This window comes from Podarcis raffonei, chromosome 5 (assembly GCF_027172205.1).
Source record: "Podarcis raffonei isolate rPodRaf1 chromosome 5, rPodRaf1.pri, whole genome shotgun sequence".
Taxonomy (NCBI): domain Eukaryota; kingdom Metazoa; phylum Chordata; class Lepidosauria; order Squamata; family Lacertidae; genus Podarcis; species Podarcis raffonei.
The window spans coordinates 93609637-93681725 of NC_070606.1; positions in this window are offsets into that span (position 1 = coordinate 93609637).

The window sequence follows — 72089 nt, forward strand, 5'->3', positions numbered from 1 at the left end:
CATTGGTCGGAGGGTACTTTTTGTTGGCTTTGATTCTGTTCGATAATTGCTTCTTTATTTCAAATCTTGTTTTATAAATCTCACTTCACACACAAATGGACGGTATTTCGGACTTCAGCATAGGCGTGATTAGTAAAGTGCAGGAAGTCTTTAAGCAACTGCATAGGTAAATAGATGTTAAAGGTAAAGGGACCCCTGACCATTAGGTCCAGTCGTGACCGACTCTGGGGTTGCGGCGCTCATCTCGCTTTAGTGGCCGAGGGAGCCGGCGTTTGTCCGCAGACAGCTTCCGGGTCATGTGGCCAGCATGACTAAGCCGCTTCTGGCGAACAAGAGCAGCGCACAGAAAGGCCGTTTACCTTCCCGCCGGAGCGGTACCTATTTATCTACTTGCACTTTGACGTGCTTTCAAACTGCTAGGTTGGCAGAAGCTGGGACCAAGCCTTCTGATCGGCAAGTCCTAGGCTCTGTGGTTTAACCTACAGCACCACCTGCGTCCCTAGATGTTGCATTGCCACATATCAGCTTCAGCTAGTCTTTCTGTCCAACATAGGAGGCTGCCTTAGATCAAATCAGACCATTGGTCTATCAAGCTCTGTATCGTCCGCACTGACTTCCAGCAGCTCTCCAGGGTTTCAGACATTCCCAACTTTACCTGGAGATGCCAGGTAAAGGGATCAAACCTGGAACCTTCTGCATGCAAAGCCACCACTGAGCTATGTTCCTTCCCCATCCCTGCATATGCCATCTCCCTCTGCTCCTGCTGTCACCCAAATTGCAGCAGCAACATGCAAATTGATGCTGATGTCTGCATGGGTAGAATTATATCTTTTTTCTTTATAGAAGCAAAAAAAAAAGGGGGGGTGTTGTGGGAGAATCTGGAGCGTTGCCAAGGCATGCTCAGTGTTGTCAAATATTTTGGCAAGCATTGCTTCTAATTTGGTCTAAAACATCTTTACTATGAAGGAAAGCAGCAGCAGGCTAGGCAAAAGGCTTGCCTTCGTGCACAGGAGTGAAGAAATCTGTTCCTCAAGGCATCCAGATAATACTTGAAGCCCTGAGCTGGGCGTGCTCTGTGCAGCGGGAGAGGAGGCCCCCACCCTAGGCTTGCCATGCTGTGCATGGCCTGCACTTTAAAATAAATGTGTTAAAATAATTTTATTAATATTATTTTATTATACTTTTTGTAGCCAAGACCAGTGTACATCAAACGAGCTTGCTTGTCAAGAAAGGAAAAAAGGAAGCATGTAAAGCAGAAAGACAAAAGGAAATGAAAAGCTGGGGAAAAAATAACTCTAAAGTATGGTGAATAGACTAAAAGAAAAAAATAAGCATTCTAAAAATGTAACAACATTCTATTTTACATTTAAAAAATGTACATTAAAAATGTAAAAGCAATAAATTTGTTTTCTTGATTATTATGTGCTCAGTTTCTCTAATCCAGTGTTTTTTTTATGGGGTTACGCAGGGGTACTCATACCCCTAAACATTTTGTGAATCTAAGTTCACAAAAAGCACAGCTCTAATCTAGTCCAGCATCCTGTTCTCACAGTGGCCGACAGACTCCTGTGGGAAACCTGCAAGCAGGACATAAGCGCATCAGCACTCTGTCCTCTGGCGATTCCCAGCAACCAGAACTGAGAGGCACAACTCCTCTGACAGTGGAAGTGGAATAGAGCCAATGTGGTTAGTAGCCACTGATGGAGTTAATAGTAATAATAATAATAATAATAATAATAATAATAATAATAATAATAATAAAAAATTTATACCCCACCTATCTGGCTGGGTTTCCCCAGCCACTCTGGGTGGCTTTCAACAAAATATTAAAATACAATAGTCTGTTAAACATTAAAAGCTTCCCTAAACAGGGCTGCCTTCAGATGTCTGCTAAAAGTCTGGTAGTTGTTTCTCTCTTTGACATCTGGTGGGAGGGTGTTCCACAGGGCGGGCACCACTATCAAGAAAGCCCTCTGCTTCGTTCCCTGTAACTTGGCTTCTCGCAGTGAGGGAACCGCCAGAAGGCCCTCAGCGCTGGATCTCAGTGTCCGGGCAGAACGATGGGGGTGGAGACGCTCCTTCAGGTATACAGGACTGAGGCCGTTTAGGTCTTTAAAGGTCAGCACCAACACTTTGAATTGCGCTTGGAAACGTACTGGGAGCCAGTGCAGGTCTTTCAAGACTGGTGTTATGTGGTCTCAGCGGCTGGTCCCAGTCACCTCTGTGACTCCCAGTTATCCTCTGTGAGCTTGACCAATTGTCTTTCAGAGCCATCCAAGTCGACCATCGCTTCCATAGTTTAACTAGACGCTGCATAAAGAAGTTCTTTCTTTTATGTGTCCCAAATCTTCAAACGCTCAGCTTTGCCAGTGTCCCTTCAGTAACCAGCAGCGATGCTTGGCATTGGGCAGTCAGCTAAGCAACGCCCCCTCTCCTGAGTCGCCACGCCATCCGCTGCTGTGCATGCTCTCTTGAAAAGAAATTTCAAGTAAGATTGCAAGGCTTCTCCATCTCCCCAACCTGCCAAAGGACCACCCTGCCTTCCGACAGCCCAGAGCTGCTGTCCATGAGTAATTCTTCAATTTGTGTTTGAAGAACTATGAAACAAGATGCAGGTCTGGAGATCTTGTCAATCATTGTCTGTATTTCTCCCCCCCCCCCTCTTTTTTTTTTGAGAACTTCACTGCTGCTTTTAAAGTGCCACAGGTTGTATTATGTACACATTCTGTACACTTGTATTCTGTACACATCTTGCACGTCTTCACAGGTTTATGTTTCAATAATCCCTTCTGTTTTATTGTTACTTGGGCTCCTGTGTCTTTGTACTTATGTATGGGGACTGCCTGTTGTTTTTGTCCATGGAGTTTTCTTGGCAGGGATACTGGAGTGGCTTGCTGGTTCCTGCTTCAGGTGGATCACATTTGGTCAAAACTCTCCACTATGACCTGTCCATCTTGGGTGGCTCTGCACGGCATAGTTCATAGCTTCTCTGAGTTATTCAAGCCCCTTTGCCATGGCAAGGCAGTGATCCATGAAGGGGTCCCAAGCCGGAATTAAGATTGCCGTAAGAAATATCAACAACCTCAGATATGCAGATGACACAACCTTAATGGCAGAAAGTGAGGAGGAATTAAAGAACCTTTTAATGAGGGTGAAAGAGGAGAGCGCAAAATATGGTCTGAAGCTCAACATCAAAAAAATGAAGATCATGGCCACTGGGCCCATCACCTCCTGGCCAATAGAAGGGGAAGTAATGGAGGCAGTGAGAGATTTTACTTTCTTGGGCTCCATGATCACTGCAGATGGTGACAGCAGCCACGAAATTAAAAGACGCCTGCTTCTTGGGAGAAAGGCGATGGCAAACCTAGACAGCATCTTAAAAAGCACAGACATCACCTTGCCAACAAAGGTCCGTATAGTTAAAGCTATGGTTTTCCCAGTAGTGATGTATGGAAGTGAGAGCTGGAGCATAAAGAAGGCTGATCGCCGAAGAATTGATGCTTTTGAATTATGGTGCTGGAGGAGACTCTTGAGAGTCCCATGGACTGCAAGAAGATCAAACCTATCCATTCTGAAGGAAATCAGCCCTGGGTGCTCACTGCAAGGACAGATTGTGAAGTTGAGGCTCCACTACTTTGGCCACCTCATGAGAAGAGAAGACTCCCTGGAAAAGACCCTGATGTTGGGAAAGATGGAGGGCACAAGGAGAAGGGGACGACAGAGGACAAGATGGTTGGAAAGTGTTCTTGAAGCTACCAGCATGAATTTGACCAAACCGTGGGAGGCAGTGGAAGACAGGAGTACCTGATGTGCTCTGGTCCATGGGGTCACGAAGAGTCGGACACGACTAAACGACTAAACAACAACATGGGGACTGCCTCCTCCCTCTAATGCAGTGTTTCCCAAATTTGGGTTTCCAGCTGTTTTCGGACTACAGTTCCCATCATCCCTGACCACTGGTCCTGCTAGCTAGGGATGATGGGAGTTGTAGTCCAAAAATAGCTGGAGACCCAAGTTTGGGAAACCCTGCTCTAATGAAGCGTTGGTCCATCTAGCTGCATATTGTCCGCACTGACTGGCAGAAGCTCTCCAGGGTTTCCCAGCTCTACCTGGAGATGGCAGGGATTGAACGTGAGACCTTTTGAACACAGAGCAGATGCCCTACCACTGAGCCACAACCCTTCCCCAAAGAGATCACTGAGTCAGGGAGGTCCCTTCTCCTCTGCTCAGTCTCTTTGCCACTATACTAGCACAATCCTTATCAAGCAAGCAAGCCCTCAATTGCCCAAGTGGGAAAAGCAACATTAGGACGCAGTATGTTTCCCATACATTTTTTTAATAAGAGCTTTGTTTAATGTGCTTTTTAAGCAGCCGGAAACGAGGGCAACCGGCGTCAGAAACCGCACCGCTTCGCCGCATGGTGGGAAACTGGTAGCCGCCAATTCCACCATGTGCTGTAACAAGACGTTACGTGTCAGCGTATAAATCACAGTCCCAACCAGGAAAACTGAGTCTGGATCTGTCGTCTCCTAAGGCAGATATATATCCTTCCCTTTGTAAAGGAATTAAAGGAAACTAATCTGATGAAGTGCTAGGAGAGACTTGCCCAAGGTCGTGTGCAGCGAGACGGCAGCCGAACGCGGCAACAAAACCCAAGATTTCCTGCCTTCCTCGGTCCTGTGCCTTCCCCACGCATCCATCTCCCCGAACCCTCGGCGTCCTGGGGATAGTTGATCGTTCCGCACAGATGTGGGGATACGGCTTTTGAAATGCTGCATATGGGAGTTATTTAACACAGAAGCCTGCAAGCGATAAAAACAAGAAAACCCAAACTTTTCCAGGGACAACATTCCTTACGAGAGGGAGAGACCGCAGAGAAGCTGGAGGGGGAGCCGGGAAGGAACAGCTGGGTGGAATGCAGAACTAAAAAGGTAGCCGTCTTCCTTCATCGGGTGTCACACCAAATGCAGAGGGACAGAGATGCGCCCAGTTTTATGGTCTTCCTTTCCCATAGCAAATTGTGATTGATGAACTGAAGCAGGGGTCGGTGCCTAGGGAGCTGTTGGTCAGGTGGTCCTGCCTAGCGGTGGGGAGCGAGGCTAAGTAGCTGTTGGGAACCGCAGGGATCTGTGGGCAGCTGCCCCATGTGGTCTGCCACTGAACTGTCAAGTAATCCCTGGGTCTACACCAGGCACAGACAATGTAGCTCCCTCCAGATGCTGCTTGACTTCATCTCCCTGCAGTCCCAGCTGGCATCACCAATGGCTATGGATAATGGGAGTTGTAGTCCAACAACAACACCGAATAAACATAAGAAGAGCCTGAGGGATCAGGCCAGGGACTTATCTGGTCCAGCAACTTGTTCTTACAGTGGCCAACAGGATGCTCATGGCAAAACCCACAAGCAGGACTGGAGCACAAGAGCCCTCCCTTCTCATGCAGTTTCCAGAACTGGCATTCAGAAGCATTTCTGCCTGCAACCATCATGGCTGGTACTCATCAGTAGCCCTCACTTCCATGAATGTGTCTAATCTCTCTCTCTCTCTCTCTCTCTCTCTCTCTCTCTCTCTCGATTATTTTTATTAGCAATTTCAACAAATTATCAAACCATATAATCAAAAACATCATTTCCCCCCTTCCCCCATCCCACCAGGGACTTCCCTCAGCTCCTCTCTCTGATTTCTCAGCACATATTATTCTCTGCATGTTACAAAATTTTACATATCCTTACATTATCTATCAATCATGTTACCAACCAATAAATTTGTGTATGTTTATTCAAAACCTGCCAAGGAGTCCAGTTCACTTTGTTGTCTTTTTAAATAATTTGGAAAAAGTTCCCATTCTTCCTTAAAGTCACAGTTGTCCTTGTCCCGCAGTTTGTATGTCAATTTAGCCAACTCTGCATAGCTCATCAATTTTTCTTGCCACTGTTTTTTCATTGGAATTTCCTCATTCTTCCATCCTTGTGCTATCAAGACTCTTGCCGCTATGTTAGCATACATAAATAAATTCTTTGTTTTTCTTGGCAGGTCTTGTCCTACAATCCCTAACAAAAATGCTTCTGGTTGTTTTTCTTTACAAATGTCATTTTAAACATTTTTTTCAATTCATTGTATATCATTTCCCTTTTTTTTAAAAAAAAATTCTCTGCATTCCCACCACATATGATAAAAAGTCCCTTCTTTTTCTTTACATTTCCAACATATATTTGACCCGGTTTTTTTCTTTTTTTCCTTTAGCTGCTTTTATTAAAGGATTTCCATTTTTCACAAAGGGTACATACAACATCTCTGTTTTCAATTCATAGTGTCCTTTCTACAGGTCAGTTACCTTCGGTGTGAGAAACTGCTGTCATAGGCATTGTGAGAGGCTGGGGGGTGTAGAAAAGGGAGGTAGTGATTTTTTCATTCTTTTGCTTAGTGTACATGCAGAGTATGTGTGTCAGGGTTGCGAGGATGGGTTCTTTATTATCTGTTTGTTTGTTTTCGTTGGCCGTGTGAGAGTTGGAAGCGTATAAAGTCAGTAATAAATGTTGGAAATGTCAGGAAAAAGAAGGAACATTTTATCACATGTGGTGGGAGTGTAAGAAAGTGAAAGGTTTCTGGGAAATGATTTATAATGAGATGAAGAAAATGTTGAAATATACTTTTGTTAAGAAACCAGAAGCATTTTTATTAGGAATATTAGGGAATGAAATTAAAAAGAAGGATGTGAAGTTATTTAGGTATGCAGTGACAGCAGCTAGAATTTTGATGGCCCAGAAATGGAAACAGGAAGAAATGCCGACGAGGGAAGAATGGAGAATGAAACTGATGGAATATGTAGAAATGGACAAATTAACGGGGAAAATTCGGAACCAACGCGATCAGAGATTCACCGAGGACTGGAATAAATTTACAGAGTATATAAAAAATGTATGTGAGGAGCAATTAATGCTTGTTGGCTTTCAAGAAGCTCTGTGAAAACTATTGATAGAAATGTTGCTTAAAAGATATGATAAGATTAAGATTGTTAAAGCGCAATATAAATTTAAAAAATGTGAGTAATTGTGATAATATGGAAAATTGTCAGACAGGCTGAGGGAAGTCTAAAAGATGTATATGTTAGAAGTGGATGTTAAACATGGATGGAATGCATATTGGAAATTGAATAAAAATTAATTATTAAAAAAAAGAGAGTTGGAAGCATCATAACTAGATGCTGGAGAGACCTGTCAGGAGCATAGCTGTCAACTTTTCCCTTTTCCTGTGAGGAATCCTATTCGGAATAAGGGAATTTCCCTTAAAAAAAGGGAAACGTTGGCAGCTATGGTCAGGAGTGAACATGGACCACTGGTACCAAACCGTATGGGGAAAAGCCCTTCTAGAAAAGCTAACCAACAAATTGAAACTAATGCGGGGACAAAGAGAAGAGGATGCCTTCTCCCTGGTATGACTCACCTTTATTATATACACAGCCCAACAAGATGACAACATAACCCCCCCCCAACAGCATACAAATTGATATGGCCTAATCCTTTCTTAACTGGGGGACGCGGGTGGCACTGTGGGTTAGACCACAGAGTCTAGGACTTGCCGATCAGAAGGTTGGCTACTGCCATCCTAGCAGTTCGAAAGCACGTCAAAGTGCAAGTAGATAAATAGGTACCGCACCAGCAGGAAGGTAAACGGTGTTCCCATGTGCTGCTCTGGTTCACCAGAAGCGGCTTAGTCATGCTGGCTACATGACCCGGAAGCTGTACGCCAGCTCCCTCGGCCAATAAAGCAGATGAACACCGCAACCCCAGAGTCGGCCACGACTGGACCTAATGGTCAGGGGTCCCTTTACGTTTACTTAATCCTTTCTTAAAGCCATCTAAGCCAATTGTGTTGGCTATCCCTGCCCTAGACTGAATCTGCCTTCGCAGGCTGGCTATTGATCCTCCTGGACATCAAGAAATATATGTGTATTTTTAGGCACACTTCCATGTAACAGCCAAATGTTTGTATGCATCACAAGATCCAGAGGAGCACACATTTCGAAAGATAGCCATGCTTCATTTCACATGTCGTTTTTGAAAGTGTGAAGTAATCAGTCGTGTGTTAAAATGCAAACAGAGACAAACGTTTGAACCTTCTATGATTCTGTAGCAGCTAGCTCAGATTGCTTCCCCTCTCATTCTGGATTCCGGGAAGTGGACTTGACATTGACCTCGTTATCACTCCCTCAAATACAGGGGTTCCCAAACTTATTTTCCCACAGACCACTTGACAATTGCCCAGGGCCTCGGTGGACCACTTAACAATTTTTCTGCCTGTCGTAGCATCAGTAACAGGCTGCGCTAGCTGCTGTAAGATTCTTAATTGCATTCTTAATGGCTTCTTTTGTTTCTTATAATGTATTTTATTGTACTGGAATTTGAATTGCATAGAATTCAAACTGAAGGGGGGGGTTCTTTACACCCGGGCTGTGGGCCACCAGAATGAAGTTTGTGGACCACCGTTTGGGACCCCCTTCTCTAATAGCAAAGTTGTGGGGTGAGAGTGCCCCCCGGACCACTGAGAAACAAGGATGAGCTATCAGCATGCTTGGGCAGACCCCAAGGTTTTCAGAAATATGAGAAACTTTTTGAAAAGCAACTAAGGGGTGCAATCACCCAGCATGCAAGGTGCAGGGCTAGTAGCCACAGAAGGTTGAATGCTAGAGAAACACCTTGACAAATGGTGGTCATGGGGAGAGACTGTTGGGAAATTTCCATTCCACCTTAAGGAGCAGACATGGAACTATTGCGTGTCACATGTCTGTTTACATTCCAGCACAGCTTGCTGGGAACTTCCGTTCTGTGTATAGCTTTTGCTTTTCTCTGTCTCTCTGAGAAGACAAAGAGAGAGACGACATGTTTCTTTGTCCTGATTTATGATTAATAAATCTGTAGTTGTAGTATGCTTCCACAAGCCTCCCACCTATTCTGTGTGCGCAGTTCGCTCTGCTGACATAGTGTGCCCTGGTTTTGAAGCCTGGGTCGCTGATTTACGTCGGAGCAGAGGCCGATGGGTCTTCACAGCAGGACGGCTGGAAGGAGACGACCCAGCTGGGGCTAGCCAGCTGGTCTTGCGACCCTCTGCATGTCGACAGAGACATGCCCTACATCAGGGGTTGCCAACTCCCAAGAGACTGCGATCTACTCACAGAGTTAAAAACTGGCAGTGATCTACCCTCTTTTTGGGGGTTTAGGTCAAAGTTGTTGAGTTTTTTCAGGGAGGAGGTAAAATGTTGAGCTTTTTTTAGGGGAGCCACAGTTGTTCAGCTTCTTTGGGGGGAGCCAATGATCTACCAGTGATCTACTGCAGACGTCCAGTGATCTACCGGTAGATCACGACCTACCTGTTGGACATGCCTGCTCTACATAATAAGAGCCTGCAGGATCAGGCCAATGGCCCATCTTGTTCAGCATCCTGCTCTCACAATGGCTAGCCAGATGCCTGGGGGAAACTGGCAAGCAGGATTCGAACCCAAGAGCTCTCTCCCAGTAACTGGTACGCAGAGACATTTTTGCTGTGGAGCTGGAGCACAGCCATCATGGCTAGTGGTTGTTGACAGCCATCCCCTCCATGAATTTGCCTAATTGCCGTTTAATGCCACGCAAGTGGTGGGCATCACTGTCTCCTGAGCAAGTGAGTTCCACAGTTTAACTATGTGCTCTGTTAAGAAGTAACGCTGGTGGGAAGCACTGAATGGGAGCATTCTTGGAAGGAGAGATGATAGATGCACTGCGGCGTTTTTCCATGGGTTCAAGCTGCCCTTTGGAATGCAAGCGTTTCTACGGCTGCAGCCACACCATTGTTTTAAAGCACCATTGTACCACCTGAAACAATCATGGCTTCCCCCAGAGAATTCTGGGAAGTGTAGTTTGTTATGGGCACTGGGTGTTTCTAGGCACCCCACTCGGCTGCACAGAGCTATGCTCTCCAGAGTGGTTTAAGAATTAATCCCTCTTCCCATGGTATTCTGAGAATTGTAGCTCTATGAGAGAACAGGGGGTCTCCCAATAACTCTCAGCACCCTAAACAAACTACAGTTCCCAGGATTCCTTTGGGTGGGAAAGCCATAACTGTTTAAAGTGGTACCACAGTGTTTTAAATGTATGGTGTGGAGCTGGTCTATCTATACAGTCATACCTCGGGTTACAGACGCTTCAGGTTGCATTTTTTGGGGTTATGGATGTGCCGAAACCAGGAAGCACCAGAACGGGTTACTTCCAGGTTTTGGTGCTTACGCATGCACAGAAGCACTAAATCACACTTTGCACATGCGCAGAAGCGCTGAATCGCAACCCGTGTGTGCGCAGACGTGGTGCTGTGGGTTGCGAACGCTGTGGGTTGCAAACGTGCCTCCTGCATGGATCACGTTCACAACCTGAGCATCAACTGTACTCTGGAGAGGAGTTTGCCATTTGCTTGTGGCCCAGGCCCCCCAAACTGCTGTCCCAGCCTGGTATGGCCTCCCCAATTTGCACCAGAGGAGAAAGGCGTAAAGCCAGAGGCTCTTCTTTCCCACAGATGATTGCATTGGAGGAATCTGCCTGACATCTCCTCTCCCTCAGCTGGAATTGTAATTCTCCCTGTCAGACTCTCTTGCCCTCAGAGACCTTGGGGCATGTGCTTAATTGCCAGAGGAAAGTGTTGATTTAGTTGTCTGTATGTATTTATACAAGGCACATCGTGGGGCGTGTTTGGCACAATTATTGGCGCGCGGGTTTCCATTGGCTCGCATCAACTGTTAAAGAGGTCTCGGGGGGTCCCTCAGAAAGTGTGAGATTAAAGTGAGAACCGAGCATCCTTGGGCTGATTACAAGCGTTTGATTTTCAAAAAATAATAATTTAAAAAGAGGACCTGAGAGGAGAATAATGCCGAGGCTGATGAGAAGCATTATCCTTGACTTAGGTGGCGCATGTGGGAATTTGGAAGGCCGGGAGGGGAGAGGTGGGGTTGGGGGAAATATCTGGAATAAGCATTGAGAAGAAGCAAGGAAAGCTTTTCTGCGGACTTCGGAGAGCTTTGACTCTTCTGTTCGTAATTTACACAGTTATTACCATGTCTGCTTGTCTTCAGAGGGCCCAGAGGACCTACGGGGCCATATAAAAGATAAATAATAACAATAAGGGCTTGTGTGGCGAAATAAAATATTATCTGACAGTAATATTCAAGGAGTTGGGCTAGGAGGCCGTACCGGGGGCCACCTGGTCTGTCTTTCTTTCTTTCTTTCTTTCTTTCTTTCTTTCTTTCTTTCTTTCTTTCTTTCTGGAGAACAAGCAGGCGTGAACCAAGGGGGCCTACTCAAATCTAATTCCAGATGGGCAGAGGCATTTGCGTGTGCGCCTGAACTGAACAAATTGGATAAAGTGTGGGAGCATAACCTGAGCTTTCCTGGAATTGGGATAGAGGGCTGGGGAAAGGCTTGGGGAGGTGTGGAAGTTGAGATGGATGCCTCCGGTCTTTGCAGTGCTGGCCTGGAGACTGAAGGCATTGCTGTCACCTGCAGCTGCTGCCGGTGCCAAAACCAGTGACCCAGAGCTTGCAGCCCCATGGGAGATCTGTGTGTGTGTGTGTGTGTGTTGAGGTGGGGGGAGAAGTGGTTCATTTAGTACCCAGTGACTAGGAGGGCTGAAGTTGGTAGGGATGTGGAGACATGTTAGGATCTATTAGATAGTTTAAGGGACGCGGGTGGCGCTGTGGTCTAAACCACAGAGCCTAGGGCTTGCCGATCAGAAGGTTGGCGGTTCGAATCCTTGTGATGGGGTGAGCTCCTGTTGCTCGGTCCCTGCTCCTGCCAACCTAGCAGTTTGAAAGCACATCAAAGTGCAAGTAGATAAATAGGTACCGCTCCGACGGGAAGGTAAACGGTGTTCCCGTGTGCTGCTCTGGTTCGCCAGAGAATGCCGTCCCATCAGATGTCAAGGAGATTAGTAACTTTATAACTTAGTCATGCTGGCCACATGACCCAGAAGCTGTCTGTGGACAAACGCCGGCTCCCTCGGCCTATAGAGTGAGATGAGCGCCGCAACCCCAACGTCGTCCGTGACTGGACCTAAAGGTCAGGGGTACCTTTACCTTTACCTATCAGATATTTTCCATCCTTCCTCATGTTTGTGAGTTCAACAGAGTGCTATCCCTTTGCAGCTTAAAAGAGAAATTTAGATAGTGAAATCCAGGATGCCTTAAGGCAGACTGGTTTTTCTTCGTATTTCCCCCCCCTTTCCTGGTCCCTGCTGTAATAATAATAATAATAATAATAATAATAATAATAATAATAATACCCCACCCATCTGGCTGGGTTTCCCCAGCCACTCTGGGTGGCTCCCAACAGAATTAAAAACACAATAGAACATCAAACATTAAAAACTACAGGGAACCAGGGAGAAAGCCTTCTTGGTAGCGGCACCTGACCTGTGGAATGTCGTCCCATCAGATGTCAAGGAGATGAGTAACTTTATAACCTTTAAAAGACATCTGAAGGCAGCCTTGTATGGCAGTGCCATCACAACCTGGTTTCTTGTGAGTAGTGAAGTTGCCGAATTTCAGAATCGGGGAAGGGAATAGGCTCTCTCTCCCCCCCCCCGCACTTTAAAAATAGTGCACTTTTAATGACCTGAGCCCAAATGCCTTTGAAATTTGGCAGGCTTCTAGTTGGGATGTGGAAGATTTCGTTTGGTCTGCATTTCTAAGCCAGCTGGCCTAATTCACAACTCCTGGGCTAATGTGTGGATCAGAATGTAATTACCCTTTGGATTTCACACTTCCCTGAATTTTGCAAAACAATTATTGGCTCAAAATATGTACCCCGATGTGTAAATTAAAAGAAAGAAAGAAAGAAACATCTGGCATAATTTACATTTAGAGATATATTTATATATTCGTTTGAATCCCTAATTCTTATTTTATGTGATTTTTTTTGAAAAGAGATTACTGATTAATGAGAAAACGGGACTGAAGCAATTTATGAATCGACACACTCATATGAAATTGATATGAAACAGACTGGAAACAGACTGACCCTGCATTGCAGAGGGTTGGACTAGATGACCCTCTGGGTCCCTTCCAACTCTACAATTCCATTTTCTCGCTATTCTATATATCCATCATTTCTAGAGGCAGGCTTAGGTACACACTCCACATTCACTGTCCCCTTTGTGACCCTTTCAGCTATTTCTGTGGGCGGAAGGGGATGTGGGAGAGAGTTTACATAACTTTGAGGGTGGGGGGTTTACCAGTAGTTGTGGTGAGAGCTTCAAATCCTTATCAACAGAAAACCCCCAGCGCAAAAAGATCTTTGGGAGCTGTAGTTTGCAAGGGCTTATGGGCCCTTAATATGGAACTGAAGCCCTAGCGAACTATACCGAATAAGGTTAAGGTAAAGGTAAAGTCTTGACAGACTCTGGGGTTGTCTTGACAGACTTGTCAGTCTGTCTTGACAGACTCTGGGGTTGTGCGCCCATCTCACTTAAGAGGCCAGGGGCCAGCGCTGTCCGGAGACACTTCCGGGTCACGTGGCCAGCGTGACATCGCTGCTCTGGCGAGCCAGAGCCGCACACGGAAACGCCGTCTACCTTCCTGCTAGAAAGCGGTCGCTATTTATCTACTTGCACCTGGAGGTGCTTTCAAACTGCTAGGTTGGCAGGCGCTGGGACCGAGCAACGGGAGCGCACCCCGCCGCGGGGATTCGAACCGCCGACCTTTCGATTGGCAAGTCCTAGGCGCTGAGGCTTTTACCCACAGCGCCACCTGCGTCCCCCCGAATAAGGCCTCTACCTTATTCTTCCGAATAAGGTTAGTAAGGAAGAATAAGGTAGAGGCCAGGTTTTTCAGAGATTTTAGAGAGCTCTTAGGAACAGCTCAAAAAAGACCAATGGCTTCAAATTACAAGAAAGGACTAAACATAGGAAGAACTTTCTGAACTTTTTTTCCTGCTCCAGAGGGTAGGACTCGAACCCATGGCTTCAAAACAAACAAGATGAATTTTAACAGGGAGAAATGTAAAGTATTGCACTTGGGCAAAAAAAATGAGAGGCACAAATACAAGATGGGTGACACCTGGCTTGAGAGCACTACATGTGAAAAGGATCTAGGAGTCTTGGTTGACCACAAACTTGACATGAGCCAACAGTGTGACGCGGCAGCTAAAAAAGCCAATGCAATTCTGGGCTGCATCAATAGGAGTATAGCATCTAGATCAAGGGAAGTAATAGTGCCACTGTATTCTGCTCTGGTCAGACCTCACCTGGAGTACTGTGTCCAGTTCTGGGCACCACAGTTCAAGAAGGACATTGGCAAACTGGAACGTGTCCAGAGGAGGGCAACCAAAATGGTCAAAGGCCTGGAAACGATGCCTTATGAGGAACGGCTAAGGGAGCTGGGCATGTTTAGCCTGGAGAAGAGGAGGTTAAGGGGTGATATGATAGCCATGTTCAAATATATAAAAGGATGTCACATAGAGGAGGGAGAAAGGTTGTTTTCTGCTGCTCCAGAGAAGCGGACACGGAGCAATGGATCCAAACTACAAGAAAGAAGATTCCACCTAAACATTAGGAAGAACTTCCTGACAGTAAGAGCTGTTCGACAGTGGAATTTGCTGCCAAGGAGTGTGGTGGAGTCTCCTTCTTTGGAGGTCTTTAAGCAGAGGCTTGACAACCATATGTCAGGAGTGCTCTGATGGTGTTTCCTGCTTGGCAGGGGGTTGGACTCGATGGCCCTTGTGGTCTCTTCCAACTCTATGATTCTATGATTCTAAGTTACGAGAAAGGAGATTCTGACTCAACATCAGGAAGAATTTTCTGACAGTAAGAGCTGTTCAACAGTAGAACAGACCCTCTTGGGAGGTTAAGGACTCTCCCTCCTTGGAAGTTTTAAAGCAAAGGTTGAGTAGCCATCTGCCATGGATGCTTGAGATGAGATTCCTGCATTGCAGCGGGTTGGGCTGGATAACCCTCGGGGTCCCAACTCTATAATTCCATGATTCTATCAAGCCCATTCTGAATGGAGGCGGGTTGGAGTTTGCCTGTCTCTGCCTATGGAGAAGAATTTGTAGCTGGCCCTTAGGTGTCACTTACAGGCCAGTGCCCACCTTCAGCAAGATCAATGCCACAGAGGTGGTATGAGCTTAGCCAAGCACATTCCCCAGTCTCCTTTATGTTAGGCTGGCCTCACACACCAGTAATAAATCAAAGCTGGCCATAACATTGCTCATAAAAAGGATATATGTGTGTGTGTGTATAAACACACACACACACATAACAAATTGCACCCTAAGCAGTGCATGGAACTCCTGTTTCCTTGACTCAGACACATTGGGAATGACAGCGTGTCCAATTGTGGTTTTGCAGTGGAATGTTATATCGGGGCTCCAAATAGCCCCTTAGTTGTGCGGTGTCAGCCACGGGAATTTGTTGCAGAGCCAGCACGGCTGCTTCCGCAGCCAGCGATGGGTGGATATCTGCGGTAGGCTGACAAGGGGGTGGGGGATGAATTCAGAGTCTTGCAAGCTGTCGATTATACCTGGCAGCCCTGGCTAAGCCGTGGCCTGAGAAGGAAGGAGCAAAACGACAAGGAGCTGGTGGCCGAGGGGAGAAATCATAGAAGCTGCATGAGGCCGAGATGATGGTGGGATGGCAGAGCCATCACATGGTGGAGCATTGCCCCCAAAGAGGAAGAAAGCAGGAATACAGAGGGCAATGGTTTACATAAACTTTGCATGTGCTATATCTTCCTATATACATAAAAATCTAAGACTGTTGTCACGCTCTGCAGTTTGTGTGATAGCCAGCAGGGGGCTGCACCAACTCCAGCATGAGGAATAGCAGGCAGGAGAGCGAGTAAGCAGGATTAGCAGCAGGCAACACAGGGAACCAGTTTAATAAAGGGGGGGGGAGGTGTTTCAAATATCTCAAGGGCTGTCACATGAAGATGCAGCAAGCTTGTTTTTCCCTGCTCCAAAGGGTAGGACTGGAACCAATGGCTTCAAGTTACAAGAAAGGAGATTCCAACTGAACATCAGGAACAATTTTCTGACAGTAAGAGCTGTTCATCAGTGGAACGGACCCCTTTGGGAGGTAGTGGATTCCTCTTCCCTGTAGGTTTTTAAGCAGAGGTTGGATGGCCGTCTGTCATGGATGCTTCAGTTGAGATTTATTGCTGGGAGTTAGAGTAGACTAGAGTAGACTAGAGTAGAGTAGAGTAGACAACGTTCAGATTTTTGGGCATTGAATTACAAGAGGATCTGTCCTGGAGTGTCAACACAAGGGGGCTTGTGAAGAAGGCGCAGCAGAGACTGTACTTTTTTGAGAATTCTAAGGAAAAACCATCTTCCGCAGAAACTGCTGCTTGCCTTCTATCACTGTGCCATTGAGAGCGTGCTCACTTATGGCTTATGTGTGTGGTACGGAAGCTGTACTACCCAGGACAGGATGGGGTTGTGCAGAGTTGTTAAGGCAGCAGAGAGCATTGTTGGCTGCCCACTCTCCACCTTAGAGCAGATTTATGCCATAAGGTGCCATAGGAAGGCACTGGACATAGTAAAAGATCCATCGCATCCTGGTCACTGTCTCTTCGAGCTCCTGCCGTCGGGACGGAGATACAGGACGATGAAGACAAGAACGAGCCGTCTTAAGAACAGCTTCTTCTCCAGAGCGATCTCAGCCCTGAATGGGAAGCCTGGACTTTGAAAGTCATCTAATCTTCCTTGCTGTACTATACTGTATTGTTTTAATTAGTGTTTTTATGGAGCAGTCAAGTAATTTCGTTGACCCCGAGAGGGGGCAATGACAATAAAGATATTATTATTATTATTATTATTATTATTATTATTATTATTATTATAGATGACCTTTGGGAGTCTCTTCCAACCTGACAATTCTATGATTCTTCTTGTATGTTCTATTGCTGTTACCTGCCCTTGGATTTTATGGAGAAGGGCAGGTAAGAAGTCAATACTACTACTACTACTAGTATAATAATAAATAATAAAAATTAATTTTTTTTATTTATATCCTGCCCTCCCGAGCCAAAGCTGGGCTCAGAGCGACTAACAACAATAAAAGTAACACAGTTTACATAAAATCACAATTAATTGAAATGCATTCTAAAATCAATTCATTCTAAAATCAATTCAGAATCAAATTAATGGCAACCATTGGGCTAGAGTTCTGTGAGGATTACCAAAAGGATGGGGTCAGACTGTGCCTTGGCCAAAGGCCTGGTGGAACAGCTCTGTCTTACAGGCCCTGCAGAAAGATGTCAAGTCCCGCAAGGCCCTTGTCTCTTGTGGCAGAGTGTTCACCAGATCGGGGCCACAGCCAAAAGAGCCCTGGCTCTGGTTGGGGCCAGCCTAACCTCCCTGTGGCCCGGGACCTCCAAGATGTTTTTGTTTGAAGACCGTAAGGTCCTCCATGGGACATACCAGGAGAGGCGGTCCCATAGGTACAAGGGTCCTAGGCCGTATAGGGCTTTAAAGGTTAAAACCAGCACCTTAAACCTGATCCTGTACTCCACCGGGAGCCAGTGCAGCTGGTATAGCACCGGATGAATGTGATCCCGCAACAAGGACCCCGTAAGGAGTCTCGCCATGGCATTCTGCACCCGCTGGAGTTTCTGGGTTAGTCTCAAGGGCAGCCCCACGTAGAGCGAGTTACAATAATCCAGTCTGGAGGTGACCGTCGCGTGGATCACAGTGGCTAGGTCAGGGCGAGAGAGGTAAGGAGCCAACTTAATAACAAGGTTGGTTCCAGGTTGAAGGGTATGGGGGCAAGATGCCCTTGCCCTGAGGAGACCCATATCCTTGCCACTCTCATCAGCACCATCCGCTTGCCCTCTATCTGACCACAAGCTGCACCCCTCCCTGGAAGGAGAGGGCAGAGTGAGCGCATTCTGGCTTTGCTAGTTTTTATAGAATTGGGGGGAGGGGAGCTATGGTTAGTTAAAGCTATGGTTTTCCCAGTAGTGATGTATGGAAGTGAGAGCTGGACCAAAAAGAAGGCTGATCGCCAAAGAATTGATGCTTTTGAATTATGGTGCTGGAGGAGACTCTTGGGAGTCCCATGGACTGCAAGAAGATCAAACCTCTCCATTCTTAAGGGAATCAGCCTGAGTGCTCACTGGAAGGACAGATCCTGAAGCTGAGACTCCAATACTTTGGCCACCTCATGAGAAGAGAAGACTCCCTGGAAAAGACCCTGATGTTGGAAAAGATGGAGGGCACAAAGAGAAGGGGACGACAGAGGGCAAGATGGTTGGATAGTGTTCTCGAAGCTACCATGAGTTTGACCAAACTGTGGGAGGCAGTGGAAGACAGGAGTGCCTGGCGTGCTCTGGTCCATGGGGTCACAAAGAGTCGGACATCACTAAACGACTAAACAACAACAACAATAGAATTGGAGGGGATCCCAAGAGTCATCTAGTCCAATCCCCTGAAATGCAGGAATCTCAGCTGAAGCAGCCATGACAGAGGCATTCTATTGCTTCCACAGGAACTGCATGGGACTTTTCCTAGAGAGTTAGCTGGCTGGCATTATCTGTGCCCAGGCCTTGGTGCCGTCTTCAGGCACACATGGGAACAGGGATGCACAGCATCAGCCCCTGGGGGCGGCTGGGCTGGCAGTAGGAAGACTCCAATGTGGGCAGCCTTGCCTGGCATCAATACTCCGGAGTCTGGCACCCTGCCTTTGCCTGGGCATTGGAGCAGCATTCTCTGCCTGCCATTACTGGCCCTTGCCTCCAGCTACAGAAGCTGACCCCACCAGGGATTTTTGGTTGGAAAAAACAAGACATTCAAAGCCTAGGTTTGGATACGGCTGCCTGATTACCTAGCCTGGCCCTGATGGGTGGATTGTCAGCGACAGGACTCAGCGAGTCCAATTTTCTTTTGCAAGCAAAATGTGCCATGAGTTGCACTCAGGCTGCCCCCCAACCCCTCCGATTGGCAGAGCCCAATGCAGCTAAACCAGTCCAAGGCTGCATTTTATGTGCCATGTTGATTTATGGCTCTTTTGGGCCAGCTTGGAGAGAGAGTCGATAAAGTGTCAATAGCTGTTTTAGAGGAATTATTAACTGTATACAACTTCAGGGTCATCCAATAAAAATGATTGGCAGTCAGTTCAGGGTTACCAAGAGAAGCGTCGGGATGTTCCTCTGCCCTTCTCCAATGACCAGCCGATGTGAATAAATTATGCAAAATAAATTGATGGAGAATTATTATTCTTTTAAGTACAGAGCCCATGCATAGCTATGACTATGGTATTAGGGCTGAGAAAAAGCAGCATCCCGAAACTATGCTTTTTGTGGGTGGTGAAACTGGGAGGGGGCCTTTTTCTGAATGGGCAGGGGATGGAGGCCAAATTCTGCAAAAGTTTTTCTTAGAAAATTCTCCTCTGAGAAATTTCAGCTCATTCAGTGTTGAATGTTAGTGAAAGTTGGTGGATGAAGGAAGCTGCGGGCTGAAGGAGGAGGGCTGGAAGGCACAATGAAGAACAAACCGACATCTGAAATTTTCTTAAGTAATATTAAAACTGGATCCACCCAGAATTTACTGAAGGTGAAATTGGGAAGGCCATTTCACTGGTTAATCTTCAACTGCTCAGGAGGAGCTCAAAATAAAAGGAAGAGAAACATTGCCATAAAAATTCTCTGCAAAAGAAAAAGGAAATTCTGCTCTGAGAAATTCCAGCCCAGCCCAACGCAATATTCCGGAGCTGTTTTGTGGCAGTAGGATGAGACAGCAGGAGTCAGAAGTGGATTGCTGGGTGGGGAGAGGTGGTAGAGATGTTGGTGCAGTGCAAACACACAGCCAGGAGTGGCAGATTGGCTCTGTGGGTGCATTTGCACCCAGCCAACTTTCCTGCCACCTCAGAACCCCACTCTCCCTCTGGGTAAGCAGCAGTGACCCACCTGGTGGGAAGCCGGAATATCATGTCTGCCTCACTGGGCAAACCTCTCCTCGGAGCAACGATGCACACGGTAGCCAGTTACACATTGCTCGAAAGGAGTACAAGGGAGGAAGTAGATTTGCTAAACATTTGGCTGTGTCGAATTAAGTGTCAAAGTAGAAATCGTGTGTATGACTTATACAGAAATACCTCTCACCGTTGCGACCGAGGGATCTGCATGCCTTCTCTGTCTGCTGTCCAGGTGCTGCTGTCTGATGATGGCCATCCTCAAGGTCCCTGCAGCTCTCCATTCTTCATCTTCAAAGTGGACCTTCAAACAGAGGTTTTCCTTATTGCAAAGTAGGACACACAACCCATTAGCGATGCTCTGCATCCTTGGAGGTGGCCTCAGGGCCAAGCTATGGCTGACCTGCTTGGCGATGAGCTTTGCTGCACCTTTAGAGCTCGTGATTCTCCTGCCGTCATTTCCACCGGCAGCAAAACAGGTCTCTTTTCAGACTGGCTGTCTCCGGCAGCCTCTCTGTTTTGTCCATATTTTCTTTTTAGGGCAGAGCAGGAGCTGTGAAGGGGATCCCTGCTGCTGTTGCCGCTCTTGCGTGAGATTCCTGTGTGCTCCAGAAACCAACGCGAGCTGGAACGGTCTGAAAAAGCGTTTCCCCTCCTCTGCCTCGGCCACACAAGTCGAGGGGCTGAGAGCCCCGAATAAAACCTGCCGAGAGATGTGCTGTAATCACAGGCAAATGGAGATCTTGTCACCACAACAGCAAGCTGGGGAGCGAGGATGGAGTGGGGGGCAGATTGCCTTGTAGCTCTGGGCAAGCAACCTGACTTTGCCTTCCTCCTCAGGAAGTGAGTCTGAGCACTCAAGGAAGCTGCCTCAGGTGGCAAATGCTGAAAGCCAGGGGGTGAGCAGAGCTGTGTGTGCCCTGGCCTGCCCGGTGCCCCCTAAGCCAGGCTGTTGGCCCCAGGAGCAATGGGGGACACCTCCTCATTGCCAGTGGCAAAGTAAGATTCATCTGGTTGCTTTTGTTCATGAAAAGGCAGGAGGTGCCATCTTGGCCTTTGCCTCAGATAGCAGAATGTACTGGGCCAGTCCTAGGGAGGCCTGAAGTCATAGACATGGAGAAGAGTTCCAAAAGGTGTCTTGAGTGTGTGTTCAAGACACAGAAACCAGAAGGCACTTTCTCTGGGTGTTGTTTTATTTATTTATTGCATTTATATTCCACCTAGGGACACGGCTGGTGCTGTGGGTTAAACCACAGAGACTAGGACTTGTCGATCAGAAGGTTGGCGGTTTGAATCCACGTGACGGTGTGAGCTCCCATTGCTCGGTCCCTGCTCCTGCCAACCTAGCAGTTCGAAAGCACATCAAAGTGCAAGTAAACGGAAAGGTAAACGGCGGAAAGGTAAACGGCGTTTCCGTGCGCTGCTCTGGTTCGCCAGAAGCGGATCAGTCATGCTGGCCACATGACCTGGAAGCTGTATGCCGGCTCCCTCGGCCAATAAAGTAAGATGAGCGCCGCAACCCCAGAGTCGGCCACGACTGGTCCTAATGGTCAGGGGTCCCTTTTTATATTCCACCTAATTTCTGGTCTTTGACCATAATAAATCAATTCATTTATTCATATATCCCACTTTTCCTCCAAGGAGTTCCAAGTGGTATACATGGTTCTCCCCCATCCCATTTAATCGCCACAACAACCACTCTAAGGGGTTAGGCTGAAAGGCATTGACTGGCCCAAGATTGCCCAGTGAGCTTCATGGCCCAACACGCTAACCCTTACACCACACTGCCTCTCTGTGTGGTGAAGGGAGATTTCTGACAGGCTGTGAAACAACACCAAAGAAGAACAATCAAGCAGTATATCAATGTCGATATCTAACCAAATATATAAATATGTGAAGGGAAGCTCCATCTCTCGTACTCCGCCTTCACAAAAATGCAAGTTATCCGTGGACACTGCAGTCTTCAAAGGATGCAGATGTATTTGTGAACCTAGCTGTGGATTTTAGAGCGAGCAAAGACTCCCAGCGTCGAGGCAAGGTGGGGAATGTTGTTCGGTAGAAAAACACAAGATGTCTGTTGCTCTTTCAAAGGGCTGAGCTGGATTATCCCCTGAGATCTGCACCCCCATCTACACACATACCTGGTAGATAAAGAATTGGGTAGCTGTGTTGATCCGGCAGAACATAAGACATGGAGTTGGTGCAGTAATAGCCCAAATGTTATCTGTTCGACTGCAGCCGTGGGATTTGTGGGTTTACTTCTAAATGCATTTCGCAACACCTTACTACGTGAGAGAACGGAAAGGGATTCTGGTGGTTGAGAGGTGACCGTCTGATGTGTTCTGCCAAGGCAGGTATGAAAGAAGGAGCAGGCTGAGGCCCCACAGGTGTTTGGCCACCGTTGGGTGATGTTGGCGCACCAGTTCTGCCCAACAAACAGGCTTGAAAGCACCACAAAGTAGTTAGCAACCGTAATTCTGGGCTTGCCAGGGAAAGCAGTTGAATTTCATCTCTGTATTGGCAGAAGCTGCAGATGGGATTAAATACCATCAAGTGGGGGGGGGAGGGAGGAGAGACGACATCCAAACGAAGTAACCCCATATTTTTACTCCTCAAGGAAGGCAGCAAGAGCATAGAGCCTATAGCAGGCAGTACTCTAGATTAGCGCTATGCCACAGCCAGTTGCCCAGTGTATCAAAAGCTTCATTCTCCTGGTTAAAAGGAGCTTCTGTTTTCTTCCCTTTTCCTCCCGGCACTTCTGTATATCTTTAGAATGTTTGCCATTGCTGGATTTCGAGATCATTGTATTGCTGCAAGTGTGGGGTGCTTTGTGGGAATGTGAAACACAAGAGCAGTCAAGTACAACATTCCTAGAGTGAACATGTTTACACATGGGGAGGAATGTTTGTCCAGCCAGCAGGTCAACTTCCTGTTTCCTTCTGGGCTGGGACAGACTTCCTCTGCATGTGACTAGAGGTGGGCATGGCCTCACCTGTGCAGGTAACGACAAAAGCACAGGGCATCTCTCTCTTTCTTTGACTACATGCATCGAAGAAGCAACATCTGCTTAGCCAGGGATGCTCTCTTGGCCTCCAGCCAAGGGAGGACAGAGGGACTATCTCCAGTTTCCAGGTGTATGTTACTTTTCTAAGCTAAGTCTGCCTTCTGGGATCCGATTGTGAATAGAATGTGAGTAAACTCTTTTTTATACTTTGATAGAAGACTGTGTCGTGTCTTATCTTTTATGAGGGAATAAGGGGAAAATACCAGAACAGAACATTATAGAGGCTTTAGCGAGCCTGAGCAAACGCATCCGCTGTAAGTTTAAAAAGGGGAATGTTACTCTGCTAAATTGTGAACTTGTTAACACAAGTTGGAAAGGCTATAATCAAACAATATATCCTCTCCTGCATCCCTGAAAATTCCCACATGCTTGTTTCCAGCAAACATTTCTCCAGTCCTTTGCAGCCCCCTGAGCTACATGGTGCAGTTGGAGGCAGCTATCCTTCTGAACACCCGTTTCTGGGAACCTCAGGAGGGGAAAGTGCTCTTGCGCTCAGGTCCTGCTTACTGGTTTCCCAGACCAGAGGCATCCATTTGGCAACTGTGAGAACAGGATGCTGGACTAGAATGGGCCACTGAGCTGATCCAGCAGGACTCTCAAAGACGCTCGCAAGGCAAATCTTTTAAAATGTAGTATAAACGCCGACAACTGGGAAACACTGGCCTGAAAACTCTCCAGTTGGAGAACAGCCTTTACCAAAGGTGTCATGGGCTTTGAAGAAGCACAAACTCAGGACGAAAGGGAGAAATGAGCTCAGAGGAAGGCACATTTAGCAAATCCTCACCGTGATTAGCTCCTGCCCGGAAATCTACGTCCCCACTGTGGAAGGACATGTGGATCCAGAACTGGCCTCCACAGTCACTTACGGACTCTCTGTTAAGACCGTGTTCTTGGAAGACAATTTTACTCTGCTATGAGTGATTGCCAAAGAAGAAGCAGGGCTCTTTTTACATTTATATCAAAGAAGCAACCAGTTGCAGACCTGCGTTGTTTCAGAAATGGAGCGACACCAGGTCGTTCACAAGAAAACAGGGACATAGGAATTTGTCTTCTACTGAGAGAGACCGCTGGTCCAACCATCTCAGTCTTCGCTATACTGACAGGCAGCTGCTCTTCAGTATTTCAGACAGAGGTTTCTCCCAGCCCTACCTGGAGTTGCTGGGGTTCAAACCTGTGACCTGCTGCATGTGAAGCAGATAATCCACCCCTGAGCTACAGCCCTGTGCCATTCTCCAGACGACTACATTCATGTTCTCCACCACACCAGGCACCAGGCTCACTGGCAGACCAACTCTGTGTTACAAAGATGTCTGCAAATGTAGACTTCTAAAAGGGTAAAAGAGTATTGGGGGATAATTTATAATGAATTGAAAAAAAAATGTTTAAAAGAAACCTTTCCCCCCAAAACAGAATCCTTTCTGTTGGAGATAATTCAGATGGAAATTCCCAGCTGTCAGAAAAAGACGATTTATGTTTGCCACTACCGCGGCCCGTGTTTTGTTAGCCCAAAAATGGAAAACGAGTGAGGTCCCAACTAAAGAAGAATGGCAACTTAAAGCAATGGGATATACACAGCTTGCAGATTTAACAAATAGAATAAGAGAACAAGAAGAACATATGTTTCAAGAAGATTGGAAAATGTTTATTGAATGTTTATTGAAAATTGTGTACATTTTAAAACGCTGACAGCATTTAGATAAATTCAACAGTGTAGATAAATTTTGAGGGATGTAATAATGGAATACTGAATGGTTTAGCTTACGTAAAATATGCGGGGATTTGTGGTATGTAAATTGATCCACGGAAAGAGAAGAAGGGAAGTCATTGATTTAAAGTTGTTTAAATGCATATTTTAAAATGTAAAATAGAAAAACTTAATAAAAATTATACAAAAACAAAAACAAAGATGTCTGCAAATGTGACATGAAGGCTGGCAACATTAACCCTTGTGGACGACCGCAGTGCCTGGAGACAGACTGACAGGCTGTGCATCCATAGCAGTGGCCAGAGGAGGAATGCCTGCTGGGAGGAGTGCAGAGAGAAGTAATGCCCTGGTGCACCTGCAGCAGTAAAACCCGACGCCTTCATCTGCCCCAGCTGCAACAAAACATCTCTCTCCTGTATGGGTCTCTACAGCCACAGCAGGCGCTGCAACTCTCCAACAGTTTGACTTCATCCCCAAAGGTGCACCCCACTGTCTCCCGAGACAGATGGATGTCAGGAACATCACTTCTTCACTCAGCCCGCGGAAGTTGGCTACCCCATGGCTCCGACCCCCATGTTGGGAAACTAGGTCCGCCTTGCATCACAAACCCTGTAAGCTGCTGGTCTCTGGAAGCAATTTGACGCTGGGGACATGGTTATTAATTTAAACCTATTACAGAAATCCGAACCAAGCTGCGTATAAATCTTCTGACCATCTCTTTAGGTTTCACTCTCTGTTGTTTACACTTCCTTATTCTTCTTTAAAAAAATTTTTTTTTTAAGTCACAGTTTACTGATTACCAAAGTCCGGGATACTTTAGGGGGCTGGGACTCTATTCTCTCTTATGGGATATGGATTGCCGAGACTTCTACTGTTCCACGAGTATCGCCTTTCAGAGCTACCGAGAGCGAGAGACAGATGATGTTGGGTTTCAGGTACAGCCATCAAAGGTTGGAGGTTCAATCGAGTTTGACATCATCTTCCACCGAAATCAACCTGAAGGCAAAGTGGTTTGGTTTTGATTATCAGCCCTCGGGGCTGCGCCTAACCTATATGGGAGCTGCCGCTGCTACTTTACCTGGATTGCAGAAACCACAGCTGGTAATTATAATGATAAGTGCTTACAGATTTCCTAACAACAAAGATAATTTGTTTTCTCCATGCCTTGTTAGAAGGGGAATTTTGTTCTGGTAACTGGGTGGTTTATGAATCAGGCAATGGCCTTTCACCTCTCGTGTCCCTGACTTGACTGCCGCCCCCGCAAATGCGGTGATTAGACACTGATCTGACAAGAAGGGGTCTTGCGGAGGCTTTGAGGTAGGGGGCTGTTGTGTTCTCAGTTGCCACTATCCAATTTTGCGGGCAAACAGACGTGTAACCAAAGACTGCTGTTGGAACTGCCTCAGGAGCTCCAGAAACTACCTCTTGCCAAGGATGGGTTGAGAGAGAGAGAGAGACCCTCCATTGCTTCTCCAGGTATTTATTATTATTATTGTTATTATTATTATTATTAACATTTATTTACGAGTTTTATTTTCCAAGGCCTCAAGGTGGTGTACATGGTTCTCCTCCTCTCCATTTCATTTTCACAACAACCCTGTGAGGTAGGTGAGACCAGTGGCGGACCTACATTTTGTGGACACTGAAGCTTGAACTGTCATGGGGACCCCTTTGCAACCACCACAAAGGTCTGGGTTACCACTTTTACCTTCTTCAACGGGGTTGTTCCATGACAAATCACCACACCTTGGCAACCTCTGTGCTACCGACTCTCAAACTTTGGGATTGTTGAAATGTATACAGCAAAACAAACGAATCAATTTGGGTCTACTGGACTCTAAAAATTTAAGCAATTGGGGACTAAAACCACTTCTGTGGCCCCTGTGGGATATGGGACCCTGAAGCTGAAACTTTAATAGTTTCATAGTAGATCTGCCCTGGGTTAGGCCAAAGGATGGTCACCCAGTGAGTGTCATAGCTGAGTGGGGATTCAAACCCTGCTCTCCCCGGTCATAGTCCAGCCATAGCTGTCAACTTACAGATTTGAAAATAAGGGACCAGCAGCCTCGAAATTAAGGGATCAGCAGCCAAAATACTGTGCAGCCACAGTACGGCCTAGCAGGAGCAGCGGTGGCGGCAGTGGGCAGAGGGGAGGCCCCAGGCAGAGACGCTCAGTTCGGCGCCTGCAAGGAGGATGGCGGCAGAAGGGCCCGAGGCTCCCGCCAGTCCCGGCAGGGAGGGGCTCCCGGGCGCCGAGACTGGTGAGAGGAGGCCGGAGTGGGGCGGGCCGGGCAGCCAAGCAACACAGTTGGAGCCTCCCTCCTCCCTGGTCGGCAGGGAGGGAGGGAGAGGAGCTGCTTCCTTTGAATTTGAATTAAATTTCCTTTGGGAAATTTAAGGGACATCATCAATAAGGGACAGCAGCGGGCCATGGAGCTGGGATAAGGGAGTTTCCCGCCAAATAAGGGACAGCTGACAGCTAGGTAGTCCAACACTCTAACCATTACGCCATGCTGGCTCTCTGTGTGGTGATGGCAGACTTCTAACAGGCCATGGAACAACACTGAAGAAGAACAAGCGCTCTTTGAGCGCTATCAACATGCGGCAAACACCCGTTTCTCTTGCCCAACAGCCAGACAGGTGCCCAGGTAACCTGCCTACCATCTCCCTCTAATTTCTGTTTAAATTGGGGCCAGTATTTCCCAATGTGCATCTGGACCTATAAATCACCGCAGCCAGCTCTTCTGCAAATCATGTCCTCTTTTGCCCTCTGCTTCTGGCACTGCAAAAGGGACTACCCTGTTCCTCTAATGCTGTCTGCATAGGGCTGCCTCCGAAGACAGTCTGTTCGACCAGAGACGAGAGCAATAGGAAAGACATGCCTATATGCTGCAAAGCCAGCAATACCTCTATCATGCTACTCTCTTCAAAACTATTACACATGATCTCCAAAATAACTCCAAGGCAATTGCAGAAAGCATCCAGTCCTTCCACAGTCAGCAGCCTCAATTATGAAGATTCGGAGCTGGAATCTGACACGGCAAGCAACTTAGCAAGTATTTCCATCTGCACACACAAGCCATCATGTAGTTTTTGTTTGGGCTTTTGCACTCTTGCTTGGGTTGCCGGAAAGTAAAAAACCAGGACACCCCGAAAGTCGTTGAGCTTCGTTTTAGGGAGACCCCCAAATCATTGAGCAGCCCCAACTATTGGACTATTTGGATTATCTTTTCTCCATGGAGTCCAAGCTGGGAAGCATAGTTCTCCCTGCCTCCCTCTTTTAAACTCACAACAACCCTGTCAGGGAGGCTAGGCTGAACCCTGGCCCAAGAGCACCCAGCGAGCTTTGTGGCTGAGTGGGGATTTCAACCTGGTCTCCGTCTGATGCTCTAACCACTACACCACACTGCCTGCCCTTCCTTGGTCAAAGCTGGGCCGAGAAGCAGAGGACCAGAGGGGAAGCAGTTCTGGCTTGGAAATGGTTATTTTACTAACTCAAGCTGTCTCAGACTCTTTTCTTTTCAACTCCCTGGAGCTCTAGCAGAGAAGCCAGCAAGACTGTCTGCTAAGTGGCTGTTGGTATAGAAGTATAGCCCCCCCGCCCCCCGCCCGCACAGGCTGGTCCTCCAGAAACAGCAGCTGTCTTTCCGATTGAAGGTGACCCTGCATTCAGACTGCTAGTGGAAGGAAGAAAAGGCTTGTTGGCTATTGATCTCAGACAATTGGAGACTTTCCCTGTCAGCTGCAGCCCCACGTGTGCATTAAGGCAGGAGGGCTTGCCCCTAGATTAGAACAGCTGGTGCTATTTGAAGTTCTCCCCGGTGCCATTGGGAAGGGAGCTTCTCTGCAAGAGCCTTTGGCTGGATCCAGGAGGACTGGAATGAAGTATTTACCTGCCCAAATACCTGCGTGAGGAGCACAGGAATCTGGAGCTGCCAGGGGTGTTCCCTCCCTCCCCTCAACAGATTCAGCGCCGAGAGCCTTCTGGCAGTTCCCTCGCTGCGAGAAGCCAAGTTACAGGGAACCAGGCAGAGGGCCTTCTCGGTAGTGGCACCCGTCCTGTGGAACGCCCTCCCACCAGATGTCAAAAAGAAAAACAACTACCAGACTTTTAGAAGACATCTGAAGGCAGCCCTGTTTAGGGAAGCTTTTAATGTTTAACAGACTATTGTATTTTAATATTTTGTTGGAAGCCGCCCAGAGTGGCGGGGTATAAATAATAAATTAATATTATTATTATTAGTATTGTTATTATTATTGGCTCATAGAAGCCACCCAAAATGGGTGGGGATAGAGGCTGCCAAACTATCGATGCAGAGGATCCTCTCTGGGCATCAGCTAACATAAAGTTTTCATGTGTGATTCTTATCATCTATACTTGGAAATAATTTCTATTGGAATTAGTAGGTCATATTCCCAAATTAGTAGGGGTTAGGTCCACGGATGAAGTTGTCCTAGCAATTTTGCAAGTTTTTTTCACAGTGGTGCCTTTGCTTTCTCCGAGTCTGGACAAGATTGCATCTGTAAATACTGCTAAGCAACTAGAATGATTTAAATATCTTCTTGTGAACTGTCCTTTGATGGAGGGCAGTATATAAATCTAATAAGTAATAATAAATAACATGCTTCAGAGAGGAGCTTTGCTCAGCCCTACCAAAACCACAGGAGAGGAGAGTGCAATAATAATAATAATAATAATAATAATAATAATAATAATAATAATAATAATTTATTTATACCCCACCCATCTGGCTGGGTTTCCCCAGCCACTCTGGGTGGTTCCCAACAGCCTATTAAAAGCACAATAAAATATTAAAAGCTTCCCTAAACAGGACTGCCTTCAGATGTCTTCTAAAAGTCTGGTAGTTGTTTTTCTCTTTGACATCTGGTGGGAGAGCTTTCCAGAGGCCGGGTGCCACTACCGAGAAGGCCCTCTGCCTGGTTCCTTGTAACTTGGCTTCTCACAGCAAGGGAACCGCCAGAAGGTCCTCGGCACTGGACCTCAGTGTCCAGGCGGAATGATGGAGGTGGAGACGCTCCTTCAGGTATACTGGACCGAGGCCATTTAGGACTTTAAAGGTCAGCACCAACACTTTGAATTGTGCTCACAAATGTACTGGGAGCCAATGTAGGTGTTTCAGGACCAGTGTTATATGGTCTCAGCGGCCACTCCCAGTCACCAGTCTAGCTGCCATATTCTGGATTAATTGCAGTTTCCGGGTCACCTTCAAAGGTAGTCCCACGTAGAGCGCATTGCAGTAGTCCAGGCAGGAGATAACCAGAGCATGCACCACTCTGGTGAGACAGTCTACTGGCTGTCAGGCAGGGTCTTAGCCTGTGTACCAGGTGGAGCTGGTAGACAGCCGCCCTGGACACAGAACTGACTTGAAGAAGAGTTTGGATTTGATATCCCACTTTAGCACTACCCTAAGGAGTCTCAAAGCGGCTAACATTCTCCTTTCCCTTCCTCCCCCACAACAAACACTCTGTGAGGTGAGTGAGGCTGAGAGACTTCAGAGAAGTGTGACTAGCCCAAGGTCACCCAGCAGCTGCATGTGGAGGAGCGGAGACGCGAACCTGGTTCACCAGATTACGAGTCCATCGCTCTTAACCACTACACCACACTGGCTCTGACCTGCGCCTCCATAGACAGGTTGCACACCTGGTCCTTCAGGGGCACAGTTACCCCATTAAGGACCAGGGAGTTCTCCACACCCACCTGCCCCCTGCCCCCTAGAAACAGTACTTCTGTCTTGTCAGGATTCAACCTCAATCTGATAGCCACCATCCATCCTCCAACCGCCTCCAGACACTTATGCTAAGATCCTGTTTGCACAGGCATCTGTTTGACCACTGAGAGAACAGGATGCTGGACTAGGTGGGTCATTGGCCTGATCCAGGAAAGCCTTCTGATATTTTTACCTGGGGACACCAGGGATTGAAACTGGGGCTTCCTGTATCAAAGACAAGTGCTCTGTCACTGAGCTGTGGCCCATGCCTTGGGTTCCTTCAGGCTCCCTGCCTCCTTTCACCTTCCATTTCCCATTGTTTCTGCTTCAAGCAATGCTTTGCTACAGACGGACTAATGAGACCAAAGAGCACCCAAGTGCTTCTTCTCCTCCTGTCCGTCACACACACACACAAGCTCCCGGGCATCTTTCGGACACGGTTTGTTGCTAGCACATCATGCAAGCAGAACTAGGCGTATTGATTGCGATACACAGGACAGATAAAGGGAGGCTGATGAGAATAAGCCCGAGAGTAGCACAATTGCACACAAAATGCTTGGGTGAACTAACGGGGCCGGGTAATAGCAATAGAAGGCTGCCGTCCGCTAGCAGTGCACAAGGGGATTGTATCTTGTCAACATACACGACTTCACGCAGCCTTCTTCCAAAGCATTATTCCCAATTTCCCTTTCAGTTTGGTGTAGCCTGGTAATTAACGGTGGGCATTAATTAATGGGCAATCAGGGCAACAGATCAGCTTGGCACTTCCTTGGACATTTAGCTCCTGAGATGTTCAAACCCAGCAAGGAGGGAGGAAGCTGCAGAAACAGATTCCCCATCTGAGTAGCTGGCTGGCTGGGAGTGAGATAAGTTGGAGAGATATGGACAGAGTTTGGACTCTTTTTATGTTCTCATAACGCCAAGTTGGTCTGCACACAAATCATGACACATGTAAATACAGATACTGTGGGTCTCCGGAGCTGTTTTCTCCAAAAAGGATGCTGTAGCACAGCCTTATCTGCTTTCTCCTGCTCTGGAGGGTAGGACTCGAACTCATGGTTTCATGTGACAAGAAGGGTGATTCCGACCAAACATCAGGAAAAACTTTCTGACAGTAAGAGCTGTTCGACAGTGGAACAGTCTCTCTTGGGAGGTGGTGGACTCTCCTTCCTTGGAGGTTTTTAAGCAGAGGTTGGACTGCCATCTGTCATGGATGCTTTAGCGGAGTTTCCTGCATTGCAGGGGATGGACTAGATGACCCTTGGGGTCCCTTCCAACTCTATGATTCTACTCAGAAGTAAGTAGATGATGCTCGCTCCCAGGTAAGTGGGGTTAAGTAATGCTGCAACCCTCTGCACACTCATGTAGGTGTAAGTCCAACTGTTGTTAGGGACTGGGCAGAGGAGGAATGGTGGAGACCGCCTCCCCAGCTTGACCCTTCCAAGGAGAAGGAAGCACTGGGGGTGGGGACAGCTGATGGACACAGTGTCTTTAGAAAGCATTCCAGACCCTCCATCTCTCGGAACCCGGTGAGCCTTGAAAGTAGGAAAGCAAAGAGCTCAAAGATAGAGGGCACTTAGAAGCACCCGTAGATTGACGAATGAGGAAGTGGGAGACATGGGTGTGTGTGGATATTCACTCAGGACAACACCATTATCCAAGAGGCTGGGTTCTATAGCCTCTCTCTGTAAATACTGAATATAAAGCAGATGATAAGAAACATTTCCTTGTCTTTGTATGTTCCTGGCAACCAGCCAGGAGTCGCTGGCAGCAGCCTGACAACTGTGGGATTTGCTTCCTAGGAGATATGCACTGAGACCCTTTAGAAGTCTGGCTAGGACTTCTTTCTATTCCCAGTCACCTTCCCATATGCTTTCTTCAGCACCCTCATCCTTTAACATCCATTCCTTGGGCACATGAGCCCTTCATGCTGAAGGAGGTGGTGGAATCCAGAAGTGCCCAAGTGAGTTGCAGGGAAGGACCATCCCCCCCATCCTCAGACAGTGTGGTGCTCCAACCCACCAGAATGAGCATCACTGGCCTCCACAGATAATGCACTCTTATATGCCCCAGGCTGGGCTTTGGAGATACACCCTGCAGCACATGAGCTTTGCATCCCAAAAGAGATTCCAACTAAACATTAGGAAGAAATTTCTGATGGTCAAGGCTGTTCAACAGTGGAATGAACAACCTTGGAAGGTGGTGGACTCTCCTTCCTTGGAGGTTCTTAAACAGAGCTTGGGTGGTCGTCTGTCAGGGATTCTTCAGCTGCCCTGCAGCGGGTTGGACTAAATGACCTTTGGGGTCCCTTCCAACCCTACAGTCCTATGATTCTATGGTTAAACCCCTGGCACCTAATGGATCTTACACAGGAAGGCTCGGAAAGTCCTCCGGGTTTGAAGCTGGAGAGCTATAGTGAGCTGGATTGGACAGATCTGAGCTAGATGAGTCCATGGCTTGTCTCCATAAAAGGCAGTGTTCTGTACTGGTGGCTCTGTTCTTTAATATTTAAAGGTTGACACATGTCAAATGAGTGTTGGCTCTAAAAGGCACATACTCGTTCGCTCTTGAGCAGGCTGTTGTCAAGAGTGCTGCCAGGCGGCCTGCAGTTCAGTCTGTCTTCCTTGGATCTTCTTTCCGCATGCACAGTATCGCTTCAAGTCCCATCCTGGTTGCATTTTTTACCTTATTCTTAAAAAACACACCACAACACTACAAAACCTCCATCGTACTCAAAATGCATCGCTCAATTTTTATTTCTTTTGTCCAACCTTACGAAGTGCTAGGCACCTCCAACAGTGACATTTCAAAATTGCTCCGTGTCAGGGCCTGGGAAACAACGACACAAGGAAACAGCATGTTTTCTTTCTTAAAAAAAATAAAATTGCAAAATTCAGATTGCCCGGAATTAGCGGAACGCTTCCTTCAATCACGTTCAGGCCCCGGCGTAGCACGGAAAGTGTCGGCGCAGACAGAAAACATTTTGAAATGTTGTGATCGGATAAAGAACAGGCTCTTGCCATCTTAATTATAGCTTTTTATTATTTACAAACAGACTTGAGCCTTGGGCAGGAGGAGGAGGGAGGCTGTAGCTGGCAGGCGTTTGCTAACAGGCGAAGAGAAGCAGTTAGGGAGTTCATTAAAAAGGCTGGCTGCATTGTGAGCAGGAATAAAATAAGCACAGAGCCTGCATTCTCATTCTCTCTCTCTCTCTCTCTCTCTCTCTCTCTCTCTCTCTCTCTCTCTTTCCAGACATTGGAAAAGAAGACAATTTGGCTGACAATAATGCGATGAAATCTGCAACAATGGTGAAGGCACAGCATTGTCTGTTAGCTACGAAAGACATTATCTTAAAGCCAGAGGATGATTTGGTTCATAGCTTTTCACTCTCTCCTTCCTTCCTTCCTTCCTTCCTTCCTTCCTTCCTTCCTTCCTTCTCCAGCTGGTGGACAATTCTTCTGTCTGGCCTTTGCAACCGCTGTTTGCTTTGGAGAAACAACGGATCAAGCCTTTTAACAATCTTTTTGCAAATGTGCATCTTGAGCTGATATTCCAGAGACAAGCCCACCGGTGTGGGCAGCGCTCTCATTCCAAAGCAGCGCCTGCCTCCCCCACCCCAATAAAACCCACCCCTATTCTCCGCCATCCAAATATTGCAGCTATTCATCTCTCGCGGCACGCAATCTCTGGCTATAGGCTGGCTGAAAGCACTTCCAGCCGCTTCAGACTCTGTCGTTGGATATTGCACAGGAAGAAATATTCCGGCGTGGCTTTGAATAAAGAGCTGCTAATCAGTGCATTAGTTTCCGTTATCTCTCATCAACAATCGGGCAACCGATGCTTAGATTGCAGTGGTAACAGAACAGCATCTATGGGAGCAGAAGAGCATTTGCAGCACATTCCAAAGGAGCAGGAGGAAGGAGTTATGTTGTGGATGGTGGATCTTCTCCAGTTCAAGGTCCACATTCCCTTCTCTGCAGCCTTCCAGGGGCCACACATCAGTGGTGGGTGGAGGCAGAGGCAAGAGTGGGTGGAGCAATGGACATTATTATGAACGGCCTCTGTCCAGTATACCTGAAGGAGCATCTCCACCGCCATCGTTCAGCCCGGACACTGAGATCCAGCGCCGAGGGCCTTCTGGCGGTTCCCTCATTGCGAGAAGTAAGGTTACAGGGAACCAGGCAGAGGGCCTTCTCGGTAGTGGCGCCTGCCCTGTGGAACGCCCTCCCAGCAGATGTCAAAGCAATAAACAACTATTTTACTTTTAAAAGTCATCTGAAGGCAGCCCTCTTTAGGGAAGTTTTTAATGTTTGATGCTGTACTGTTTTTAATATTCAGTTGGAAGCCGCCCAGAGCCAGATGGGCGGGGTATAAATAATAAATTATTATTATTATTATTATTATTATTATTATTATTTCAGTTTATATACTGCCCTCCATGTCAGGACTGGGTATCCAGAGCAAGTCAGCAATAAATCACACGGCATCAGTGGAATTAACTCTTTATTCCAGGAAACAAGGCCTCTCTTGGTAGCTCAGTCAGTAGAGCACAAGACTCTTAATCTCAGGGTTGTAGGTTTGAGCCCCATGTTGGGCAAAAGACTCCTGCATTGCAGGGGGTTGGACTAGATGACCCTTGTGGTCCCTTCCAACTCTACCGTTCTATGTTTTTATAATTCAGGAGGCTAGGCTTAGGGAGCACAGCAACTCTTCCTGGTAGATCTTGCCCCTACGAGGCAATTGTTGGAACTGAAGTTGCCAAGGTCTCCTCCTCTCCTGGGACCTTCCCAAGCAATCTGGGACTTTGTCATCATGCATGTTACTTGGCTGCAGAACTGCATTGCAAAACTGAGCGAAATGGAACTTTCAAACTAGATTGTGGTTCAGGTTTCCAAACGTGCAAATTTGGTAAGCTGCCCTTTAAATGTGAATGGAATCAAATTTCTTCCCCATCCCCTAGCCCCCCATAAGCCAAAGTTCCTCCAACCCCAAGTAATGCGTACAAAAGTGCAAAAAAAGTTGGGGTTAAGTGTTGGATGAAAGTACAGAAAAATGGAAACCACATGGAAATAATGGAAATTGCTTTGCAAAAATGCATACAAAATTGTGTACATTATGAGAAATTCTCACTGATGTGGAAATGTGTTGAATGGAAAATGTGTTGATTGGAAAAGTGAGAAACCTGATGTTGACAGATCTGCCCAGCCCTTTGCGGAATGCAGTGTACCTACCAGAACATCTGCACATGCTCTTGAGCCATGAGCACAAATAACCTTTAAAAAGAAAGAAAGAAATGTATTTCCAGAAGCTGAACGTCTGCATACACAGACTAGCAGAAGATCAAAAGGCCTTTCTTCGTTTCAGCTTCAGTTTAGACATTTAGAAGGATGCATACTGTCCCCTTCCAAGTCCACCAGCTTTGCAATATGTTCCCCACCTCCTCGCCCCTGGAAAGCCCAACTGCAATAACACTTCTCTTTCTGATTATGAATTCTGTTTTGGCGGGAGCTTTGAAGAGATTCCACTGAAGGGTGTGAGCTTTCAAACAGAGACATTCAAGATCCACGGATGACTAGGAGAGCTTGCAATTTCCACCATGATTAGCCTCGCTGAGACCAGCAGAAACTATGTTGTTTTCTTAGGCAGGATTAAAAAAAAAAAAGACTGTAAATTTATTATTCCTCTTGTTCAGATGGCCTTTCCCCACCAAGGAGTCATTCTTGTTGATTCAGACACGGGTGACTCAGAGGCAGCAGGGCCCACCTTGGATGCTGCCTGCTCTCTTTCCTCTTCCACCTCCTCCTCCTCCTCTCCAGGAAAATGGTTCACAGTTATGAATGGTAATACAATAAACTCATGCATGGCTCTCATGGGAAAATGCTGGGGATGAAAATGGCCGCCCTATGGAGCGGTCAGTTTAAACAATACAGATTGGGAAATAATGGCCTAGCATGAGCTGCAGGGCAGGAATGGGATGGATTAATTACTGAATAGGGAACGGATTGCTCCAGGAGCTCAGCTAGGGAGCTGTGAGCACTGTGGACAGCCTCTTTGTACTCTGCTTAGAATAAAGGCAAGGAAAGAGGAAACTTTTCCTAGACTGAAAACCAAAGATGCCATGAATATATTTGTGATTTTCACATTCAGGAGCAGAAACCCCATAGTTGTGCCCACTGATTAAGGGAGCCACGAGGGCCATGAGGTAAGATGAGGCAACTGCCTCAGGCGGCAGCATCACCAAGGGCACCAGATCCTCATGCCCCCTCCTTTGTTCCTGGTGCAGATAGTCACTCACCAGAGGCAGATTTAAGGCAATGTTCCCCTCCACTGGGCACCAAGCTGAGGTGGGGATGCAGGACATTGCAACGATGACATGGTGCACGTGCAGAATGGAAGGCAAGAGGTCCGCTTGTCCTCAGGTGGGCGGCTTGTAGGCGGGCACAGCGTCTCCCCTGTGAACCAGCCTATTGCTGACCAGATCGTACTCTTGCCACCAAACGGGCCAATAATGGCAGCAGGAATCTAGGGGGCATTCGCCTGGGTGTGGTGCCAACTGACCAGTAGCGGCGCTTGGCACCATGCCCAGGGGAACGATAAATACACGACTGGCACAACCTTTCAGTCTCTTGCCATGCCAGTATGCTGTGTGTTGTCTAGTTATTTACACCTTAAGGAATAGGAACTTGCCTCGCCACACAAGTGGAGGGTGCTGATTTTTGTCCTCACACAGGGCACCCCTGAAATTTGGGGCACCCTTTTGTGGTTGATCTCAGGTGCCAGAATGTCTTAGGCTGGCTCTGGGAACGGGGGAACATGGGCACCAACTATAGGGGGCTCTGGGTGCCTGAGCACCAGTGCTTTTTCAGGGGGTATTCAGTACCGACACCACTTGTTCTGGTTGTTAAAATGTGTGGCACTTACTGTAACAACTTCATAAGGAGTACTGGCACTTTTTTCCCCTAGGAAAAAAGCACTGCCGAGCACCCACAAAATTTTTGTTGTGAGTGCTCAGCACCCACACTGCAGGACTGCTACGCAACTTCTGAGGTCTTGCAAGGCCTTGGACAGGATCTCTAAGGCCTTGTGAGGCCTTATATATGCTGTCTGAGTTCTTGTGAGACCTCGGATCTGACTTCTGGTAGCACCGGAAGTTAGGTTCCAAGGCTGGGGCACTGAGGCCAACATCACGAGCACTGGGCACCCATAACCTGGGGCCCAAGTCGGCTCCCCTTCCTGGGAACCACCCTGTGCACAGGAAGTTCGTATAGTAAAGCAAGCTAGAGTAAGTTAAATCGGCATAAAGCCATGCCAGATCCAAACCATGTTCAGGAATGGGGCTGAGACTGGCAGAGGAAAAGCAAGCATTTAAAACAATGTTCTCTGCAGGGTTGCCATGCCAAATAGGCTTAGGATCCAGCCTTTCTGGTCCCATGATGTTCCCAGAACACCTCTTTTGAGAAGCTTACAGCAGAGTCTGCTCAGAAGGCTGAGCTCCGGCTAAGCAAGTTACGCTTGTGTGTATCTTCAGCTGAGCCAGGGCTGGAGACTTAATGCCAGCAAAGCCAGAGAACTGCTGCTTCTTAACCTGACAGATCTTGCCCTTTGAGTGTCCTGAATAAAGCAACAGGTTCCCAAACTGTGTTCATGGAACGCAAAGAGGAAAGGTCTCCAAGTGCCCTTTTTGCTGTTGTTTCTGTAGACGCGCACCAGATATTGTGGGAAACAGAAGCAAGCTGGTCAGGTTTTTGATGGTCAGCGACCACAAGTCAGTCACTCCTCCGTATGGGGAACAAGGCATCCTGGGATGAGAGCAGACATGCCAACAGACCACGAGAGGAGTTTCATAGATGAATCTGCATGATTCCCCACCCATATGGGCAGGACATGGAGGCAACTGGAGCAGAAGTTTGGGTGCATGAGGGCAATACATGTCAGGATGAAGCAACATGAGGCCACTTGCTGAAACATGGTGATTCTAAAGGTAGGTTCCATTGGGGAGAAGATGGAGGAGTAGGCTGGGCATCGTAGAGGCTAGGAGAGTGAATGGGAAGCAGTTTTAGGGGCTCTAATTCCACCTGAAAGCAATTCGCTGAGAACTTTCAGCTCAGCACTAATTTATTTCTATATTTCCTCTTTCCCCTCTTCTCCCTGGTGTTCTGGTCAGGAATCTTGTCAAACAGCTGGTGTTATGCTAACTTAAATAGTTTACTAGAAAGGAAACGGAAACCATCTCACTCCAGATCAGGCATAAATTGTATGAACATACAGTGAACTTCCAGAGAGAAAAATCTCTGGAAGACATTAGGTTAGATCAGGCCGGAACCTATAGGAGAGTGTTTATGTCGGGATCATGTTGACGTAAGTGGTGTTAATTTAAGCTGCAGAGGCCACACTTTATTTTAGGAGAGTTGCAAAGAAGAGGATCAAGGCTGAAGCAGGTGGAAAGGTCTCCCAAATTTGCTGGCTGGAAATGGTGTGGAGCTGAGAGTGGCTTCCCTTGAAGTCTTGTGCCACCTTAAAGGTTAACAAAATTTTATCATGGCATAAGCTTTAGGGCACCAGAGGCTCCTTCATCAGATGCCACCATCCTATGCTTATTCAAACCCATTTTGTGCGCATTCACCACCAAATTATAATAGATCAGCATTTGCCACTCTGGTGCTCTCCATATATTTTGGACTACAGTTCCCATCAGCCCTCAGCAGCAGAGCTGGCTGGCGATGGTGGGAGTTGTAGTCTGAAACATCTGGAAAATGCCAGCTTGGCAAAGGCTGTAGTACATGTATGGCCACTTAGCTTTATAAGGTTGTACCAGCCACAACAGAAGTAAGCATATGACTTTCATTTATTCTGATCTGTTAATTCTCTTATTTGGCTACACGCCCACCCCACCATTGATGGATAACTCAGTAAATGGCAGGCACTCAACCTGTATAATGATTATGTGCACTCTGTGTGTTTGTGAGAGGTGGAATGCTCCTAACCACATTATAATGCAAAAGCCTAGATGTGGCGAACATGTGATTATCTGGCAGTGCTGACTGCCACTGACTTACCCAGTCTAACCCTTGTTCGGAAATTCCCCAACAAGACAGGTTGTGTCAACAGACTCCGTATGTGCATGATCTGATCATAAAGGTCTATGGCACCTAGTCTTCTCGGGTTCCTGCACTTTTCTGGACTTCTGCTCCCACCCACCTGTATCCAGAACCATCAGTTGTGTCAGGACCAGCAGGTTTCTTACTATTGTCACTTCATCCTTAGAGGAGTTAAAAGAGAAGGAACGAATGCTGCTGCTGACCTAAGTTGACCTATCCTCCAGAAAGTTTGCTGCCAAGAACATAAGAAGATCGGGTCTGGATTAGGTCAAAGGCCTATCTAGTCAAGCATCCTGGTCCCACGAAGACCTGCAATAGCACAGCCACTGTATTTGCCTAGTGAGGGCAAAGAGACAGACTTCTGTTGTTTGTGCTCTGGCGACCTCTAGGTTTAGTTACTGCAATGTATTATACATGGGGCTGCCCTTGAAGATGGCTCAGAACCTTCAGCTGGTGCAGAATTCAGCAGCCAGGTTGTACATCAGGGCAAGACGGTTTGAGCAAATAATACTGACACTGGTCCAACTGCACTCACTGCCAATTAATTTCTGGGCCCAATGCAAAGTGTTGGTCTTGAACTATAAAGCCTTACGTGGCTCAGGACCCAAATACCTCAAGGACCACCTCTCCCTATACGAACCAACCTGGACCCTGCAGTCATAACCTGAGGCCCTTTTTCATGTGCCTCCTCCACGAGAGGTCCAGAAAGCGGCAACATGAGAAAGGGCCTTTTCAGTGCTGGCTCCCTGTTTGTGGAATGCTCTCCCCAGGGAGGCTCTCCTGGCACCATCATGATATATCTTTAGGTGCCAGACAAAAGATTTCCTCCATAACCAGGCCTTTATTTAAACAAGGTCTTAGCTGCTTGGCTCCTCCATCTAGATCTGCAGGCCCAATGCAGCATAGGCCTTTTGCTGAAGGATCATGGCTGAAGTTGCCACGGGAAAGAGTCCCTTGCTTTGGTACAGCTGTTACAGCAGATCTTCCAAAGCACGACATTAAAAAGGGAATCAGGTGCTCCTGGATGGCGAACAGATGTGTAAATGCTGTAATCCCAGGCCATTTGCACCAGGACATCAAAAGCTCAGAGTGCAAATGTTTTCTGCAGACTTCCCTTTGAATGAGCTGTAAGTTAGCAGGAGAAAGTAAGAAGCCCCATTCTAAGTCACTGGCTCACAATTGGTATAAAATAAAGAAACGGAGGCAGTCCTCCTTAGGCACCCATTTAACGCTTTATTTCGCTCAAAGTTTCAGCAACACTGGAGAACGGCCCGTCGCTTTTGGACAGTCACTCGCTGTTTAAACATTCTTATCGAGTTTTATTTCTTCTTTTATCAAAGGGTTTTCCCCCCTTTTCTTCTTCTTTTTTTGCATTGTTCTGAAAAGATTTCTTTTTTTCCCATTCGTAGTTTATCTATAATTCAGTACATTTTTACACTTCGGTTATAATTGAGTTTTCCATGCCACAGTGACTCAAACAATAACTATTAATATTCAGCAGTCTATAGCGATAAAGATTTCCATTTAGTCCCTTCTTTAATTTTTTTTATATAAAAAAAATCTGTGTGGATATATGGCACATTATCTTGCACAGTTAATACTAAATTTATTCATATTTATGCTCCATTTTCCCACATAGTAATCTTAAAAGAATGAGCACCTATCTTTCCCCCCCTTCATACATGGACATCTGATTCTAGTGACTATTCTTAACAACGCAATTATCTGAGGACACAAATCGGTGGCGTTTTGAAGGGTGATTTGTAGCGAGATGCAAATTTCTTCGTTTGAGCTTCTAGTGGGTTTCAAAGCCACGATCTCATAGGGTAGCCTTGTGACTCATTTAATTTTCACGATGTTTTCTGAATGTGCATAAGCTGCAAAGCCATTTATCTCAATGCCCTGGGGAAACCTCCCTAGGACAAGGGTAAGGGGACCAAGAAAACCAGATTTTTACAGACATACATAATCCAACACAGAATGAACCGTGTTTAATCCCACTGAAATGAATGGACTTCAACTCTGTGCTGAACTGTAGCCTAAGTATGTAGCATGTTTCCTCCAAGGTAGGGATGCAGGAAGGCTCTCCATCCACACTGTATTCATCACAAGCAGCAAGGATTCCATTCCACTGCAGTTCATCTTCCACCAAAAATTACATATTTCGTCCCTCTGACCGCTGTGGTGAAATTATCTAATTTACATAATTAATTATGCAAATGACATTGTCATTATTATTCCACCCTACTCAGAGGAAATACAATGGAAATGGATGTGTGTGGATGTAGTATCATTTGTGGACTAAAGGAAACAACAACAGCGAATATTCGCCGGATTAATTTCCATTCCGGGCGTGGGATTAATAAGCAGACATCTCTGCTCCCGTTTCTGCTGGAATTCACCAACATCCCTACTCCAGAGTAAGTATGCCCCCCCCCATGTCACCAAGTCTCAGGGGTGTGTGGCATTCTGACAGCAGTGGAAATGGGGGTGGGGGTATGGTGGGGGTGGACACAGCATAGCAGTGGAGAACAGAAGGGGCAACATATTCCTGTTACATCTCAGGTGGCAAAATGGGATGGGCTGCCTCTGGTTCTAAACTTCATATGGAACTGCAATTGACTTTCCACCTTTTGTGGGGTGATAGCACTCAGGGGTACACTTTGCCTACAGTGGCCCTGAAGTGCCTCAGAAACCCACAATACACAAGAGTCTATTTGCACTCCCTGCTCCATTCCTGTTTGCATTGTCTTGGCCTCTTCCATGAAGAAAGCGCCCCCTTAGACATGCCTGCAAACTCTATGCAAACCTCTTGTCCCTCTTCATGATCCTATCACCACAATCTGCCCTCTGAGATCTTTTAGTAAAGGAGGCGAAATCAAATACCCTGGCTGGTGGCGGATAAGCAAAAAGAAGGTGGAAGCAAGGAGCTGGGGTGAATTTTACAAGTCATGGGAATGAATTTACTAGCTACCAGACATTGTGGCTATGCTAGACCTCCACTGGTGTAAGAAGGAGACCTCTGCAGATCAGTTGTTGGGAATGACAGGGGAGTAGAGAGCTGTTACACTGAGGTCTGGCTTGTTTCTGGTTGGCCACCATGAGAACAGGATGTAGGACTAGATGGGCCTTAGGTCTGATCCAGAAACCAAGCCCTTCTTATATATCTTCTGCAAACAGGGAATCTCATGCCTGGATGGCTCCCATCCTCTTTATCTAGGAATATCTGGAAGCCAACCTGGTGACTGTGGGTAATCCCAGTGAAATGAGCTGGAAGGGAGAGTTGGAACTCCTGTCTTGAGCTGATGGGGCATTGTGAAGGAGCTGCTCCTATTTATCTGCCTGCCCGAGCACAGAAGACATGGGCAGTGACAGGAGCATGGAAGCATCACCTGGTGCCTGTCTGAAGAAGAGGTTAATGCTTTCCATTCATCTCCTTAAGAGGCAGGCAATGCATCAGAGCCGGCAGCAGCCTCCATCACGGCGGCAGGCGCCCGTCTTGGTATTAATTGTGACGCGCGACCAGCAAACCCTGGCCTGTAATTATGAAAAATGCCCTCGGCACGAGGAAAGCAGCAGGTTCGTTAGCTGCTCTCCGCTGGTTCAGAAACAATGACTTTCCCAGGCAGATCTTTCTCAGGATCCGAGAACGTGGTGGTGGTGGGGGAGCCAGACTGATTTCACAGCCAGCCACCCACAAAGCCTGCTTGTTCCCGACGGTGCCTTAGCCTCCGCTTCACGGCTAGTTAAGGGCTAGCTGGGTTAAATGAGCTACCCATTAATCTTGGCCCTGCCGAAGCAGGAGCTGCGGGACACACACGCGGCAGATGATTTATCATCGCCTTGGGTTGGTGCCCCCGGTCTCCTCCTTCGTTTCCAGAGCAGCTGCCAGAGTTTACCCAGATCCGGCAAGCCACTTGCTGGAACTTGGGAATGGACGCATGAGTGAGGAGGTCAGCCATCCAGCAGTCATTTTAGGAGGCAGGACCCATTTCCTATCTGGTGTGGTGACTTTTGTTTTTCTTGGGTCCTCTTTAGGACAGAAGAATTGTCCCACGGGCTTTGGGAGCACGAAGCAGACCTGGAATGAAGTCGGAGAGCATCTCTGGTCAATACAAATATGTATAAGATCAGAAGATCCTGGCTGCTAGATCAGGCCAGTGGTGCTGTTCCCACAGTGTGGCCAACCAGATACCCCCAGGCCCACAAGCAGGAGCTGAGCTCAACAGCATGGAGGAGCAGCAAGATGCAAATCATTAGATCTGGAGGTGAAGGAGGTGGCTGCAAAGGAGATGGCCATGTTGGTGGTGGCCCCGGGACAGTGGAACGCCTTGCCTAAGGATGTTTGCCAGGCCCCACCATTGCTTACTCAAGAACACAAGAGAAACAGAAGAGCCTGCTGGATCAACCCAAAGGTCTGTCTAGCCCAGCATCCTGTTCTCACAGTGGCCAACCACGTGCCCGTGGGAAGCCTGTGAGCAGGAACTGAGCACAACAGGACTCTTCCACAGGACTCTCTCAACAGGAGAGCCAGTGTGGTGTAGTGGTTAAGAGTGGTAGACTCGTAATCTGGTGAACTGGGTTCGTGTCTACGCGCCTCCACATGCAGCTGCTGGGTGACCTTGGGCTAGTCACACTTCTTTAAGTCTCTCAGCCCCACTCACCTCACAGAGTGTTTGTTGTGGGGGAAGAAGGGAAAGGAGAATGTTAGCTGCTTTGAGACTCCTTTGGGTAGTGATAAAGCGGGATATCAAATCCAAACTCTCCTCCTCCTCCTCCTCCTCCTCCTCCTCCTCCTCAGTTGTGATTCTGAGCAAACTGATATTCCAACAAGAAGAAAAGGCCAAGGAGAAAACCCTACACAAATCCGGAGTGGAATCCCTAAGGCAGTTGGATGCCGTCTTGTATACCTGCTTATGGCAACTCTTGCAGCCAAGCTGGTGCCAAACGTCTTGCTCTGCTTTCCTTTGCACCACATCAGTGAGGCTAACAGGAGATCTTGCTATCTGGGCAGCTCAGGTCTTCCGTACACACCACAAAGGCTCACACTCTAGAGAGCTCACTACTTTATTTCCTATGGTGCACTCTACCATTGTCTTTTGAGACAGATGTCAACAATGCCTACCTCTGGCAGTAGATGGAGAACACAGCCATCAGGGCCAGTGGCCACTGAAGTATCTGGTCTACCTTTTGCTTGACTACACCCAAGGCAGAATATGCCCTGGCAGAGCAAACCAGGCCCTCTTTGCACTGGGATGGTAGTGGGTTGGGTTGGGTGGAGGCATCCATCTGGCACCCCTGCCAGCCTCCATCAGCCGCCATCTGAATCACTGCACTGCTGCAGAGCTCCCACTTCACCCACCAATAGTTGGCCAAAGTGTTACCAGCAGGATGCTTAAGACCAGTGGTCAGTGGAAAGCCCCAAAATAAGGCTTTCTGGGGTTGGACTGAGTTGACCAGGATGGTGTCAGGCCTGATTGTGCCAATCTGCCTAGCCACCAGCTTTCACACTAGCTGCCACAGCTGAGTAATGTTCTGTCAAGGAGTTTAGGATTCCTCCCTAAGCCATATTTTATTCTCTTCCTCTTGCGCTTAGGAGGAGCTTACTCAGAGGTGTGGTCAAAATAATAGTTGGCTTTGGATTAATGGGGAGGGGAGAAAGTTGGTTTATTGAGACTTGAAATAAAATCCTTTATGTGATACTCTAAATTGGGGATTGAAAAATAAAAGAGTAAAGATCTCTTTCTTTCTTTCTTTCTTTCTTTCTTTCTTTCTTTCTTTCTTTCTTTCTTTCTTTCTTTCTTTCCTTCCTTCCTTCCTTCCTTCCTTCCTTCCTTCGACATCTGGGAGCAGCTTACCATAAAATCTAACATTATGACACACCACAATTCAAAGCAGTGCAGAACTACCATAAAACAAAACCCATCACTACTGACCTGGCAATAAAAATATTTAGAAATGACAACTGCATATAGTCAATTATTCCCAGCCAAGCAGTTAGCACAAGCAACTGGCTTCACCCAAAGACATTTCTGAAATGGAGTAATTCCCTCTGTGTTCCTGGGGAATCACACCCAGATAAGTATCCAGTTCTAGTTCTGGCTGGGAGGAAGCCCCGTGAACGATTCTACGTAAACATGCAATAGGACTGCATTGCGGATCAGTTAAGAATGCAAATAGTCTGCCCACTTCAGCTGGTAGTCAGCCCTATGGGAAAGAATTACAGTGGTGCCAATTATGAATTATAATTAAGGGTTGGAGATTTTATTTCCAAGAAGCAAGACACCTTAGGGTAGCCCTCACCAACCTGATGCGCTATAGGTGTTTTGAACTACAACTCCCAGTTGTCCCAACCAGCACTGCAGGCTTTGGGTATGCAAGGGAGTTCCCTGAAGGACATCCCTCCAAACAGAGCAAGATGGGGGGCAGTTCATAGAATTGTAGAGTTGGAAGGGACCCCAAGGGCCATCTAGTCCAACACCCTGCAATGCAGGAATCTCAGCTAAAGCATCCATGGCAGATGGCCATCTAAATCTGCTTGGAAACCTCCAAGGAAGGAGAGTCCACCACCTCCCGAGGGAGACAGTTCCACTGTTGAACAGCTCTTGCTGGCCTGTTTTCTGCAGGCCTCAGGTGCTCAAAGCAGACTTCAGGTATCACCTTCCCACCTTCCTTCCTTCCTTCCTTCCTTCCTTCCTTCCTTCCTTCCTTCCTTCCTTCCTTCCTTCCTTCCTTCCAAAGATCACTAGTTACCTGTGAACTGATACATAGAATCATAGAGTTGTAGAGTTGGAAGGGATCCATAGGGTCATGTAGTCTAACCCATACCGTCTGCCAATTCCAATGCTGCTTGAGCCTGTCCACATTAGCTCACCAAGGCAGGTCCCAGGCTTAAACTCTGAGGTTGTTGGGCTTCCTGGTGTGTGGATCCAGGGATGCTCCCATAGAAGATTGGGGCAAACCAGTGTTTCTCAAAGACTGTGACACGCCACATTGGTGTGGCAGGAAGATTCAAGGACAATCCAAGAAACATTCAAACATTTCAGTGTAGTATAGTATATCTATCTATCATCTATCATCTATCATCTATCATCTATCATCTATCTATCATCTATCATCTATCTATCATCTATCTATCTATCTATCTATCTATCTATCTATCATCTATCTATCTATCTATCTATCTATCTATCTATCTATCATCTATCTATCATCTATCTATCTATCTATCTATCTATCATCTATCTATCTATCTATCTATCTATCTATCTATTATCTATCTAGCTATCTAGCTATCCATCCATCTATCTATCTATCATCTATCTATCTATCTATCTATCTATCTATCTATCATCTATCTATCTAATCTATCATCTATCTATATCTATCTATCTATCATCTATCTATCTATCTATCTATCTATCTATCTATCTATCTATCTATCTATCTATCATCTATCTATCTATCTATCTATCTATCTATCTATCATCTATCTATCTATCATCTATCATCTATCTATCTATCTATCTATCTATCTATCTATCTATCTATATCTATCTATCATCTATCTATCTATATCTATATCTATATCTATATCTATATCTATATCTATATCTATATCTATATCTATATCTATATCTATCCATCTATCATCTATCTATCTATCTATCTATCTATCATCTATCTATCTATCTATATCTATATCTATATCTATATCTATATCTATATATTGTAGAATATGGATAGATACCCTTTTAGAATGTTGTGTTCTATGTTATAAATCAAGCACCACTGGATGTCATTTCTTTTTGTTTTCCAATGCATTTCTCATCAATACAATTTTTTTGGTGTGGCATGAACAAATTTTTAGTCTGAAAGTGTGGCTCAGAGAAAAAAGTTTGAGGACCACTGGTGTAAACTTCTTAGAGATGCGCAACAAAACATAATGTGTGACTCCATTTGATGTGGCTAAACAAAGCGCTAGGTTTGCAGCGACTGCTGGTTCGTTCCTTATCAGCCGTAATAACTTGGCGCGAGCCCTCTGGTTTTTGTGTAATGAACCATTTCCCTCTTTCTAATGTTCCTCTTGGCCTCTGATCAGAAGGAAACACCACTGGCCTCTTGTTAGCCAGCCTGCTGCTATCTGCAACTGGGAGGTGAATGAGTAAACACAGCAACATTTAGTGGCTCTCCTTCTTTTTATATGAAAATAATAATAGCGAGATCTACTGATAATTTCTCTCCTCTGCAAAATTGCACCTGTAGCTCAATGCATGGAAGGTAATTAGAGAGGAATGGAGCCGGCGGCAAGAAGGGGGATGGGTGAGATGCTCCATGAGCCATCGCTATGGAACCGTAATAACAATTTAGATTCCATTTAGATACAAGTGGCTACAAGTCATGTTTCAATACCGAATCAATTGACACAGACAAATGATTTAATATGGGAAGTATTTGTGGGAATCAGAGTAGCGGGTCACGACTGCCAGAGAGAGAGAGAGAGAAGGAGGGAAAGAGAGAGATGCAAAAGAGGTGGGGCAAACAGAAGAGGAGAATTCAGGAGGAATTTAGGGTGTGCAGGGGCATGCCCTGCTCGCAGGAGGCAGGGCAAATGGGTCTGGTTGCAGCTCACTGCATTCTGGGATGGTTTAGATGTGCTGTTGATTGGGGAAGACGAGTCATTTTAGAACCACAACAGTGGGAAGATTTATCTCGCGCAGAATGGAATCTAACGTACAAAACACCAGCCGATGAGTGTTGGCTTATCTGTAACAGGAAGGAAAGCCTGATCAGACTTGGGTGTGATTGTGTTAGTTTGACGGATTATAATGCTAGTGTTCCTGTCCTGATTTCTAATGCTTCTTTTACAATTCAGGTAGCTGTTGTGTTATGGAACCATGGCTTCTTGACCGATATACCTCCACACCATGCTAAATTTCGCTCATATTGGTTGGGTGTGGCGTGAAATCATGCTGAATGTACTAAACATGCCGCTACTTCATCACCCTTCCTGCGCATGCACGATTTGGTTAATAATAATAATAATAATAATAATAATAATAATAATTTATTATAGCTGGGTTTCCCCAGCTATTCTGGGTGGCTCCCAGCAGAATATTGAAAACACGAGAAAACATCAAACATTAAAAACTTCCCTAAACAGGGTTGCCTTCAGATGTCTTCTAAAAGTCAGATAGTTGTTTATTTCTTTGACATCTGATGGGAGGGCGTTCCACAGGGCGGGCGCCACTACCAAGAAGGCCCTCTGCCTGTTTCCTCCCCAATTCACTGTGCAATATGCCAGAATGCCGCCCAAAATCTTGTTACGTGTGCAAGACTCTTGCGGTTTATTTTACCAGGGCTGCAAGCAGGTTTTTCTTTCCTGGAAGCAATTAACATGGATATGAGCGCTAAACCTCCGCTAGATTTCCAGAAGTGGCTTTTACGTCCTGTGAAAAATAAAATAAAATATGGAAATTATCAGGTAAGGAAACACCAGGAAAACAGAACTGCGGCCTGAATGCAGCCTGGCTTTCAGGAGATTATTGGTCCCGGCGGCTGCTGCTACTGCTGCCTTTGCAAGGTCCTGAGAGAGATGTTCAAGCAGAGAACCTAGGAAGTTGCGTGGCGATTCCCGCCTCCCACCATTTGGAATAAAGACACAGGACACCATTATTTTAGGTTAATGGGCAAAAATTGGCCACAACTTTATTGGTTACAGGTAAGAGCGGTATTGGCTTAGGGATTGGTCCTATCAGACTATCCGGCTTCAGCCTGTTAGTATGAAAACCGGGAAGGGTTAACACCAGCAGGGGGAGTCCTGCGATGCACATCAACTAGGAACTCCCCCGGGGTAACCGCTCGGGGGCATGCTTTAGGCCCTGGCCTCCATAGGTTTCGGACAAGGCAACGCCCCCCGGAATCCTTTATTGGACTACCCTTAAATATTTGGGGGAGGTGATGGTGCTCCTCCCCCCAACACATCTACATAATAATACCCCTACTAATGCCTAACCGCTAGAACCAAAGACGTTGTGATGATTTGCTATGAGGTAGGCGAAAAACCAAATGGCCGGTGCCAATTCGCCAAGTGGAAAAAATTCCTACCAGGCCCCTTAATGGCGACCAACCGAAGTTCATAGCAAGGTCAGAATGAGGACCTAAAGGGTGGGTGGGTGGGAAACCGAATCAGCTCCGTGGTAAAAAAGGGGAGATCCCAGGGCTGCATCGGCCTTAAATGAGCCAGGCCACGCCCCCAGAGCCAGCCAATCGGCTGGCTCTGGGCCTGACGCGGCCTGAGGATTCCCCTGATCGCACAGGGCTGAAAGCCAGCCACTGCACGAGTGTTGGGGGGCGTGAGCCTGCAACACCACCTCCTCCTGATGTCGGAAGTGGCTTTCTCAGTAGCTCTTGCTAGGGTGGCCATTTACTCTTCACCCCAAAATACATCACCAAATAAAGCGCAGAGGAGAGAGACATAAATTTGCACATGCCAATTTATTTGTATATATGCAAATTTAGCAGAAGTCACAATAATTTCCCCCTCCTTAGGATTCTTTTAGCTTCTTCTTTCTTCTTTGGTGATCACTTGTAGCCGAGTAAGATTGTCTTCCATGAACACGGTCTTAACAGTGAGTCCATAAGTGACTGTGGCGGCCAATTCTGGATCCACACATCCTTCCACAGTGGGGACATTGGTTTCTGGGTGGGAGTTGATCCTGGTGAGGGTTTGCCAAGTGTGCCTTCCTCTTAGCATGCTTCTCCCTTTCGTCCTGAGTTCGAGTGTCTTCAAAGCCCATGACACCTTTGGTAAAGGCTGTTCTCCAGTTGAAGCGCTCACAGGCCAGTGTTTCCCAGTTGTCAGTGTTTATACTACATTTTTTTTTAGATTTGCCTTGAGAGAGTCTTTAAACCCCTTTTGTTGGCCGCTAGCATTATTCTTTCCATTCTAAAGTTGGGAATAGAGTAGTTGCTTTGGGAGACTATAATCAGGCATCTGCACAACATGACCAGTCCAATGAAGTTGATGTTGAAGAATCATTGCTTCGACACTGGGGATATTTGCTTCTTCCAGTACACTGACATTAATTCGCGGGACCAGACAGCCCTACAACTAGAGGACTGTACTCTGAAAGTGGGACACCTGGCCACCCTCACATTCTTAAGGGAGGCCTTTGGAGCCTCTTCAAGGCTCAGGGGGGCAGTTGTTTTCTGAGTTATTCCAGGGAACAGTTTTATTTTCGTTTCATCTATTGCATTTATACTCCAACTTTCCTCTGAGGAGCTCAAAGAAAATGCTGGTAAATGGACGTGTTGTTGTTGTTTAGTCGTTTAGTCGTGTCCGACTCTTCGTGACCCCATGGACCAGAGCACGCCAGGCACCTCTGTCTTTCACTGCCTCCCGCAGTTTGGACAGACTCATGTTTGTAGCTTCGAGAACACTGTCCAACCATCTCGTCCTCTGTCGCCCCCTTCTCCTTGTGCCCTCCATCTTTCCCAGCATCAGTGTCTTCTCCAGGGAGTCTTCTCTTCTCATGAGGTGGCCAAAGTACTGGAGCCTCAGCTTCACGATCTGTCCTTCCGGTGAGCACTCAGGGCTGATTTCCTTAAGAATGGATACGTTTGATCTTCTTGCAGTCCATGGGACTCTCAAGAGTCTTCTCCAGCACCATAATTCAAAAGCATCAATTCTTCGGCGATCAGCCTTCTTTATGGTCCAGCTCTCACTTCCATACATCACTACTGGGAAAACCATGGCTTTAACTATACGGACCTTTGTTGGCAAGGTGACGTCTCTACTTCTCAAGATGCTGTCTAGGCCTGTCATTGCCCTTCTCCCAAGAAGCAGGCGTCTTTTAATTTCGTGGCTGCTGTCACCATCTGCAGTGATCATGGAGCCCAAGAAAGTAAAATCTCTCACTGCCTCCATTTCTTCCCCTTCTATTTGCCAGGAGGTGATGGGACCAGTGGCCATGATCTTCGTTTTTTTGATGTTGAGCTTCAGACCATATTTTGCGCTCTCCTCTTTCACCCTCATTAAAAGGTTCTTTAATTCCTCCTCACTTTCTGCCATCAAGGTTGTGTCATCTGCATATCTGAGGTTGTTGATATTTCTTCCGGCAATCTTAATTCCAGCTTGGGATTCATCCAGCCCAGCCTTTCGCATGATGTATTCTGCATATAAATTAAATAAGCAGGGAGATAAAATACAGCCTTGTCGTACTCCTTTCCCAATTTTGAACCAATCAGTTGTTCCATATCCAGTTCTAACTGTAGCTTCTTGTCCCACATAGAGATTTCTCAGGAGACAGATGAGGTGATCAGGCACTCCCATTTCTTTAAGAACTTGCCATAGTTTGCTGTGGTCGACACAGTCAAAGGCTTTTGCATAGTCAATGAAGCAGAAGTAGATGTCTTTCTGGAACTCTCTAGCTTTCTCCATAATCCAGCGCATGTTTGCAATTTGGTCTCTGGTTCCTCTGCCTCTTCTAAATCCAGCTTGCACTTCTGGGAGTTCTCGATCCACATACTGTTTGAGCCTTCCTTGTAGAATTTTAAGCATAACCTTGCTAGCGTGTGAAATGAGTGCAATTGTGCGGTAGTTGGAGCATTCTTTGGCACTGCCCTTCTTTGGGATTGGGATGTAGACTGATCTTCTCCAATCTTCTGGCCACTGCTGAGTTTTCCAAATTTGCTGGCATATTGAGTGTAGCACCTTAACAGCATCATCTTTTAAAATTTTAAATAGTTCAGCTGGAATACCATCACTTCCACTGGCCTTGTTATTTGCAATGCTTTCTAAGGCCCATTTGACTTCACTTTCCAGGATGTCTGGCTCAAGGTCAGCAACCACACTACCTGGGGTGTACGAGACATCCATATCTTTCTGGTATAATTCCTCTGTGTATTCTTGCCACCTCTTCTTGATGTCTTCTGCTTCTGTTAGGTCCTTACCACTTTTGTCCTTTATTATGGTAATCTTTGTACGAAATGTTCCTTTCATATCTCCAATTTTCTTGAACAGATCTCTGGTTCTTCCCATTCTGTTGTTTTCCTCTATTTGTTTGCATTGCTCGTTTAAGAAGGCCTTCTTGTCTCTCCTTGCTATTCTTTGGAAATCTGCATTCAATTTCCTGTATCTTTCACTATCTCCCTCGCATTTTGCTTGCCTTCTCTCCTCCGCTATTTGTAAGGCCTCGTTGGACAGCCACTTTGCTTTCTTGCATTTCCTTTTCATTGGGATGGTTTTCGTTGCTGCCTCCTGTACGATGTTACGAGCCTCCATCCATAGTTCTTCAGGCACTCTGTCCACCAAATCTAAATCCTTAAACCTGTTCGTCACTTCCACTGTGTATTCATAAGGGATTTGACTTAGATTGTATCTTACCGGCCCAGTGGTTTTTCCTACTTTCTTCAGTTTAAGCTTGAATTTTGCTATAAGAAGCTGATGATCTGAGCCACAGTCAGCTCCAGGTCTTGTTTTTGCTGACTGTAAAGAGCTTCTCCATCTTTGGCTGCAGAGAATATAATCAATCTGATTTCGATACTGCCCATTTGGTGATGTCCATGTGTAGAGTCGTCTCTTGTGTTGTTGGAAAAGCGTGTTTGTGATGACCAGCTTGTTCTCTTGACAGAACTCTATTAGCCTTTGCCCTGCTTCGTTTTGATCTCCAAGGCCAAACTTGCCAGTTGTTCCTTTTATCTCTTGCCTCCCTACTTTAGCATTCCAATCCCCTATAATGAGAAGAACATCCTTCTTTGGTGTCACTTCTATAAGGTGTTGTAAGTCTTCATAGAATTGGTCAATTTCAGTTTCTTCAGCATCAGTAGTTGGTGCATAAACTTGGATTACTGTGATGTTAAAAGGTCTGCCTTGGATTCGTATCGAGATCATTCTATCATTTTTGAGATTGCATCCCAGTACAGCTTTCGCCACTCTTTTGTTGACTATGAGGGCCACTCCATTTCTTTTACGAGTTTCTTGCCCACAGTAGTAGATGTGATGGTCATCCGAACTGAATTCGCCCATTCCCGTCCATTTTAGTTCACTGATGCCCAGGATGTCAATATTTATTCTTGCCATCTCATTTTTGACCACCTCCAACTTACCTAGGTTCATGGTTCTTACATTCCAGGTTCCTATGCAATATTTTTCTTTACAGCATTGGACTTTCCTTTCGCTTCCAGGCATATCCGCAACTGAGCGTCCTTTCGGCTTTGGCCCAGCCGCTTCATCAGCTCTGGATCTACTTGTACTTGCCCTCCGCTCTTCCCCAGTAGCATGTTGGACGCCTTCCGACCTGAGGGGCTCATCTTCCAGCGTCATAACTTTTATATGCCTGTTGTCTTTGTCCATGGAGTTTTCTTGGCAAGGATACTGGAGTGGCTTGCCGGTTCCTCCTCCAGGTGGATCACGTTTGGTCAAAACTCTCCACTATGACCTATTCATCTTGTGTGCCCTGCTCGGCGTAGTTCATAGCTTCTCTGAGTTCTTCAAGCCCCTTCGCCACGGCAAGGCAGTGATCCATGAAGGGGAAATGGACGTATAAATGTGCAAAATGGAAGACCGGCAAGGGGAGGGATAGAGAAAGCGAACTTGACACATTTGCCCATCCCTACTCCAAAGTAAGTCCCACTGATTTAGTGGAGGTAAAGATGACATCTGTGCAGAGCAATCCTACGTATTCAGGGCTGGGCGGCTAGCTTTTGTCCTGTTTGTTTTGGTTCATGGAACTGGGATGGATATCTATATTGAATGTGTGTGTGTGTGTGTGTGTGTGTGAGTGAGAGAGAGAGAGAGAGAGACTGTGAGATCCTTTCTGAGATAAAGCAATAAGTAGCCTGCCTCAGCCAAACATCTCCCACAGCTGTATAAATAGACGTAACCCGCTATCACCTCGCCAGCGAGTGGGATCGAGGACACCACCAAATGCTTTTGCTGTCATTAGTTAATTGAGCCACTGATGTTAAGAAAAGGTTATGTCTTTCTCTCGATAGTTTTCCTTGTTAAAGCTCTGACAAAGGTTTGTTACCATAATGGTAATAAAGCCCTGCCTGGGGAATCTCAGCAGATTTTCCCAAGGGTGTTTTCTCTTTACTTTGCTCTCTCCCTCTCCCTCTTCCCCCCTTCTCCTTTCTTCCTTGAAAACTGCCCTGGTGCAGCTCCCTTTTTGAACCCCGGCATAATGAAATGGATACCGTCTCCCCTCCAACTGCCCTGCTTAGGACCTGATCTCCGCGTCTTAAGAGAGCAGGAGGACCACCAGCAACGCAGACCCAGCGCGGCCTCTGAGACCTCCAAGACAAATAACTAAAGTCAACACTAGGGCAAGAGCAGTGCGGAAAAGAAGGGACCCAGTGGCAAGGCTGTCCATGCTGTCTGGCGAAAAGTGCATGCGTGCCTCGCTGCCCCACTTTGAACTCTGCTCCAGAAGCCACGTTATCTGTCCCAAAACTTGCGTGGATTCGTTGAATGCATGTGTGCTAATCCCAGGGCTCCACCAAATGACCAGTTTGTTGAGCATTCACCCTCATTCGCTCACACAAAAGTCACAGTGGAAGGATCTGCCAATTTCGCTTCTCTCCATTTCTCAATTTTTCCAATCTTGAATTTTGTCCTCAACATTTTGCAGTAGTTTTCATTAAGGAAAAAAAAATGTTATCAAAATTCACCAGCAGTTTAGTACGATTGTCTCCAAACAAAACACATTTGTACATGCTGTTTTGACTAATATACCCATTTTTGCAGGCGGTTTTTCATAATACAAGGCCTTTGGGGGTTAATTTTATTAATTTTATAAAAATTTATATACCACTGGATTGTAGGAAAACCTCATTCTTGTGCACATTTCGCCTTCATAAACTGCTTTGAGGGTGTGTGGGTTTTTTTTGCAGGCAAGTGACATATAAATTTCATGGAATAAATAAAAAAGTGCATTTTTTATCAACATTGATTGGTTGGCGAATTGCATTGCAAAATTCAAGTAAGTGCAAATTTCAAAGGCTGGCTTTGATTTGTTTCATGCATTATTTCTGAAAGCGAATATTTGGTAGATGCAGCTCTGAATATGTGCTGAACTGGGTTTCTCCTCCAATTCTCCTCCTCTTCTCTCTTTTCTTTCTCAGGAGGGAGGTTACAGGGCATTGCTCTTGTTTGTTTGTGAGGAGGTTATGCAACAATGAACATTCAGCCAAATGACGCAGCTGGCTCAGCTGTCTAGGGCAGGTGGATATGGTTTGGTGAAACCCATGCCTGGGCATATTTGGCACACAGGTAGGAGGGGACCCACCCCTGCGCCAGGGCAACAGAGTGCTTTGGAGTGCTTTCGCTGCGAGATCACATTCACCCGGTGCTATACCAGCAGCACTGGCTCCCGTTGGAGTACAGGATCAGGTTTAAGGTGCTGGTTTTAACCTTTAAAGCCCTGTACGGCCTAGGACCCTCGTACCTACGGGACCGCCTCTCCTGGTATGCCCCACAGAGGAACTTACGGTCTTCAAATAAAAACATCTTGAAGGTCCCAGGCCACAGAGAAGTTAGGCTGGCCTCAACTAGAGCCCGGGCTTTTTCGGCTGTGGCTCCGATCTGGTGGAACACTCTGTCACAAGAGACCAGGGCCCTGCGGGACTTGACATCTTTCCGCAGGGCCTGCAAGACAGAGCTGTTCCACCAGGCCTTTGGCCAGGGCACAGCCTGACTCCCTCCCTCGGCAATCTTCGCGGAGCTCTGGCCCAATGGTTGCCAGTGGCTTGAATTAATTAATTTTATAATGAATGATTTTAGAATGTTGTTTATGCTGTACTTTTGTACTGTTTTATTGTTGTGGGCTGCCCTGAGCCCAGCTTCGGCTGGTGAGGGTGGGATATAAATAAAATTTATTATTATTATTATTATTATTATTATTATTATTATTATTATTTGATCCCTTTTAGTTGTGCAAACCTAGATTTCCTGGTATGTACTTGATTCCCCATGGAAAATATGGAGCCTAGAGATGCTTTCATCACAGGGTCACAGGAAATTGCCTTACACCAACTCAGACAATTGTTTCCATCTAGTTCATAGAATCATAGAATTGTAGAATTGGAAGGGACCCCAAGCATAGCTGTCAAATTCTCTCTTTTGTAAAGGGAAATTCCCTTATTCCAAATAGGATTCCTCGCAAGAAAAGGAAAAAGTTGACATCTATGACCCCAAGGGCCATCTAGTCCAACCCCCTGCAAGGCAGGAATCTCAACTAAAGAATCCATGACAGATGGCCATTCAACCTGTGCTCCTCCAAGGAAGGAGAGTCCACAAGGAAGGGCTGAGGGAGAGGGTGTCTTCAGACTGACTGACAGCGACTCTCCCGGGTTTCTGGCAGGGGAAATTCCTTGCTTTACCTGGAGATGCCAGGTTGAACCTGGGTCCATGTTCATTTATTCAGAAGCATTTCTATATCGCTTAATGTTTCGTAAACCTCTAAGTGTTCTATGCTCTATCTTCTTCATACTGAGCTAAGGATCTTCCACTTGAAGCGATTGAGATGTCAGGCACTGAGCAGCAAAGTAGCAGGAAGAAGAGCCAAAACAATCTTAAAATTGGAGAAATATGTCTTGGTTCTCATCCTTCCTTCATCTCCCTGCAGTTGCGTTGAACCAAGTGCCCTGGGAAGCCAGCAAAAGAACTTTCGCCTCATTTCCCAGAGGCAAAAATCAAGGGCTGGTCCTTCTCCAAGAGGGATTCTCGGCCCCTCAACTTCCCGACACCTTGGGACTGCTCCTGTTACTGCTGCTTTCATCCCTGGGTAATTCAAGAGCGCCTGGAGTATTTCTGCCTCGCCCTACTGAGCGCAGTGTCAGTGGGGAAGGAGGTGAGCTGTTCATGTGGGTTTCCTAGGATGAGATTTCGGGGGATAACCACCGACCCAAAAAGAATTATGTAGCTTACGGTGGGATGGTGCCAATTCCTGAGCTCTCAAATTCCTAGGTTTACTTGGATAACCATAAGCCACTTTTCCTATCCAAGATGTTTAGATAAGCATTTCCCGGTCTTAACATGGCTCATTGGAAGATACAAGGGATGTTCATTCTTGTGGTTTAGAAAATTCTCGAGATGTTGGCACGGGGAAACCGGGCTGACTCCAAAGCAAGCTCTGAAGGGGGCAGAGAAAACACAGGTGTCGCAGCCGCACTGTGCGGACCTCATGGTGTGGGTGGATCAGGGAAAGTGTGCTTGAAGCCCTATAAAGTGGAGTTTTCCAGGGCCAAAGTAGACACAGACTTTATTACAGAATTTGTCATACAGTGGAACCTCGGGTTGCCAACATGATCCATGCAGGAGGCACGTTTGCAACCCGCAGCACCGCGTCTGCGCACACGCGTTATGCAATTCAGAGCTTCTGCGCATGCGCAAAGCCTGATTTAGCAGTTCTGCACACGCACAAGGACCAAAACCTGGAGGTAACCTGTTCTGGTACTTCCGGGTTCAGCGCGTCCGTAACCCGAAAACACACAACCTCCAGCAATTGCAACCAGAGGTATGACTGCAGTTGTTTTATGTTTAGCAAAAAGCTGGCATGTGTAAAGTGTTGGGGACTATGGTCAGGTTACGGCTATTTTTATTTATCTATCAATATATTTCTATCTCAGATTTTCCCCTAATGAGCTCAACGTGGCATGCATGGTTCTCCTTGTCTCCATTTTGTCTTCACAACAACCTTGTGGGGTAGGTCAAACTGAGAAGTCCTTAGAGATCCTTCAATGAAAATAGAGATATCCCCTCCAACATTTCTCCGATGAAAATAGGGACGTCCTAAGGAAAAGTGGGGATGCGGGTGGTGCTGTGGTGCAAACCACTGAGCCTTGGGCTTGCCGATCGGAAGGTCGGTGGTTCGAATCCCCACAAAGGGGTGAGCTCCCGTTGTTTGGTCCCAGCTCTTGCCAACCTAGCAGTTCGAAAGCACATCAAAGTGCAAGTAGATAAATAGGTACCGCTCCGGAGAGAAGGTAAACGGCATTTCCGTGCGATGCTCTGGTTTCGCCAGAAGCGGCTTAGTCATGCTGGCCATATGACCCGGAAAAACTGTCTGGGGACCAACGTCGGCTCCCTCGGCCAGTAAAGCAAGAAGAGTGCCGCAATCCCAAAGTCGTTTGTGACTGGACTTAACTGTCAGGAGTCCTTTACCTTTACTTTTTAAAGGAAAAGTGGGACATTCCGGGATCAAATCAGAAACCTGGATGGCTTCTGTAAATCTGGGACTGTCCCTGGAAAACAGGGTCTGTCAGGCTCATGGCTGAGTGGGGATTTGAACCCTGATCTCCCAGGCTCTGGTCTGACCCTCTAGGCACCACACTGGCTCTCACTACCTTTAACCCTTTGTCCCTGTTGTGGGACAGGATAATCACAGTAGAAAGACTAACAGCGAAGGATTAACATCAATCAGAAGCCCTGTTCAGGCATTCAAAGGATGCATGAAGGCATCAAGGGCATAGGGAATGGGGGGTGCACATGCTGCCCCATCCTCTCTGCCCCAATCTTCCCACAATGAGCAGGAAGATCTGGAGGAGGAATTGCAAGGCCGTTTGGTTGCAGGTGCTTAGAAGTCTCCCTGCGCCATGGGGCAGAGGGTCCTCATCAAAGGAGCATGCTTAGAACAAGGGTGGAGCAAGGAGGCAGGAAGCACTTTCTTCCTCTGCAGTTCTGCTAGCTGCAAAACTATAGCTGGCTGAGAACAGAGATCAAGAGGGTTTTCAAGAGAGAAGCTGCACATGGGTCAAGAGTTGTATGCATCAAGAGTTACTTCAGAAGTCAACCGATATTCTTACTCGCTGTTAGCAAGCAAGCCACATTCATGGGAGAATTTCTATGCTAGGATCCCTATGCCAACTCAGCCTGGGTGACTTTGGACCAGGCCACTGCTGCTCAGCCTAGCCCACCTTGAAGGGTTGGTGTGCAGATAAAATGGGGGGGGGGAGAGAGACTCATGGACACCTCCTTGAGATCCTTGGAGGAAAAGTGGGGGTATCAATGTGACAATGACAATAGATAAATAAAAATCGAATCCATGCGCACAACTAGAGCATTAGTGTAGACCCAAGGCATCATGTCTCACATTTCTGCATATACAGGGTGCATATAAGGACACAGAAGTTGCCTCTGGTCCATCTAACTCAGCATCATTGACATGGACTGGCAGCAGCTCCTCTCCACAATTTCAGGCAGGTTCTCCTTCCAGTCCTATCTGCAGATGCCATATGTGTGGCTCTTCTGCTGCACAAATTATTCATTTATTGCATTGATATCCCATCTCTCATCCCAATGAGCTTAAGGTGACAAGCATGGTTCTTCCCACCCTCATCCAATCCCCAAAACAACCCTGTGAGGTAGGCTAGGCTGAGAGGTGGTAACTGGACTGAAGTCACCCGATGAGCTTCATGGCCGAGTGGGGATTCGAACCCTGGCCTCCCAGGTCCTAGTCTGGCACTCAAATCTTTACACCACGCTGGCTCTGTTGGGTAGTGGCAGAGCAGGCGGATGACATGGGCAGTGGCAGCTGAAAGGATTTGCTTCCATTTCTCCTCTGGGTCTGGTCCTTGGCCTGCCATGCTCCACTCACTGGGTAGAAGAGTTTCAGAAAAACCCAAAGCGGGCAACTCTCTTTGCTACCCCGCACCAGCGGCCCCTTCCTGACCCCCCCAGAGCCCATCCAGATCCTTCTCTCCCTCTCTTGCAGCTGTTATCCACCTGGGAGTTGGCCAGATTCCTGAGAGGTAAATCATGTCACCGCAACACGCCCCCCCTCATTAATTAGGAAAGCGAGCTTCTGATTTGCTGCCAGCATTTCGATTTGGTCATTTCCTCCTCCTCCTGCCCCCCTTGCCCCCACATCTCAGCTCTGCAGTGTGTCTTAAACAGAGTGATTCCCTGGAGCTGTTTGAAGAAGGAACCAAGAGCTTGTGTGTCTCGTTCTCTCTCCCACTCAAGGGAGGCAATTTGGACTTGGGTCCCTGGAGTCCTGCTTGGTTGGGTGGGTGGTGGCATTCTCTTCTCCCACTGGACCACGAGAGAGAGAGAGAGAGAGGGAGGGAGATGCAGAGAGGCTCTGGGCAGACTCCTTCTTCAGAGAGGGCAGTTTATTGGGTAACACCTGGAATGTATTAGGCCTGGGATGCAGCGTCAAGTCCTCGCCGCCTGCAGGCAGCTGAAGTATAAATAGCGGCATAGGGTTTGTTTTGACTACTTTAAATTGTGCAGGTTTCATGCCCTGAGAATTGGGAGTTCGGAGCTGCTGTTAACGTAATAATCCCCCCCTCCTCCTTCCTTTTGCCATCAGGAATCTGCACTTCGTTCTCTTCTGAATTCCCGGCCTTTTCTTTGTTTGACTCTTTCTCCCCATCTGTTTATCACAAGCCTCCTCCTTCTGGGAACACCACAAAGAGGGGGCTGAGATGTTATTTCAGCTTTGAAAATGAAAAAGGGTTGAGTGGGGGTGGAGGGAAAGAAGCAGAGCTTCGTAGGGAAAGGGGAGGGCAGAAGGGGTAGGATCAAAAGTGTTCAACCGGTCAGACCATACATGGTCCCATGTCCAGTTCTGGGCACCACGATTTAAGAAGGATACTGACAAGCTGGAACGTGAGCAGAGGAGGGTGACCAAGATGATCTGGGAACTAAGCCTTATGAGGAATGGTTGAAGGAGTTGGGCATGCTTAGCCTGGAGAAGTGGAGACGGAGAGGAGATAGGATAGCCATCTTCAAATATTGAAACGGTTGTCACGTGGAAGATGGAGCAAGCTTGTTTTCTCCTGCTCTGGAGGGTAGGACCCGAACCAATGGACTCAAGTTACAAGAAAGGAGATTCTGACTCAACCTCAGGAAGAACTGTTGGAACGCCTTGTTCAACAGTGGACAGGACTCCCTTGGAAGGTGGTGGACTCTCCTTCCCTGGAGGTTTTTAAGCAGAGTTTGGATGGCCACCTACCAGAGATTCTTGAGTTGAGATTTCTGCATTGCAGGGGGTTGGACAAGATGAAGCTTGGAGCCCCTTCCAACAATATGATTCTATGAAACACACACACACACAATCTTGCTCCATTAGGGTGTGTGAGGGAGTGTCCAAGTGATCCACGATTCTATGATTCTAACCTTGAGATGGGCTCTCAGAATCACTACTGTCGCCGCCGTCGCCACCTCTGGACAACAGCTGTTTTCCCACCACCACCAGAGACCAGCACTGAAGACATTCACCCATTGCTCTTTGCATCTCTACAGCAGTATCTTGGCAAATAGAAGGCGCTAGTGTAAGGCTACCAGATTTTTTTTCAGTGAATTCATGGACACTTTCAGCTTCCTACTAAATAGATGGATTTTCTCAGGGGACTGATTTGTAAATCCGGGGACTGTCCCCGGGAAATGGAGATGTCTGGTAACCTTACGACAGTGGTCTCCTTCCACTCCTGTTCGTGATGTAGATATCCACTCGTCCCTTCTTCCCTGGTGAGCAGATACGCCATTTTGTGGTTCTCCTCAAGTGCCAGAAGGTCTTGGGCCTTACCTGGTGCCTAGGCGTTAGAGAACCAATGGAAGGAAGGAGCCATTTTGGAATCAGTTTCCCATGGCTGGCACCCTGTGTGAAGAATTCCCAGCCTCCTTGTGCACGTGGATCTATGAACACACAGAGGAATGATTTCGCTTTCTGAAAGAATCCAGCGCTATAGCCTTCGGTAGCCCCCTCCAAAACCTAATGGGGGAGCAAAAGCTACTGTAGTGTTAATGCTGTGAATCCTTTCAACTTATGGTCAGCTTATGTATGTGTGTAAACAAAGCCATATATCACGAAAGCATCACCGTCTCCAGTGAGAAGCAAATCCAAGTTGTGTGCTGAAATCTCTCACCACTGAAACTGGGGACCATGCAGCAACATGTTGATCTGTAAGGAACCAATGAGATCCGTATTACACACACACACACACACACACACACACACACACACACACAGTGTGTCATTCACACAGAGAGGGGCAAATAGCCATAAATGAAGCTTGTTTGCTTTCAAGAAGGCGTTTTCATCTGTGGAGTTCTGCATGCTACATCTGAGTTGTTTGCGAAGGAGTTTCATGTGAGGTGGTTCCTATGGCATCTCCTGACAGGCTCACAGGATGAAATGTTGGATGGGTCCAGGCAGCTGGGAGAGCAGAGTAAAAATGAATAGCCTGGCATTTTAGAAAATGCAAGTAAATATGATGGTGAGTCATAGCTATGTTTATTGAGGGAGGTCCCCAGTGGGGGTGTACGGCAGAGAGGGAGAGGGAGAAGCGGGGCTGAAATAAAATGGTTTGCTTTTTTGGTGCATGATTATTATCAACATTTTCAAGCTGATGCACAAACTTTGGAGGGAGACCAAATTGATTCCCCCTTCCTTTGCGAGAAATCCATCTCCATTTGCCTTGCTAAAGATTTGTGAATCTGCTGGATAAACTTACATCCATTTTACACCATCTCACAGCTTCCCCCCAAAGAATTTATGTGAATTGAACATCGGTTAAGATTTCAGATGTCTAATTCGTCAATTCTGGTTTCTCATTTTTCCAGTCTGTACCACTACTGGATTTGACACTGGTTTTAGAGATGCAATAGTTTTAATTGGGTTCTCTCCAATACTAATCCTACTCAGAGTAGACCCATTGAAGGCACTGGGACACAACTAACTTAGGTATATTAGTTTCCATGAGTCTGCTCTAACTAAGTTGGGCTGACCCGCTGTTTTTAAATCCAGGGTTGCTCCTGAAGTTGCTGGACTACAACTCCCATCCTTCCTGACCACTGGCCAAGCTACCTGAGAAGATGGGAGGTGGAGTCCCTACAGCTTTTTGAGGGCCACAGCTTCCCCTGCCCTACATCCATGCCTGATCAGGTCAAAGTGCTTTGAGAAGAAGAGCAGAAGCGGTCAATGAGAAGGAGGATAATAACTTTAGTGGAGCTGCATGTCCAGGAGAACCAATTAAAAACTTGCCTTTTGGTCTGCTTTATTTTGAAAGCAATGAATTAAAGCAGCAGGGGGAGAAATCTGGAAAGGAGGAAGAACTTTGTTGCCATCCGACGGCTGCTGAAGGTTTTATTACATGGCTGTTGATGTTCAGGTAGGAACCTTGCAGAGCCGAGGCAAGCTGAGCTGCAGAGGAAACCGAGCATAAGTCTCCGTGTTTGCCTAGAATTTCCTCTGAGCAAGGAAACCTCTCTGGCTCCTTGGAGAGCCATTTCCAAGAATTCAGCACTGGTCTTCATGCTCCTTTTCCTTTTAATCCGGTTTAGAAGGCATAATTGAATGAAACCAGCCTTGATGTTAACTCTGTCTGCGTAGAGCTCTGAGTGTCCCCAGATGGCCAGAGAGTCTGAAGGCAGGAATATGAGCAGCTCCCACATATTACCAGGCCCTCCCTGGGGCAAGAACGGCCACTTTTTATGCCGCCATTGCATTTGCCGTCTGCTCCACTGGTGTCGTACTGGTATTTCCTGAAGTGGGAGGAGGGGAAACCTGTAGCCCTCCAGATGTTGCCATCATTCCTCCCCATTGGCCATGCTGGCTGGGGTGCATGCAAGTTGGCATCCAACATGTGGAGGGTCACAGATGCCCCATTGCTGCTGTAGCCCCTGCAACATCCAGATGTTCTCTAGATGTTCTGGACTAAAGCTTCATCAGCCCCAGCCAACAACTGTAGCTCAGAACATCTGGAGGTTACTGTTAGAATTCCTGATCCATGATTGCAGTCATTGGATTGTCGTCTTCCACATAACATGGTATGTTTTGACTCCACAGAGTGGGAAGAGACTGAGACAGGATGTTTGTGTTACTGTGTTCCATGAAGTGGGACTATTGTCCTGTGTTCTTTTTCTCTTTGCTGTCTGATGCTAGAGAGAGAGGGAGCCATGTTGCAGTGCTCTGTGTGTGTTTATATGTAAATAAAGGTAGATTAGCCAAAATGCTGAGTTGTTGAGGTCTGTCATGCAAGGTGCACAAACTCTGTGGATCTCTAAGTGTGCCAGTGTCGGTTGGCTGTGATGTTCGGGCAGAAGAAAGCTTCTGAAGCTTCCGAACGATCGGCCAGGATGGAGGGAACATGCCAGTCGGGCATGTGTCTCTGCCAGAGTCCTACTCGAGTGTAGGCTGAACTCCTGACAGTTACCAGCTTGGGGGACACTGCCCTACAGATGAAGGGGGTCTTTGCTAAAGCCTCTGTTGCTGTTTATATTGAAGAAGGGGGAAACATCATAGAAATTAAGGGTCTCAAGCTCTACCAACTGAGGTCAAAGTGTCTCTGGCTGTGTTTTGTGATGTGCCCAGATAGGAAGTGGCTGAGGTGTATAATGTGTGTGACTTAATAGGATTGAGGGTCATGTTGCAGGTCAGCTGGGGAACTCCCACCCTAAGTGTATGTTTAGGCATACATGTCTCCACATTTCGCTTGTTTACTGTCTGTAGGAACTTGCCATATACAATCATTGCCTCCTTGAAGTGCTTTCTGGAAGCTCCAGACTACAACTTCTGCAAGAACATAAGAACTTAACAGCCTGGGCTGAGAGAATGCAAGTCAAGCTACCTTCAAAATACAAGAGAGACCTGGAACATGAAGGTGCATAGCTGAGTAGCAGGTAAAGGTAAAAAGGTAAATAAGGTAAAGGACCCCTGGGCGGTTAAGTCCAGTCAAAGGCGACAATGGAGTTGCGGCGCTCATCTTGCTTCAGGCTGAGGGAGCCAGCATTTGTCCACAGATAGATTTCCGGGTCATGTGGCTAGCATGACTAAACCACTTCTGGTGCAACGGAACACCACGAGCACAAGGAAACGCTATTTATCTTCCCGCCTATTTATCTACTTGCACTGGCCTGCTTTCAAACTGCTAGGTTGGCAGGAGCTGGGACAGAGCAATGGGAGCTCACTCCGTCACCGACCTTCTGATCAAGAGGCTCAGTGGTTTAGACCAGTGTTTCCCAACCTTGTGCCTCCAGCTGTTTTTGAACTACAACTCCCATCATCCCTGACTAGCAAGACCAGTGGCAAGGGATGATGGGAATTGTAGTCCAAAAACAGCTGGAGGCACAAGGTTGGGAAACACTGGTTTAGACCACAGTGACACTGCGACTCAGGAGGAGCTGCTTTCTCATAAGTAGATCCAGTGCCTTGGACAGCTCCAATGACCAACAGCCTAGGGTATGACTTAGATAAAAACCCTTCCATCGCTGGGGAAAGTTGCTGGAAGAACTTGCTTAATCCAGCAACTTGGCATACTATACCTTTTTGCTGTCAGCCTAAGTTGCTTGTCTGCATGTCCCTGGCTGTTACTTGACTTCAGGGCCGGCTCACCTATGAGGCGGGCTGAGGCAGTGGAAGCCCAAGATGCAGAAATCCAGTGGGCACCCTGCCCTCGACCAGTAGCAGAGAAGTGTCTGGCAAGATCTTGAAAGCTTCTGTTGAAATATCGCAAGATCTCACTGAAATATCATGAGATCTCACCGGAACCTGCCGTTGCTGCTTCCGCTTAGCAGGAGCAGCCACACATCCCAGGTAAGGAGGCTTCCGCGATGGCAGGGCGACATTCCTGTTTCACCTCAGGCAGAAAATGGGACTCAGACATCCTGCTCAACTTTCCCTCTCTTGTTTACTGCACCCCGTGCAATTTGACTTCAGACTGTGGGGTGAATCTGTTCTCCGGATCCCACCCCCGTAATTGGACTCTGACTCCTGACATGCTTATCCTCCGAAACAGCATGTGTGCATTTGTGTTTTGGGGGGAGAGCAGATGCATGTTGCCATGTGCCCATCCCATGCACATGGATGGAGGCTCATCTCTCCACGTGCCCACAGTTTGCCCGCGTGCCACTATCTCTTCCACCTCACCCACACAACCCAGATAATCAGCGTTGCTGAATGTGTTCCGGCTGCAGCAATTGTATAATAAGTACAGCCAGATCCATTGGGAGATTAATTATTCCAGAAAACTGTTCTGGTCAGTTCACTCGCAGTCCCTGCTTCAGAGAATCCGCTGCACAGCAAATGAGCGCAATCCCTCAGCAGGTAGAGGAGAGCCTTCAGCAACGTCTGCCAGGGATGCTTGAGGAATTTGATCTCCGAGAATCCCAATGCTAATGTATTTCAAAACGTGTATTCTGGGGGGCGGGGGAGAGACACGATAGCAACCAATATTTTGAGATTAAAAACAATGTTGTTGTTGTTTCTTAAAGTACATATCGAAATGGAAAATTTCATGCAGAGATAGATGACTTTGTTTTACTCTGCAGATTTGTGCGGAAATAGAATGGGAAGAGTAATAAATTAACACATGTGAAAATTATGTGGGTTCGAGACAGGCTCACTCATTCCAACCCTCATGTGCAAGGGTGTGTGTGTGTGTGTGTAGACTGTGATAACTAGGGTTGTATAAATCTGTCTGCTTTGATTTCTCACAGCTTCTCATTCTTCCCCAATCTTATTTATTTAGCAAAATGTACATCCTGTCTTAGGGACACGGGTGGTGCTGTGGGTTAAACCACAGAGCCTAGGGCTTGCCAATCAGAAGGTCAGCGGTTCGAATCCCCATGACGGGATGAGCTCCCGTTGCTCGGTCCCTGCTCCTGCCAACCTAGCAGTTTGAAAGCACGTCAAAGTGCAAGTAGATAAATAGGTACTTCTCCGGCGGGAAGGTAAACGGCTTTTCCGTGCGGTGCTCTGGTTCGCCAGAAGTGGCTTAGTCATGCTGGCCACATGACCCAGAAGCTGTATGCCGGCGAGATGAGTGCCGCAACCCCAGAGTCAGTCACAACTGGACCTAATGGTCAGGGGTCCCTTTACCTTTTCCTATATACTGCTTGCTAGAAATACTACAAGAAATATTAAAATTACCAATAAAAAAACCACAGCTTAAAACTTTTAAAAGACAATTAACAGTAAAGAGATTAATGCACATCAACGTTGATGTGCCTGGCTAGGTTTGTCTAAACCAAAAATGTTTTAAGCAGGCACCAAAAAGAGTTCATTGAAGGTGCCTGCCTGATTTCAATAGGCAAGGAGTTACAAAGTTCAGGAGCTGCCACACTAAAAGATCGATTTCTTACAAGTGCGGAATGGGTATTTGTAGCATGTGTAACAGTGCTAGTTCTGCAGATCGAAGCAGTTGAGTGGGCACATATGGGATAAAGCAATCCTGCAAATAAACTGGTCTCAAACCATTAAGGGCTTTACATACCAGTGGTATATTAATTTCAGCTTACGCCTTTTTCACATCAGCCTGCAAAGCCTTTTTTATTTTTTTTTAAAAAACATACCCTCATGGAAATTCAAACACATGGTTGTATTCATGTCCTCTGATCTTTGCATTTTTGCACGCAATTTCCCTTAATCAAAAGCACTTTTGCATGTTATTTTCATTTTTGTGTACACTTTCCCCTGATAATAACTTTTTGGGGATGCGATTCTTTGTTCTTGAAAGACGGCATCACAAAAATCAGAGAAGTGTGAATTTCGAAGGATGGCTGTGATCCGGTTCGTGACATGTATTGGTTCGAGAAATGTGAACCACAATTCCTTGAGCGTCTTCACCATCAGTCCTAGGGGCCTCTGGGAACTGTAGTTCTGTGAGCCTAATAGGAGTCTCCTAACAACTTTCAGTACCCTTAACAGCTTACGGTTCCCAAGATTCTTTTGGGCGGGTGGGGAGCCATGACTGCTTAAAGTGGTATAATACTGCTTTAAATGTACAGCACAGATGGGGGTCTTATAAGCAGTCTTTGGCAAGTTCATCCAAAACCCTGCATCCCTCCCAGGATAATTTCACTGACTTTTTCTCTCCCGTTTTTGATAATTTCCAAACACAATGGTTTTTCTCATTAATTATTGGGAAAGGGTCCGGTGGGGAAAGACAGGAGACATTTTTGGCACAGCCCTAGCACAAATGATCCTTTCCGGGTGCCAAAAAGATGGGGTTCCACAAGGATTGCACCTGTTCATCACCCCAACCCCCCCCATAAAACAACAGTGAAACAACCTCAGGGAGAGGTATGGATTTTCCCAGCAGGTTCCTTGTATTGCTGTAGGATTGGGGGGCGGGGTCTGAAATGAGTCAAGGATTTGATGTCATAATTCTGGCTGCTCCTCCCCACAGAGAAGATTCATCTGAGTCTATCCCCACTGCAAGCATTCAGATTAAAGCCAACTCAGAACTTTGCTTGAGCCAGTTTGGCTAATCAAGCAGAGAGTCTTGAAACCATTACAGGTGTTGATGTTGAACAGAAGTTGTACTGTAATTTTTTTTAAAAAAAAAATCTATAAAAAAACAAACCCACGTACAATTATGTAAGTCTTTACATTTGCATAATGTGTTCTCAGTGGTTGGAATGAACCACTTCAGCTGAACAAAGTTCATGGAATCAGTTTGAAAAATCTCCGAACGACTCCTGAAAGCCGTTCCCATAATCACCGAGTGAGCTGAATGTGAATTAAGGTTGTTTTGGGAGCAGAAGGTTGGACCACTTCTAGTTTATCTTCGAGTTCATTCTCTTATATGTTTCCTGCCACCACCCCCCCTCAGTGCTTTAGTACTCTTTGGGCCTTTAAAGTCAGTGTGGCGTAGTGGTTAGAACGTTGGACTGGGACTTGGGAAACCATGGTTCAAATCCCCACTCAGCCACGAAGCTCACCGGGTGGCTTTGGATTGGTTACTGCCTCTCTCACCCTAACCTACCTCACAGGGTTGTTGTGTGGATTAGATGAGAATGGGGAGAGCCACATGCACCAGCTTGAGCTCTTTGGGGGGAAAGGTGGTGTATAAATGGAAGAAACAAACAAATACTACAATTGGTGGGGAACGTCAATTAAATTATTTGCATCCCACTCTAAATTCCCCTGTGCTTTCCTCTTTAACATATTCCTCACCTGGCCTTCCCCACCTGGTATGCTTCTTATCTTAGCAAACATGCTCACCCTTTGACCTATTCACATTATGTGAGGCAATCACATGTACCTCGTGTTACGTTTGCTTCATGATACGTTTTTTCAGGTTGCGTCCAGAGGTGACCCAGAAGTACCGGAAAGGGTTACTTCTGGGTTTTGCCGCTTGCGAATGCGCAGACACGCAAAATGACACCATGCGCATGTGAAGAAGTGGTGAATCGCTACCCGTGCGTGCGCAGACATGTCGCTGTGGGTTGCGTTCTATTCATGTTGCAAACGGGCCACCGAAATGGATCCCATTCGTAACCAGAGGTACCACTGTTGAAAGGCAACAATATCTATGCAGCAAACCCTGAACACCCTAATCTCTAGACTACTGTTCAGCTCCCCCTCTGCCTTCTAAGTTTTCGCTTGTCATTGTCCATGCGCGTCCAAGCTACCTTCTTGGTCATGAGGACTAGAAAACTGAGTTCTTGGGGGGGAATGCATTTCTGTGCTTGCGTGCTGCTGCAACACAGGATGAACACAGCCTCCTGGCCTGCTGCTATATACCCAGCAAGCTCCTTCTCCTTCTCTGACAGCTGAAGGATAGTCCATTGGAACAGTCACATCCATCAGACAGGTCTTGTGCCTAGCAAGAAATTCACAGCAGGCACCAGGCTGTGTTCTTGGCCAATGGTTCACACACTCAATCTTGCCTCCTTTCAAGTGGCTCCCCATTAAATCATCTCGCGGGCTGCTGCTGTGTGCTTTAAAAGGAAATGGTGCCCTGGACACAGGGACCTGGCAAGTTTGAACTCCTCTCCTTGTTATTGACACATCATTATGTCCTTCCACAGTTGCAGAGCTGGACAACATCTCTTCCTTTTGGAGGCATCCCTGCCTGCCTGCCTGCCTGTGAAGCTCAGAGGCAGAGAGAAGAGGGTGAACAAGCAATGCCTTACTGGATTAGGCCGCAGGGGTCAGCAAACATTTTCAGCAGGGGGCCAGTCCACCGTCCCTCAGACCTTGTGGGGGGCCGGACTATATTTTGAAAAAAAATAATGAACGAATTCCTATGCCCCACAAATAACCTAGAGATGCGTTTTAAATAAAAGGACACATTCTACTCAGGTAAAAACACCAGGCAGGCTCCACAAATAACTCAGAGATGCATTTTAAATAAAAGGGCACATTCTACTCATGTAAAAACACGCTGATTCCTGGATCGTCTGTGGGCCGGATTGAGAAGGCGATTGGGCCACATCCGGCCCCTGGGCCTTAGGTTGCCAACTCCTGGATTAGGGAATGGAGTCTCTCATTTGTAGCTTTTCCAGTTCCTTCCCCCTCCAGCAGTTTTTTTTATTGCAGTCCCTTGGCTATCCTCTCCACAAGGTCACAGTCTGCTCTCTGGGCAGGATTCTTTGAACAGGCCAAAATTCAACAGGTGAAACATGGCTCAAGGATGCATTCCTCTCTCTTTTTTTTAATTTTTAAAAAAACTTACATAATTCCTTCCTGTCCTGAAGCTGTTAAAAGCACAGGAACCTTTGGGGGAGGGGAAAGACGTTTCAGGAAAAAATATATGGCAGTACTTAATGGTTGGCGGGGAAGTGAGGCTATCACCTTGCATTAATTTATTTGAGAATTGTTGTAACATTTTAGCTCGCTAGTGCTTAGTGGAAGCAAAATATATTCTAAAGTTGACTCTTGTTGCTGGTCATGTAAATATATTAAAAGAGATCTATCTATCATCTATCTATATCTACCATCTCTCCACTGAAATAAAGCTTAAAATTTTCAAGTTCAGGTTTCAGAAATAGATTTTGTACCATTGTTTCAGAATTAGCCCAAGGCACTTATGGTATGATTGCACTAACTCTTGCTAGGTGATGGCAAGGGGAGGGGCACCCTCTTTAAATATTCTCTACCTCCCCCATCATCATGACATTTTTGTTTTAAAATACAGTGAAGCTTTAAAATACAGAGTTGCTTTTAAAAAACCCAAAAAACCATGCTTTTTTAAAAAAGGCAGGGAAGGTGGGATGAAGCCAAAATGGAGTTAACCCCTTGTTTTCTTTATAGTGGTCCCGACACTGATGTATCCCGCTTTATAGCCCCAAGAGACTTCAAAAAATAACACACAGGAGATTCTCAAAATCAAATCTAGCACAGGACCAGAAGTTTAGGAGATGGCTAATCCCTTCACAGAGCAACAGTTTCCGGAGTGGTTATGAGACCAACCCTTCTTTTCAGGGAACTCTGGGAAATGTTGTTATGTGAGAGGAGTAAAGGTAAAGGGACCCTGACCATTAGGTCCAGTTGTGGCCGACTCTGGGGTTGCGGCACTCATCTCACTTTATTGGCCGAGGGAACCAGCGTACAGCTTCCGGGTCATGTGGCCAGCATGACTAAGCCGCTTCTGGTGAACCAGAGCAGCGCACAGAAACACCGTTTACCTTCCCGCCAGAGTGGTAACTATTTATCTACTTGCACTTTGACGTGCTTTCGAACTGCTAGGTTGGCAGGAGCTGGGACCAAGCAATGAGAGCTCACCCCGTTGCGGGGATTCAAACTGCCAACCTTCTGATTGGCAAGTCCTAGGCTCTGTGGTTTAACCCACAGCGCCACCCGCGTCCCATAAAGCCTATGGCACTATAAGGTATTCCCA